Genomic DNA, 72,089 nt, shown 5'->3' with positions numbered 1-72,089 from the left:
ATCTTTAGGCATGCATGAATTACCTGTTTACCTTCAGTTGAACCAAACCAATGTAGACAATATAACTTCATGTATATCTGTACCGTAACCACCAAATCCCTTTTTTTTTTAAACTTATTTTAATTCAACCTCAATAAATGTAGAAGTTATTTTGGAGTTGCCATTTTCCCAGCATAAGAATTTGCATTTCAATGCATTAAAACACAGCTATCACCTTTCTGACCATTCTTGTCGATCAATTCGGCCCTGGAAAGATTGTGCAAGGCTCAAGGGGTAGAATTTTTTTCAGCCTGGTCTGTACTTGTTAACAGGAGAGACTGCTTCTACAGGGATGGGATACACTTAAATAGAAAAGGTGCAAGAATATTTGCTGATGCTATCGAGGCAGTGTTAGATGGGTCGGAAAACTGCTAGCTTGGGGAGATACAAGGACCAATAGATTAACAGTAGCCACTGGCAGAGGTGAAAGTGATTCTTGCACCGCTTCTATTGGAATGAGCAGCAGCCTGGAAAACAAGATGCAGGATATTTCAGAGCCTGCTAGGAGTCATTGCAATACAAGTAAACACATGGGTTGCGTTAGGGTAGCTAAGAATAGGAACAGGTGCATGTATACTTGCGTGTACACCAATGCTAGGAGTTTGGTAAATAAATTTGATGAATTTGAGGTATTGCTCAAAACATCAAGGGCAGATATTATTGGGATATCAGAGATGTGGTGTCACACAGATATAAGGAATGCAGAACTGGAATTTGGGGAGTACAGAAAGGATATAGTAAGTTATCCTTTCTGTGTACAGAAAGGGTAGACAGGATAGGAAGGGAGGAGGGGTTATGCTATTAGTTAAGAAACACATAAAATCCAAGGAAGTGAAGCCAGTCGACATCGCTGGACAGTGCAGTGCCGAGTCAGTTTGGTGTGACATAAGCATTGGGAGATCAAAATTGAGAGTAGGAGTGTGCTATAGGCCTAATAAATCTGATGAGTATAATAAGAAACTGTACAGAGAAATAGAGTGGGCCAGTAAATCAGAGTCTTATAATGGGGGATTTAATTTCCCAGATATTGACTGGAATTTGTGGGTTGGTCACTCACACACTAGCAAAGCTTTTGTGGATTTATTGGATGATTGTTTTCTACATCAGCATGTGCGGGAGGCAACTAGAGGGAGTAATACTCTTGATCTGATTATCAGTAGTGATTCTTCATGCATTAAGAATCTGCAGATAAAGGAACCACTAGGTGGCCGTGATCACAGTGTGCTGAAGTGCAGAGCAGAACTGAGGGGGCCAGTTGTCCTCTGATTCAGAGCCTTATAAAATGCACTGTTTGCTTGATGTTTGCAGAGCAATCGGGTACGGGCCATGATACTGCCATGGGGGATGTCTTTGTGTGTGCGCGATGCAAGGAGTGTATCGATATCAGGCAACAACTCAGCGTTCTTGTGGGCCTATATGAGAGCTTGAAGGACAGGGTGGATGCCCCCGAAGAAACTAAACTGAGGGGCCCATCAAGCTCTCAGCTGCCCACATCAACGCCAGAGCTTGCACTTGGGCATCACGTGACACAGAGGCAACCCCCAAGGCAGAATGCGCTGGTCCCGAAGGAACTAGTAGTTGTTGGTGACTCTATTGTCAGGGAAACGGGGAACATGCTTTGTAAAAAGGATAGGTGGAACAGCACCAGGGTATGTCTGCCAGGGGCAAAGGATGATGACGTAGAGCGAATATCATCTTTTAATGGCACAAAAGGTGATATAGTTGTACACGTTGGCACTAACGATATTAAGAGTAGGAGACCGGCAGAATTACTTAACAAGTACAGGTCACTGTTGAACAAAAGCCAAGAATTAGGGTTGAATTTGAAAGTGTCTGCAATTCTGCCCATACACGATAGGAGGGAGTATATGATGAGAGCCTTGTCGATCAATTCGGCCCTGGAAAGATTGTGCAAGGCTCAAGGGGTAGAATTTTTTTCAGCCTGGACTGTAGTTAACAGGAGAGATTGCTTCTACAGGGATGGGATACACTTAAATAGAAAGGGTGCAAGAATATTTGCTGATGCTATCGAGGCAGTGTTAGGTGGGTCGGAAAACTGCTAGCTTGGGGGGGAGATAAAGACCAATAGATTGACAGTAGCCACTGGCAGAGGTGAAAGAGATTCTTGCACTGCTTCTATCAGAATGAGAAGAAGCCTGAAAAACAAGATGCATGATACTTCAGAGACTGCTGGGAGCCATTGCGGTACAAGTAAACACATGGGTTGTGTTAGGGTAGCTAAGAATAGAAACAGGTGCAGGTATACTTGCGTGTACACCAATGCTAGTTGTTTAGTAAATAAATTTGATGAATTTGAGGTACTGCTCAAAACATCAAAGGCAGATATTGTTGGGATATCAGAGACGTGGTGTCACACAGATATAATGGATGCAGAACTGGAATTTGGGGAGTACAACGTCTACAGAAAGGATAGGAAGGGAGGAGGGGGTTATGCTATTAGTTAAGAAACACATAAAAACCAAGGAAGTGAAGCCAGTCGACATCGCTGGACAGAGCAGTGTTGAGTCAGTTTGGTGTGACATAAGCATTGGGAGATCAAAATTGAGAGTAGGAGTGTGCTATAGGCCTAATGACTCTGATGAGTATAATAAGAAACTGTACAGGGAAATAGAGTGGGCCAGTAAATCAGAGAGTCTTATAATGGGTGATTTGAATTTCCCAGATATTGACTGGAATTTGTGGGTTGGTCACTCACGCACTAGCAAGGCCTTTGTGGATTTATTGGATGATTGTTTTCTACATCAGCATGTTCGGGAGGCAACTGGAGGGAGGAATACTCTTGATCTGATTATCAGTAGTGATTCTTCATGCATTAAGACTCTGCAGATAAAGGAACCACTAGGTGGCAGTGATCACAGTGTGCTGAAGTGGGATTTACTCAAAGAGGTAACTACCATTAGAGGTAAAGGGAAGGGTTTTTGCTTTCGTAAAGGCGATTACGATGGTCTGAGACGGTATTTAAATTCTATACAATGGGACCAACTGATGATGTTACCAACAGCAAATTCAAAATGGGAAGCATTCAAAGAACTAATCTTGGAAGCTACTAGGCTTTACATACCAACTAAGAAATATTGTTCAAGGTTTAGGCCAAAATGGATGTCAGATGAATTAATGAGGCATATGGCAGAGAAGAAAAATGCATGGGATACTTACAAATTAACACACGACACAGAAGCCTATGATAGATACAAGTTGATATGCAACCAAGTTACAAAGGAGGTTAGGCAGGCGAAGGCAGATTACGAGAAATCCTTGGCAAGGGATGCAAAGAAAAACAGCAAAGAGTTCTTTACTTATGTAAACTCTAGAAGGAAGGGGATGAATCAGATTGGTCCACTTGATATTGATGGGTCAACTGTTGATGATCCTGCTCAGGTAGCTAACAAACTAAATGAATATTTTGAATCTACATTCACACATGAGGAGTTATTCAGCGAGGGGAATGCCAGAGGTGTATTCAACTCTTGGAGTAAGCTACTGAATCTTGAAATAACTGGGAGTAAAGTGGAGGAGAAATTGTTGAAGATAAACACAAAAAAGGCACCCGGGGTGGATGGGATCTATCCAGTTATATTAAAGGAGGCAGCAAAGGAAGTAAGCAAACCATTACCATAATTATGAGAGCTTCCTTGGACTCAGGGGAGGTACCCATAGACTGGAAATGTGCAAATGTGACCCCAATTCACAAAGGAGGATCAAAGGCTGACACAAGTAATTATACACCTGTGGGCTTAACTTCTGTTCCAGGAAAATTAATGGAGGCACTGGTTAACGAAGCACTGCAGGATCATTTAGACAAGACTTCAGTTATAGCTCGGACACAGCATGGTTTTGTTAAGGGGAAGTCTTGCCTGACCAATTTGATTGGATACTATGATGCAGTCACAAAAGAACTGGATGCAGGGAATAGCTTTGATATTATATACTTGGATCTTAGAAAGGCTTTTGATACTGTTGCACATGGAAGACTGCTACACAAATTGGAGCAGTGTGACATTGGAGGCAAATTGCTGCTATGGATAAAGGGGCGGTTGAGGGGGAGAAGACAGAGAGTGGTAATCAATGGATACTGCTCATCGTGGACTAATGTTATTAGTGGAGTCCCTCAGGGCTCAGTGTTGGGTCCATTATTGTTTTCTGTATTTATAAATGATATTGATGATGGTATATCAAGCTTAATGTCCAAGTCTGCAGACGATACAAAGGTTGGCATGGTTGTCAAGGACACTACTGACACTATGCTGCTGCAACAGGATCTGGAAAGGTTGAGCAGATGGGCTGAGAGGTGGCAAATGAAGTTTAACAATGACAAATGTAAATTACTACACATGGGAAACAGCAACCCCAGAGCAACGTATCAACTCTGTGGTACTACACTGACAGTGGTAAAGAATGAAAGGGACTTGGGGGTGGTCGTGCAGGCAGATATGAAGTTTTCTGAGCAGTGCAGACGGGCTGCAAGAGTAGCTCATGGTGTATTGTCGATGATATATAGGAATTTTTCTAGAAGGGATAAGGAGGTGATTATTCCCTTGTATAAGGCAATGGTCAGGCCACACCTAGAGTACTGTATACACGTCTGGAGGCCTCATTTCAAGAAGGTTGTAGAGCTGCTGGAACGAGTACAGAGAAGGGCAACAAGATTAGTGAATGGAACAAAGGGGTGCTCTTACGAAGAAAGGCTTAAGTTTTGCAAATTACAGTGTCTGGAGACTAGGTACCAGCGAGGTGATCTGACAGAGGTGTATAAAGCCTTGAACGGTTTGAGCATGCTCAATGCTGATGGGATTCCTCCTCTAGCTCAAAATAATCACCTGAGAGGGCATAAATTCAAATTGAGGAAAGACAGATGTAGGATAGACGTGCGGAAATTTGCCTTTAGCCAGCGGGTGGTTGGTTGGTGGAACAGACCTCCATCCCTTGTCGTGGAAGTTGATAGCCTAAATAAGTTTAAGGCTCAGCTGGACAGGTATTTTGAACGAACAGAGGGGTGAAGTGGAAGTGGGTTTTTTTTTTTTTTTTTTTGGCTGATGCTGCATAAGCTTGCTTTCTTGCATCAAATGCCTCTACTAATGCTAATGCTAAAGTGGGATTTACTCAAAGAGGTAACTACGATCAGGGGTAAAGGGAAGGGTTTTTGCTTTCATAAAGGTGACTACGATGGTCTGAGACAGTATTTAAATTCTATACAGTGGGACTAAATGATGATGTAACCAATAGCAAATTCAAAATGGGAAGCATTCAAAGAATTTATCTTGGAAGCTACTAGGCATTACATACCAACTAAGAAATATTGTACAAGGTTTAGGCCTAAATGGATGTCAAATGAACTAATGAGACACATGGCAGAGAAGAAAAATGCATGGGATACATATAAATTAACATGTGAAACAGAAGCCTATGATAGATATAAGCTGATCTGTAACCAAGTTACAAAGGAGGTTAGGCAGGTGAAGGCAGATTACGAGAAATCTTTGGCAAAGGATGCAAAGAAAAAGAGCCAAGAATTTTACTTATGTAAACTCTAGAAGGAAGGGGGATGAATCAGATTGGTCCACTTGATATCGATGGTTCAACTGTTGATGATCCTGCTCAGGTAGCTAACAAACTAAATGAATATTTTGCATCGACATTCACACATGAGGAGTTATTCAGTGAGGGGAATGCCAGAAGTGTATTCAACTCTGGCAGTAAGCTAGATAATCTTGTAATAACTGAGAGTAAAGTGGAGGAGAAATTGTTGAAGATAAACAGAAGAAAGGCACCTGGGATGGATGGGATCTATCCAGTTATATTAAAGGAGGCAGCAAAGGAAGTAAGCAAACCCTTAGCCATAATTATGAGAGCTTCCTTGGACTCAGGGGAGGTACCCATAGACTGGAGATGTGCAAATGTGACCCCAATTCACAAAGGAGGATCAAAAGCTGACACAAGTAATTATAGACCTGTGAGTTTAACTTCTGTTCCAGGAAAATTAATGGAGGCACTGGTTAAAGAAGCACTGCAGGATCATCTAGACAAGACTTCAGTTATAGCTCGGACACAGCATGGTTTTGTTAAGGGGAAGTCTTGCCTGACCAATTTGATTGGATACTATGATGCAGTCACTAAAGAACTGGATGCAGGGAATAACTTTGATATTATATATTTGGATCTTAGAAAGGCTTTTGATACTGTTGCACATGTAAGATTGCTGCACAAATTGGAGGCAAATTGCTGCTGCTGCTGTGGGTAAAGGGATGGTTGAGTGGGAGAAGACAGAGAGTGGTAACCAATGGACACTGCTCATCGTGGACTAATGTTATTAGTGAAGTCCCTCAGGGTTCAGTGTTGGGTCCATTATTGTTATCTGTATTTATTAATGATATTGATGATGGTATATCAAGCTTAATGTCCAAGTTTGCAGACGATACAAAGGTTGGCAAGGTTGTTAAGGACACTACCGATGCTATGCTGCTGCAACAGGATCTGAAAAGGTTGAGCAGATGGCAAATGAAGTTTAACATTGACAAATGTAAAGTACTACATATGGGAAACAGCAACCCCAGAGCAACGGATCAACTCTGTTGTACTACACTGACAGTGGTAGAGAATGAAAAGGACTTGGGGGTAATTGTGCAGGCAGATATGAAGTTCTCTGAGCAGTGCAGACGAGCTGCAAGAGTAGCTCATGGTGTCTTGTCAATGATATACAGGAATTTTTCTAGCAGGGATCAGGAGGTGATTATTCCCTTGTATAAGGCAATGGTCAGGAGACACCTTGAGTATTGTATACAGGTGTGGAGGCCTCATTTCAAGAAGGATGTAGAGCTGCTGGAATGAGTACAGAGAAGGGCAACAAGATTAGTGAAAGGAACAAAGGGGTGCTCTTACAAAGAAAGGTTTATGTTTTGCAAATTACAGTATCTGTAGACTAGGCACCGGCGAGGTGAACTGATAGAGGTGTATAAAGCCTTGAATGGTTTGAGCATGCTCAATGTCGATGGGATTCTTTCTCTTGCTCAGAATAATCACCTGAGAGGGCATAAATTCAGATTGAGGAAAGACAGATGTAGGATATATGTGCGGAAATTTGTCTTTAGCCAGTGGGTAGTTGGTTGATGGAACAGACTTCCATCCCTTGTTGTGGAAGTTGATAGCCTAAATAAATTTAAGGCTCAGCTGGACAAGTATTTCGAACGAACGGAGGGGTGAAATGGAAGTGGTTTTTTTTTTTTTTTTTTTTTTTTTTTGGCTGATGCTGCATAAGCTTGCTTTCTTGCATCATATGCCTCTACTAATGCTAATGCTAATTTCTGAAGCTTATCTAAGTTGTCCTGAACAAGTGCTGCTTGGCATTGGTCATTAACTATTCTCCCAACCTTGACATCCGCAAATTTTGTCATCACACTGTACATATCATTTAAGAAAATCATAAATATAGATATTATAAATATGTGTCTTTGACTTGAATCCATTGATTCCAAGTCAAAAACGCATATATCAGAGGCATTCCTCTAAGCACCTCAGTCATGTAATAAAAAGCATTAGAATTAGCAGTATGACTAACTTTAGTGCAATATAAAAGCAGTGTTACCATACATGACTTAAAATTATGCCCATTATCTTTAGATTCTCACGAACACTAAATTGTGTGTTTTTGCATTCAGTAGTGCCTAGCTAAAATCTTTATAGTTTCATGAAAAAATATGCAGCTTTAGAGTCAATTAGCATTTTAGGAAAGGAAAGTAATGCATACCTCTAGCACAAATTTTTCTCAAAATGTGAATTTAAAAATAAGTATATTTTTATACCTTGAAAATAAATTAGTTGGATCTTTACCAACTTCATATATTAAAGATTGTAGATAAGACCAAACTCCATCTACTGTAAAGGAATCCACACTATCGACAGATGGTAATGAAAGTGAACTGATAATAATAACACAAAGCCACTGCAGATGACAAGATGAATTCCAGTTTAAAGATGGAGATCCTAAGGGGAAAAAAAAAACAGTTGAGAGAAGTTCCTTTTATTGTTTATAAACATTTTATATAATCTTAATGGTAAGTTTAATGCTTAGATTAAATTGATATTAACATACATTAAAAATGGAGAAAAGTTAAATTAAATATAGCCATACTTGACAGTGAAACATAACGTTTAAATTGTATTTTAAATAACCATTTTATAGACATAAAACAGTGGCCAACTTGCAGCTGGCTTCACACTATTTCTTTTGGTCTGCTTTGATCATTTATTGGTCTTTTTTAAGATCTAGCACCCAATTACCACAATAAGGAAAACAAGTTAGTTTAAAGATGGGAATCCTAAGGGGGAAAAAGTTGAGAGAAGTTCCTTTTATTGATTTTAATGATTTCATATAATCTTAATGGTAAGTTTAATGCTTAGATTATTATGATATTAACACACACACATTGGAATGGATAAAAGAAATTAAATATGACCATACTTTACAGTGAAACATAACAATTAAATTGTATTTTAAATAATCATTACACTTTATTACATTACTACTGTGTTATATTTCAGGCACATTTAATATATTTCCTTAAATTAATTTAACTTTTCCATTTTCTTTGATTAAGAAGATAGCTAATTAGCTAATACAGTAGCTAATTAACTTTTCATGTCATTATGCTACACCATAATGTAATTCTCAGCCTTGGTACATTACTTATTTTCTCTGGAATTTTGATGAAAATTGCAAAATAACATGATTCCATGGATCTTACATGATTTAATTAAATAAACAAATAACAACATATACTTACCTCAAAATGTGATATGGCCAGCATTTTTCTAATGTACTTTATTTCCTTTCTGGATTTTAATAATAAAATTAACACTCAATGTATATTTCACGAATTTCTCTTATTAAAAGAATAAACTAATAGCAGAAATTTATTATTTATAAAGAATATTTAGTAAATTAATAAAAAAAGAATTCTTCAGAAAAAAAAAAAAGAAATCCCTTAATATGTGAATTTAATTCTAATTCACTAATCTTTACAGAATATTGTTGTTTCCCATAGAGATGATATGGCATCACTTCCACTTGAAACTGAACTCCTTTTGGCAACATTGCCTTTCGTATCAGCGATGACTTGTCTCGCTGACTGCTATCAGTATCAGTTGACATTCAGTCATTCTTCCCAGTGCCGTTGGTTTCCAGTGCTTGTTTCCTTTAAAATTGAATCTTCAATCAATCTGTGTATTTCATTTTTAATTTTTACTGGTAACCTGATTGTGTGAAGAAATAAGAAAAGAGAGTATTCAATGAGGAATAGGAATTGCAATATTACACTGTTGCAATGAATGATAAAATGATGTGTTTGCTCTGCGACGTAATGTTGGCAACAGTGAAGAAATACAATGCATATCTGCATTACGCAACTCATAAGGAAAACAAATATGGTAAACTAAACTAGGAGAACCTCGAAAGTCTGCACTTAAGAAAATGAAAGATGGAAAGCAGCAGCAGCAAAACATATTCAAAACTACGTCAGGACAAGGGACTGACATCACTGAAGTTGTGGGATGTTTAGATTCAGCTAAGGTTAATAAGTACAAACAAGTATCTCTTTCAAGGAGGACTATAACTAATCGGCAACATGAATTAGCCCGTAATATAACAGAGCAACTTCATGCAATACGCCAAGGTGAAGACATTTATTAAGCAATTGTCTTGGATGAATCCATTGACATCAGAGACTCAATGCAAGTGTTATTTTTTATTCGTGTTATAACTACAGATTTTCATTTTCACGAGGAGTTACTGGATTTGGGTATTCTTACTGCCAGGACATGTGGAATTGACATCTTCACATCTTCAAAGAAAAATGCTGTGAAACGAAACTGAATTTATATAATTTAGTAAATGTATGCACAGATGGCACACCTTCCACGAGAGGAAAACATGAGGATTTGTTGCGTCACTACAGAAACAATTGCCAGATCCAGATACTTTGATTTCCTTTCACTGTATTTTTTCATCAGCAGAATCTATGTGCCAAATCTACTGATTTAAGTGACATATTAAATTAAGTTATAGGTGCTGTAAACTACATTCGAGTAAATACATCGCCAATTTCGCAACATGCTTCAGCTTGATGGTGAAACATTCAGCGTGGATATGCCATATCATTCTAAAGTGCACAGGTTGTCCCAAAGACAAATACTTGTCAAATTTATCTTTGTGAAAACAAATCACAAGCTTTTTTGAAGAAGAAGACAATCCACAATGTGAATTGTCAAAAGTGGAATTCTGCAAAGATATTGCGTTTTTGTGTGATATAATGTCAAAACAAAATGATCTGAATATTTTTTGCAAGGTATATACAAATGTATATATGATATATGGCTTAAAATAGGCATTTCAGAAAAAGTTGACCTTTTTCAAAACCTTGCTTACCAGATCAGAACTTTCAGCTAAACACTTTCCTGAATTAGCAAAAGTAATTAATGAACAGGATACAAACAAATCATTAAGGAAATGGGGCATGAAAGAATACACAGCTGTTCTAGACTCCCTGATTGAAGAATACAATGAAAGGTTTGCTGATTTTGAGAAACATGATCTCACATTGAAACCAGCTTTTCAACCACACCTGACTGATGTCTCCAAAGCACCTGATGACTTACAGATGGAATTAATTGAGCTCTCAGAAGACAATATTCTGAATTCTCTATTTAACACAAAGAAGGATTCTTTTCAAATATGGAAAAATGCTATTGAATACCCACATCCATGTCAACATGCTCGTCGAATGCTACCATGTTTTGGTACAACCTACCGTTGTGAATCAACATTTTCATATATGACACAAATTAAAACAAGCTTGAAGTTTCAATGATGGATATTCACTTGGAGGACCAATTAAAACCAAGTTCAATGATGTTGGAACCAAATATCAGACTACTATCTGCAGTGGTGGATTAAGGATAGTTGTAGCCCCTAGGCAAATTATATTTGGGGGGGGGGGTCCCCCAAAAATAATAATAAAAAAATAATAATTTTTAATTTTTAGATTTCTAAAAATTTCGTATTGTCAAAAATAATAATTAAAAAAAAAATAAATAACAAAAGTTAGGTGGCAAATAAATGAAATTTTGTACTTCTGGATTTTTCTGCCTGTTAAAGGGTTAAAGGATGATAAATAATAAAACTTTTTAGTTTAATGAATAATTATTTATGTCGTTTTTACAAATTTAATTTGCGAATTTTAGAATTCGCAAATTTATTGATTATGTCTTCAAAGTTTATTTTTTCGGCAAACTCGTGTTCAATGGAAATTAGGGATAAGGCATTTAATCACTCTTGGCTCATTACAGCCACTGGTATTGAGGCATGATTTAAAGCGTAGATAGTCCAAAATATGTATTAAAACGTAATAATTGTTTTGAAAAAATTTTTGCTTAAAATAATCAAGATTTTTATGATGTTTACTGAAAACATTATTTTAGAATACTATAGGAAAATGTCTTGGCTTGGGGCCCCCCAAAGCCTGGGGCCACTAGGCACGTGCCTCATTGCCTTAATGGGTAATCCTATGCTGACTATCTGGCATTAAGCAGTCGGCGCCTCCATAGCCAGGTGGGCAGGAGCAGCAGTGCATAGCACACGCTTCTTGATTAGACCGGGGTTCGACCACCAAAATATGGAGGATGCGGAAAGGTCAGGGAATGACCACCACATATCCCCGGAGCAATATGGCCTTAGTTGCTAATGCTCCTAAAAAAAAAAAAACCAAACCAAAAAACCAATTAAGCAGTTAGAAGAAAAAGTCATTAAATGGTTTGTTGTCTAAGTGCACCCATTTTTAGTTTTGTTGTCATCTTTGCTATACAAATAAATGTCTTTGCTAATTTTTTTGTTTAAATTACTCATACAATAACAGGCTGTAATTAAAATTGTACATATGCCTACAAAAATATAATTTTTTTTTTTTTTTTTTTTTTTTTTTGTATATATTAAATTCTCAGCGTGCGGCCTAATAGTATCTTGGCTAAATAAAATATGGCCTTTGATTGTAAAAAGGTTCCCCACCCCTGCCATAGGGTTTTGCTACAACTACCAAAAAAAGAATATATATATATATATAAAACAAAAAACAAAAAAATAAAATAAAATAAAATAAATAAAAAAATCCACATTTCCCTCCTCACCTCAATTAGATCCTCTCAAGTGCCTGATTGCCTAATCATACAAAGTCTTTCCTCTTACTGGACACCCTGTTGCAGATCTCACCAAACAAACTGCAGACCTCTGAGCCCTTCCAAGAAGCTCACTGTCTTTGTTAGGTGTGGTCTCCATACTTGAACACAGTATTCCAAGTGTGGAGATCACACCTAAAAAAAGACAAAAATGTAAAATGGAAATAAAAAAAACAAAAAAACCTAAATATTTAATAATCATTGATAGGAAGATGCGAGCCTTCCTTTTTGCCTGTCATCACTGTTTGGAAGATATGATTTACCCATACTGCAACACCGAAATTCCTTTCTTCCTCTATTGTTTTCGATTCAACTCCACTATGAGCATAAGTCATTCTGGACGTTGATTCCCCAAGTGTAAGACTTTGCATTTTGATGAATTAAAACACAGCTAACAATTTCATGGCTATCCCCGAAGTCTATCCAAGTTATCTGTAAGGAGTGTTGCTTGGGAATGATCTTTAACCACTCTCCTGAACCTTCATATTTGCAAATGTTGACCTCACATCCTCTATAACTTCATCAATGTCATTTATGAAAATCGGAAACAACAGTGGACCCAGAATTCCACTTCTCATGTTAGAGAAAATCAGAAAAGTAACCATTAATCACAACCATCCTTGAAGCCCACCACCTGTCCTCCAGCCAGAATTTCCAGCACTTTGGATAATCCATGATACATATGGGGAAAAAAAAAATTGTAATTGTGTGAAGGAAGCCCTAAGCCCTTTTTATGTGTTACTTAAAAATAGCATTTTTTGAAAAATTCCATCTTTATATGAAATTCAAAGTAATAAAAAATAATACACAGACTGGCCAAAAAAATATGAATCTTTGTATTAAGACAGTCAGAGACAGAAAACATACAAATAAATGTGAATAAATGCATATAGATGCAAAGAAAACTGTGATGTAGGGTTATGACATGTTGCCTTGTTGAGTATAAAGATTGCACAGGCTGTTTCTCCACAGTGATTTTAAACCAGAATGGAGTAAATGAGTGATCAGCCTTTGAAAAAGGTCTTCTTTGTGGGTGCACATTTAGCAGGAACCATGATTTAAGAAACAAAACAACAACTGGTTTCTCAAAGATTTTTAATGACTAGAAAGCAAGCAGCTATTCCTCATCTCGGATGTAAATTGGCGGAAAAACAATACTTCAAGAGTGAAGCCATCATACTCTAAGGAGGACCATATGGAAAAATAGGGCATGCAGTGTGCAGCAAATTACATCTGAATTCAACCAAGCCCAGAACTGCCCTATTTCAGCTCATACCATGTGCAGGGAATTTAAGAAATTGGGTACTGGCAGTTGCCTGCCTATTCAGAAACCACTTGTTTCAGAGAAAAACAGAAAAATCCACTTTCAGTGCCAAGAATGTTGTAATTGAATAGAGGAACAATGGAAGAAAGTTATGTGGTCAGATGAATCACAATACACTGTTTTTCACCGATGGTATACAGAGAATGAGATAAGAACCTTACAAAGCAATGGACCCTGCTTGCCTTGTTAAGACAACCCAAGTATCTCGAGGTAGTATCAAGGTATGGGGAATGTTTTGTTGGCACACAGACTGGATCTGTTGATACTGGTGGATGATTGAATGTCATCCAGGGAGCACTTGAATTTTGTATCAGATGTACTGCACCCTGCAATGTTACACTTTTATTCTGAAGGTGGTGGCCACTTAATGGATGACAATGCAACAGTACATTGTGACAGAATCATGCAAGAATGGTCCAGAGAACCTGATATGACATGGATTTCCACCATTTCCCCCCCCCCATTGACTTGTTCTAAGTCTTATTGAGATGGGATATACAGGAGACTTCTATTCGGCAACAAAGTCCTCTTCCTTTGACTCTTTCGCAGCTACATGATATTTTGCTGGAAGGATGGTTACAATTAGACCAAAATGCACTAAAACACCTCATAGAATGCATGTGCTGCTGCATGCATTCTATAAGGTGTTACTTGCTGGTATTCAAAGCAAAGGTAACTTGATGCGATACTGAATAATGGTTCATATTTTTTTGGAAGTGTGTGTATTATCACCTTATTTTATTTTTATTTACTATTAAAGAAACAATAAAATTTCAAAAGCAATGTAAAAAAAAAAAAATTTTATACATTTTATGCATATTTGGTTAAGTATGGATCCAGTTTTAAAAAGTGAATCCAGGGCAGATTGACTGGCTTTTTTTCCCTTGTACATTAAAATTTATCTATAGCACTTAAGTAGTGCAACTACACTTCACAGCACTCATTACTGAAAAGTCAATCATGTTCCACCAACAAATTTATGCACTGACTGCACAGTAAAAGTGATTCTTCAATGACTTTGAGAGCCAAAAACTTCATGGAAGTTGGTTCCGATTTTTGTTTTCTCGGCGGCAACACAGCGATTAACTCCTTCACTGTTGGTAAGAGTCCTGTGGAAGGTCAGCAACGACTTTATTTCCACAGCATCTGTTATCGTCACTATGCTGCTGGCTTTTCAGGTGCATTAGGTGGTTCATCTTCAAAACCAGGACAGAAAATCTTTGGGATCACTTAATGGATAGATGGCAACAGATTTGGACTGGGAGTGCAAAAGTGTTATTACTTGGAATTTCACTGAATGTAAGAAGCGTAGCATATAATAGGATAAAATAGTTTAAACCTAATTTACATTGTACATTTTTGCTAATTGGACATGGATCATTTAATTCAAAACTCAACCAGTTGGGAATTTCTAATAAAACTACATGTTATTGTGGAATGAAGGAAACATATCATGTATTACTGTCAAGAATACAAGGACCTAATGCATGATTTGATCTCTGTGGCATCTAGTTTAGCCAGACTTGAGGAGGCCAATGAGAGTTCTCTGATTGCAATTGAGGCTGATTTCATTGCATTTTAAACTTATGCTAAGTCAGTGTTTCAAAGGCCCTGCTATTTTATGAAGAACTGAGGAATGAATAAGCAATCACTGAAGTAGGTCAGATATATGGTATGTCTTGAAACTTCAGTGGGAAGATTACTCCAAATAAATGATGACCATGTTGTTGGAAGGTTAAGATCATAGTATTGAACACTTCTCTCATGGACCTTGGAACTTAATATAATGTGGTGAAGCTGTTTGTTGTTTTGTTTGTTTATGGGCTTTACGGTGCAAGGCCATAATGCGCCTAAGTATGGTGATGTTAAATACACAGTTTATGTATATAAATGTTGAAGTTCACACTGCATTGTACAGTTGTATCTCTTTAAGGAATGAAAATTTTTTTATCACATGCGGAGTATCTGCCAGGAGGTCAGCAATACTGAAAGAGACGTTCGTCCTGGAAAAAGAGGTAAACAAAGCTTGTCGGTCACTACTGTATTTGGGGCAATCAATGAGTACATGTTGAACAGTGAGCTGAGTGTTGCAATTTGAACACAGTGGTGGATCAGTACCTGCAAGAAGATAAAGATGTGTCAGATGTGTATGGCCTATTCATAGTCGGGCTAATACGACTTCTTCATGCCTGTTTTCACATAAACTGGATTTCCAAGGCTGCAGATGTTTCTTTGTATGGAGTAGTTTGTTCCCAACTTGACTGCCAGATGTGTTGCCATTTTTCAAGACACTGCTTCTTTATTACTGACTTGTACTCTGTGATCGGTATACTAAAGGGTTCATCTATAGGATCTGTAGCACTTTTCGCAGCTAGGTCAGCATATTCATTTCCAGAAATTCCCACATGACCAGGGATCCAACAAAAGATGACTTTTTGTTTCTTCCTATTTAGCTTAGTTGTGGTATTCCAAATCTGTATGAGTAAGGGGTTATCATGATTTTTATTTTTCTGTATAGCTTGGATAGCACTAATGGAGTCTATATACATCACACTGTTCAATATATTTGTTGATAAGGTGAAATTTAATGCTATGAAGATAGCACAGAGTTCTACAGTGTAGCTGCTGCATTCAATGGGGAGTTTCTTGGCTATGGTAAGGTTTGGAAAAACTGCTGCTGCAAGAACATGGGTGTCAGTTTTAGATCCATCCATGTAGATTCACATGTAACCTGCGTGCTGGGTTCTCAATGCAGCATGAGTTTGCAGTATGTTCTGTTGGGATAAAGTGTGTTTCCCCAACGATGTGAGTGATAGGTCGCACAATGGTATGTGATACATCCAAGGAGTAGTAGGCTGTATCATGCTAAGGTCAATTTGCCACTCACTGAGCAGGGAATGCAGTCATATCCCTGTTGATGGGTTTTTAGATGGATAGGCTCTGTAAAGGTTCTCCCATTTGGGCGAGAAAAGTCCATTCCAAGTAGGGGTTTCTAGTTGCCCTTTAACCTTTGCTGCATAGTTTAACAGAAGCATTTCTCTGTGTATATGTAAAGAGGTTTCATCTGCTTCAGCATATAAGCTCTAAACTGGCAATGTATGGAATGCCCCTAGTGCAAGCCGGAGAGAACTGTGGTGTACGGGATCAAGCCAACGTAAGGCACTTGGTCTAGCAGAGCTGTAGACCACAGAACCGTAGTCTAGACGTGACTGAATTAATGCATGATACAAATGCAGTAGTGTGAAACGGTCGGCTCCCCATGTTGTGCCACATAGTACTCTTAAGATGTTTAGTTTCTTAAGGCAAGTAATCCAGAGCTCTTTTATATGCTCAAGGAAGATTTTCTAGGTGAAGTTCTGGGTCTGGATGTAGGTTACGCTTCCTACAGAAGTGTATCCTGACAGTCTTTTGTGGTGAGAGGCAAAAACCATTGTTTTGGGACCATTTTACAACTTTGTTGATGCCACCTTACAACTGTCTTTCTATCATTCGCATATTAGACAAATGGCAGGAGATACTGAAGTCATCGGCATACAGAGTAGTGGACACTGTCTGTGGTAGATGCACTTAGTACTGAACCTTGTGGGACCCCTTCTTCTTGGATAAAACTGGAAGACAACTGGTTGTTGACTCTAACTTGAAATGAGCGATGATGGAGGAAGTTTCTGATAAATTTTGGCAGGTGTCCGCGTACTCCTAGATCGTATAGGTTTCGCATTATACCATACCTCCAAGCTGCGTCAAATGCTTTTTCTATGTCAAAGAGAACCATGACATTGTGTTCTTTTCGTACAAAAGCATCAAGGATGTTTATTTCTGCCCTGATGAGTAAGTCAAGAGTGGATCTGCCTTCATGGAAACCGCATTGAATTGGGTTAAGAAGGTTGTTTTGGACTAGAAACCAGGTCAGGCGGGCATTGATCATTTTTTCCAAGACCTTGCTCAAACAGCTGGTGAGTGCAATAGGTCGGTAATGTTGTGGATTTGTAGGGTCTTTTCCTGGTTTCGGAAATGCCAAAACATAAGCATGATGCCATTTGTCTGGGAAGGTTTGTTGTTTGTTATTTGGTTTTTAGGAGCATTAGCAACTAAGGCCATATTGCTCCGGGGATATGCGGTGGACATTCCCTGACCTTTCCGCATCATCCGTATTTGATGGTGACGGGCTCGAACCCCGGTCTAAATCAAGAAGCGTATGCTACGCACTGCTGCTCCTTCCCACCTGGCTACGGAGGCGCCTGTCTGGGAAGGTATTCTCTTTGAAAATTCTGTTATAAAGAAGTAACAGTGTCTTAAGGGCGGGTTCAGTAAGTTGTGCTATCATGATGTAATGTATTCCATCTGGTCCTGCTGCACTGAGTTTAGTGGTGGCTAAAGCATGATGTAATTCAGATATTGTGAAGGGGAGTTGTACACAGCACTAGAGGCTGATTCGAAATTGATGAAATGTTTCTCAGCCTGTGCCTTGTGTACCTGAAAAAGAGGTGTGTAAGATGTCGTGGCTGAAACTCTCATGAATGATTCGCCAAATGCATTCGCAATCTCCACTGGTGTTGTAACATCGCAACCATTTACAGTTAGTATGGGAAGGTTGATGCGTGGATGTTTTGAGTACATATGTTGCATTTTTGCCCATATCGTTTGTGTTTTTGTAGTTCTTGTAATTGTGGAGGCAAAACGTCTCCACAATTACTTTTGCTATTCTGCCTAATACGTTTTGCTTTTGCCCGAGCCTGTTTAAAGTAGATGAGATTTGCAGTTGTTGGAAACTTCCTGAATATGTTCCATGCACTATTCTTTTCTTTTTTAGCCGTGCTGCATTCATTATTCCACCACAATTTTGAGCATGCTGATATTTTGTTGGATTGCTTTGGAATCGCTTTTTCTTCTGCCTGTAGTATTTGGTTAGATACATATCCTGTAGCCAAGTTTATTGATGTCTGCTGGACCTGCTTTTCTTCTAGTATTGCTAGTTGCTTGTATATATCCCATTTTGCTTTTAAAAAGTTCCATTTGACAGTTCTGTTAGAAAACTGAGGGATGTTTTTATCAATCCGGCATGTCACTGGGTAATGGTCACTACCCAGTGGATTGCTATGAATAGTCCATCTAAATAGAGGATATATGGATGCTGAGCACAGAGAATCAATAGCTGAAGTAGATCCTGTAAGTAAATGCATATAAGTGTGTGTGCCATTATTGAGAGTAATCAGATTGTGCTGGTCCAGTAATTTTTCTATAATTTGTCCACGTTTGTCCATGTTTTGATTTCCCCATAATGGATGATGACTATTGAGGTCCCCTAGGATGAAGTAGGGTTTAGGAAGCTGTACCACTAGTTCTTCTAGGTGAGTGTACCTTATATTTTGATTATGGGGCAAGTATAGTGAGACGATAGTCAAGTCAAAATTAACGTTAACTCGTATTGCAACTGCCTCGAGGTTTGTTTTTAATAAGGAGTGATTTGGAGGGTATTTGAGTGTTGATTATCAATGCTACACCTCCATGTGCCAGATTACTAAACTTGTTTACAACACGATCTTGCCAATGAATTATGTAGTTCCAGAGAGAAACAGTTATATGTGGCGTTAGATTGGTTTCCTGAAGGCAGAGGACGACAGGAAACACACAATCATATTGTGTGAGGAGATCTTGTATGTCATTTAAATTGCTGCGATATCCTCTACAATTCCACTGCAGAAATGTAAGCATTATCTGGGTTTAGTAGAATCCTCGATTTGTTTTTGAGGGCTAAAGGTTTGTTGTGCTCAGGTTTCCCTTTCTCTTTCTTTGGAAAGGAGGTTTTTCCCATGTCCATATCCTCATTAGTGAACAGTTCTAATACCTGTTCATCTTGTTGTGAGCTGCCTTCTAAGTCCATCCTGTCTGTTTGGTTGGTATCAGAAGTGGGTACCGTTGTGTTTCGCTATGGGGTGGCATCTGGTTGTACAGTAATTGGCGTATTTATAGCTTTACTTTTTTTTTGCTTGCTGTTTGGTTTGGCGGAAAGGTGGCCAATACTGACCTTGCCCAATCTGATAGTGATTCATTTGGTGGTATGGTTACCACTGTTTGGGTTGCAATTATATTTGTTTTTTGGTTGCTTGAGCATAGGTCGGTTTATTAGCATTCAGGGCTGGAAACGACTTTTTGGCCTCTTGGTAAGTGACATTGTGTTCAATTTTGTACCGCTGTACATTTTTTCCCCCGTTTCCAGAGGGGACACTCCTTGGAAAATGTCGGATGGGCTTGTTTGCAGTTAGAACAACTTGGTGTTGTCGTCGTGCAATCAGTATTCATGTGCTCAGTAGATCTGCATGCAGCACAGGCAGCTGCACCTCCGAAGACTGCTCAAATTTCTGGCACTTGCAGCAGCGTAAGGGGTTTGGAATGTACGCTCTAACACGGCAATTAAGATAACCTGCTGGTGGTTTAGGGTTATCGAACATGAGTATTATGTTCCGAGTAGGGACAAGTATGCTGTCCTTCTTTGTCATTATTTTTCTGACACTGATTATTCCTTGGTCTTGTAGTTCCTGTTTCAGTTCTTCATCTGACATGTTCATGAGGTCCCATTCGGTGATGACACCCTTTGCCGTGTTCAGGGAAATGTGTGGTGATACTGTAACAGAAATTCCACCAAACGTTTTTAGTTTCAGTAGTTGCTCAATTGTTCAGCAGTGGCAACTTCAACCAGTAAGTCTCCCAATCTTAATCGGCGAACTGTCTTGGGTGTACCTATTATACTTTCTAGGCATTTTTGCACTAGAAACGGCGATAATTTGCCAATAGGTTGTTCCTGAGTCGAGTGTACAATAAGAAAAGTTGGAGTTCTGATTCTGGCTACGTCAGTCTTTTGATGTTTAGCTGCAACAAAATCAGTCTGTTTTTGCCCTGTAGGGGTCTCATCGGTGCACCCAGTGGATTTCTGGGTTTTAGGAACTGTTTGCTCCATTTCGCCCTGGAAGGGAGCTTTTCCCTTCCAGATTACCGGCCCCACCACGTGGAGGCAGGAGCAGTGCCACTTTTGTGACCAAGCGGTAGTGGGTTAGTAATAAAACAAAAAAGGAGAAGAAAGAAAGGTTTCTTTTCCTTCTGATCTAGTAAAGTGTTTTCTTTACTGAATTAATTGAGTGTTAATGTAACACTGAAAATAAGGGAAACGATTTTATTTTATCAAGAAAGAGTGCAAATTTACTGGCAAAGGCACTTGATCACAAAATCGCTTGGCACCTGGGGCCATGTGGTAAAGCTTTAGCTGGATTAAAAACTATGATGTAATTAGCCTGCTTATGAGAAAATGGGGGAAGGGATCTTAACAGTGCAGTATAATTCTGTGGTGAGCTTTGGATTCTATCTCTGAGGACAAATTTCTCTGGGAATGAATCTTATTGAGGCACTGAGTACTTTGTATGTAGGTTCTGGGAACAGCTCATATTACAAGTGGAGGTGGGCATGGATGTGTGGAAATCTGTTCCTGTGTGTCTAACTCCAGACTTCGGGCCTATAAGTAGACTAATCTCCAGCTTCCTCTTGATATTCTAAATCATGATCTTATATATTGTTATGTGGCTAAACTGCTCCTGTTGGCAGCTCCTTTTATACTGCAGGATCACTCCATGAAACCTGTGTTGCTGCAAGGAAAATAAGCTTGATTAATTTGCAAACTGTTTATACAATTCCTTGTTTAGTCAGTCAGCAGCACAAGGAGCTGCATTACTATAGTGTCAATGCAGCTCCTTGAGCTGCTGACCTACTGAATTACTGCACAATCAAGGGACTTCTTATGCTAATGACTAGAGAACAGACAAGGATGGATCATGCATCTCATTGTATTATGCCATGATATAGCTCCTTATGCTGCTAACTGATGTCCAGTAGCAATAACCAACAATACTATTAATCTGTATTTGTATGATATTATCTGTAGGACCATGTAAATAGGTAGTGGGGTTGCCAGAAAAATTGGCTGAGACTGTCTAGTGTAATAAAATGGGGGAAAAAAAAAAAGAAAAAAAAGAGAGAAAAAGTCATTGCTAGATACTCTTCATACACTGTGAGGTCATTCCAGGCATCATTAATGTTGTGGGTTGCCTTCATCAAGCGAAAATTTTTCCAAGAATCTCAAATGCTTTGCCTGCATATAACAGGACCACTCCCCCTTAGAGTTACTACTTGTCTATGGCTGCCTGTCAGATTTTTTTTTTTTTTGCATAAAAAACTTTGTTTTTTAATTTCATTTTGAAATATAAAGTGTGTTATAACAAATTTGCATTGGCTGGGGGTGTACTGTGTGGGTTATCTCTATAAAGAGCTGGACAGGAATGAAAAATACTGATATATATATATATTGTAAAATGTTTTTTAACTGTATTGAATCCAATTCTATTCTTTTTGAGATTGGTAGTGTTGTAGCAGAAGAAATTGAGAAGGAAATGGAAAGATTTGCAGTTCAGACTGTAAACTATACAAAATTCGATTTGGCTGTCCGTGCTCAGTCTGATAATGCAAATTGGGATAAATTGACTGATGCTGAACGTGTTAAAGAATTATAAAATATATTGTTTTTGTCATCTAAGTGTAGTATGAAGGGGGAAAAGAAGTTTCGAAGGCAACCAGTGAATTGGTGGTGTGGTCTCTTAGAACTTCAAAGGAAAGAACTAAGAACTGTGAGAAAACATTTTCAGAACTATCGACGTCAAGGTGATTTAAATTTGGCTAATGTGTATAAATCGGAATATAAGAGGTTAAGAAGAGAATATGTGAAAAGTATAAAAACTGTTAAAGAAAAATTTTGGAGAAAGTTTGTGAGCGAAAGGGGATCGGAAGACCCATGGGGTTCTATTTTTAAGATAGTTACAGAAAAGGTATATTTTAATGAAGTAAGCTATACAACAAATAGAGATGGTATTAACACTATAGATCGGTATGGATCCACAAACATAGTTTTGGATGATCTATTTCCAGTATATGGAGATGGAACATACTAAGATTCAAGGAGAGATGGTCAGAGGCAATGCTGAGTATTGGTCTCAGCAGGAGAAGGAAATGTTTACGCAAGAGGAGGAGGTCTCACAAGCAAATGCCCAAGAAAAGGATGACTGATCGCTGGGCCTTGACCTCATTGAAGCAAGTTATGAAAAGAGCATTTCAAATGAAACCAGTGCTGCTTGTACAAATGTATAATAAATGTCTGGATAGGGGTTCCTTTCCCCTGGCCTGGAGAACTGCACTATTGAGATTGATAGTTAAAGGTTCAGATAAGACACCAGAAGAGCCCGGTGCATACCGTCTGAATGCCTTGCTATTGTATTGGCTAAAACATATGAATGCCTATGTGTAAGAAGGATAATGATTAGATATGAGCAAAGAATGTTGTCTTCTTATAATCATTTTGATTAGAGGAAAGGGAAATCAACAGAAGATGCCATATGCCAGATGGTGAGGTATGTACAAGAGTACAATGGGCGGTATGTGCTGGGTGTGTTTGTCGATTTTCACGGTGTGTTTGATAGGCTGTGGTGGGAGGGGTTCCTGTCTAGGCTAAGAGTTACAGAATGCTCAACAAAAATGTTTTCTGTCTTTAGATAGTATTTTTAGAAAAGGAAAGTAATTGTAAGAACTGTATATACAGAGATAGAAAGAGAGGTTGTAAGAGGATGTCCTCAGGGCTCTGTGATTGGTCCTCAGGCCTGGTGCATGACCACTGATGAGTTTTTGATGCGGAACTATGTTGGGATTGATGTTTTGACATATGCCGATGACCTTATCTTCTCGATATACAGTATGCTCGGTCACATCTAGAAAAACAGGTTGCGAGAATTATGTGGGATCTGATGGAATGGTCTAAGATATATGGCCTGCAAATCTCAGAAAAGAAGGCGGTGCAGTTACTATTGAACGGGCACCCTCTTGAGAGGACTCAAGAATTGTCTGTATGATATGTAACATCTGTTAAGTACCTCAGGGTGGTGAAAGGAGAGCGAATGAATTTTTGTCCCTTATGCTAAATATTTAAAACAGAAAATTAGAATATTATATGCCAAGTTAAAGAGAGTCATTAGAGTCAACTGGGGTATCAAAGGTCGTGCATTAAACTTACTATATGATTGTTTATTTGTACTTATAATCACCTATGCCTCGGCAGCTTGGCTACAAAGGATGACTAATTCATTGATAAAGAAGCATATATTGCAGGCCCAAAGATTTGTCCTTCTATCTATCACTAGAATGTGCAGGACAGTGACAGATGCTTTCCAGGTGATTTCAGGTAGATTACCTGCTGATCTGCAGATAGTTTTATCTGCATTGATATAATATACAAGGCGTAATGTAAGGAAGATTGTCTTGGGTGTCAGTTCATGTCCAGAGGAGGGGAGGCTGTATACCAGACAGGATGTTCAAGCAGAGAAAAAGAGAATATTGTCAGAACTGATGCAAGCATGGCAGATGAGGTGGGAAACATCTGAAAAAAGGAAGAGTCGCTTATATGTTTCTACCTAAAGTGAATATTATACAAGTAAGAAAGAAAGAAAGTATGGCAACAGTTTGGAGTATATGCGGCCTTCCTTCTTACTGGGCATGGACTCGCAAAGAGACTGTACGAGTTGGGTCTGGTGAGAGATCAGAAGTGCACTTGTGGAGAGCAGGAAACATCAATATTCTATTTTATTGCAACCAATGTTGATCTTAGGAATCAATTAGAATTATTATTGGGTGGCCTTGAGCAAAATATGTTATGGATCATGTTTGTGGAGAAGTACAGATTTTGTTATTTTAATGAGTTTATATACATGCTGTGTTTAAAAGAAGAGAGCATATCAAATCTGTATAGTAGAGCTCGCCTCCTAGTGGTAGGGATGGAAACCAGGTCCACTGGGATAGGCGAGATTAGCAACGAACCTAACGTCTATCTCACTTGGCACAAGTGGCATAAGAGCTCTCACATTTATATTTTGAGTTATTTTAGTGGTGCTGAATTGTTAAATTGAAAGTTTAGAGTTTTAAAGGCCAAGTTTAAGTGATGTTAAGCACTATGCCACATATAAGCCTAGACTTGGGTGGTGGTACTTAATGGCACATTGAATGAATGTACTGAATCCAATACATGAAAATTGGCAAAAATAATATAAATAATTTTATTTTTTATGGTACACTGCCAATTCAAAACTGAATACATGATTTACATGAGTTATGCTAAAATCAGTCAAGATTGGTAAATATAATTACCCTGTTCTTTGAGTATACCAGCAAATTCTGGAACTGGCCAGGAGAGCTGCATCAGAGTAGAGTTACTAACAGTAGAAGACAAATGCTTCAGAGCAGCATTATATAAGCATAGTATGGCTTCTGGAGACTGAAATGAAATGCGGTAACCAAAAACGAGATAAAAAAAAGAAAAAAGGAAAAAAAAAGTTAATATTTGAATCACTCAGGCAAATGTTGATGTAAACTTAACATCTACTTATTGTTCTTTAATGTAATATACCAGGTAATTATTCTGTAAACCAATGTCTTATGACATGTGGGGTGGGGTAAGAATCATAAACTGAACCTACCAAATTGCACTATAATACTGAAACTGGACAGTATGAACCAGAGCTGTAATGCTCAATACGTTCTATGTTGATATCAATATTTGTAAAATATTAAGTGAAGTTTACCTCAATATAGTTCATAGAACACTTCCGTATGATACTCTCCAGAAATTAAAACGAAAAAATTGAAAATCTTACATTAGAGTAACAAATAATTAAAAATAAATTTAACACAAAAGAATTTAACAAAAAATTACAAAACGATTTTCCTTCCTGAAGCTGACAACGCTTTTCAACCATATGTCGTGATCACAGGAATGAAAATTACAGAAAAGAGGTGAGCATGAAAGTTAAATAGGGATTATTTGTCTTCGCACATGTGCTTTTATGCCCATGAATCGGAGATCAGATATGGCCGGCTAACATTAACAGAATTCTCGTGTAATTTAATTTCTATGGTTTCTGCAATTAATTGTCATGTATAATTACGTTGGACACTAAGTAATTTGGCTTTGTTAAATAAAAAAGTATTTTGAAAGGCTAATTCTGATGCTGCTGAATAAGAAGCATGAACTAAGGCTGCATGTTGATTAACACGAATATTCAAAGAAAAACGTGCCAACCTTGGTAAGACGAGTCACAATCACTGCAAGAAATGATATACCAGGTCATTAATTTGTGTTGCGAATGAGGAAAGGACTGAGCGATTGTTCAGTATAGTGTGTAATTTCTGTATTGGCCTGGCCACAATTTTAAATTCGGTATCTTTAAAGAATCTATTAAGCTGTTTGTGCCACTATTCAACATATGGGACAGAAATAAAGTATTTTCTGATATTACTATTGTTGGATGGTGTAGTATTTTGTATCCTATCCTATCCTTAGCTTGTACCCTAATTCGGTTTATTGTAGAAAGGGGATAACCCCTGTTTAAGAATCTGCTAGTTAATATTTGTATTTTTGAGCCCAAAGTAGATTCCATCATTAAATATTTATAGGCATTTAGAAATTGATTAAAGATAATTAATCTTTTGTAGGTGAATGGGCGATAGCTGTTATAACGTAGAAGCATACCGGTGTTTGTAGGTTTTCGATAGATGCTAAATTGGATTTTATTCGAGCCCCAAGTAAGCATGAAATTTAGAAAATTTAATGACCTTGTATCCGTATCCTCCCTTTCCCATGTAGCTTTGAGTCTAGAATGAATATTATTAAACAAATGTAAAATGTCTTGGATGGTACTACTATCAGTAATAACTAGAACATCGTCTAAATACCTCCCATAGTATGTGATACAGGGTCGAAAAGGCATCAAATATATATGCTCAATCGTTGAGAGATAGATTTCCGATATTAAGCCACTCAGGCTCAATCCCATTGGCAAACCAAAAATTAGTTTGTACACTTTGTCTCGAAAGGTGATATAGTTGGCCTCAACTAACAGTTTAATTAAGTGAAAAATTTCCTTAATAGGAAGATTCGTATAATTTATCGGTATGGAGTTATTATTTAACATATCCCAAATAATATCTAATGTGCATTCAACGTTTACATTCGTATATAATGAGGTAACATCTAGTGAGAATAAATTGTCATTGTCGCCAAGTCTACATTCCTTAAGGTTATTAAACAATGTATCATAGTTCTTAATCCCAAACTGTATCGCCTGTCTAAAGGGTTTTATAATGCTATATACAAGTGTAGCCAGGAATGAAAATGCTGAGTTTCTGAAACAATAGGCTGAATAGGAAATCCAGTCTTGTGTAATTTTAGCTGACCGAAAAGTGCAGGAATATTGTATGTTCTGGCCTTCAATTTCTTTAACTGAGCCATAGTAATGTAGTCGTTTTTTCTATATGTGGTCAACGTTTTATTGTATATTGATTGACCAAATTGGTAAATAGTGCTGGGTCTACTTCAAGATAAATGGAGGTATCTGAAACAACTGAATCTAACTTATTAATATAATCAGGTTTATCGAGTATTACCACCGTATCTCCTTTATCTGCCCTCTGTATAATAATGTCTTTATTTTCCCGAACTGTCATGTGCATTCAATTTAGGAAGTCACGTTTCTTTTATGTTATTCACCACTTGGTTAACTTGTTGAATAAATAAATCTTTTTGTGGAACATTACGAAGTCCAAATTCAATATCAATTATGCACTGTTTTTTAGGTAGTTTTCGAGGTGGTAAATTATAATTTAATCCTTTGGATAAAAGTGAAATCTGGTCCTGCGATAGCATATATGAGGAAAGATTTGTAACCTGTTGATATCTCGGTTCGTTGAATGCTGGGAGAGCATGCTGTGTGTGTGTATGTGGGGGGTCGTCACCCAACTTGTATGCACTTGGTCGCAAGCCCATGACAATGTGTTAGAATTCATATGAACATGTCTTGACCCTTCCAGTAACGTTTGTAATTTGTTAACGTGTCTGTTTTTTTATTTCTGAGGCCTGTGCTTCCTGTCGTAAATCTATGGAGGTCTTCAATACAGACCAATCGTTAGGATGTAGATAATTTTTTAATTTACCGTGATGCTGCCTAACCTGGGAGAGGTATTTTTGTTTATTAGAATATTGAGGTTTTAAGGCGAGTTTAACGATATTACGCGATGTGGCAAGTGCTAGTTGTTTTATGCCTGAAATTTTTTGATTTAAATTGACCCTGGCAAACTTCAGAACAATGTTGTTTTGAAGGCAATATTTTAGAAAAGAAATATGGTAACTTTGGGCCTAGTAACTTAGTGTTAATTTAATGTAATTTTGTACCAAACTGTTCAGAAAAAAATCCCCCATAACAAAGCAGTGATCCTTTGCATGAAGATATGTAGTAAGACTGAGAGTTTCCATAATGTCTTCAGGATGTTATTACTGTATTTAGTAAAAAATTTATCTGCTTAGTAGCAGCAGAATAATCTGCTGAATCATTAGCATTTATTTAAAACTGTTGGATATTTCAGTCAGAAGTAATATGTTACTATGTAAGGTCACATACAGTGCTCTCTGTGATTTCTATTTCTCAGAAAAAGACCAATTTAATGAACACTGGGCATGCATTAAATTTTGTTCCAAACCATGCAAGGTTACCAAGGAAACATAAGACACAAAAACCTACTTTGGGAGAAAACATTTCAGTGGTTTTAAAAGTTTTCATATGTGGAATGACTTCAGCTGACAATGCTGAATATTCAGGATGTCCATCCTCAAATAGAATAGATGAAAATGTGATATAAATTAAAGAACCTGCTGCTGAAAACAGATGTCAGCATTAAATGTTAGTATTAGTATTAGCTAAATGGTGAAAGGAAGCCACAGGCTTTTGATGCACAGGCCAAAAAAAAAGCACTTCCCACCTTGTGTAGGTAACTATCCACTTAACCTTTGAATTTCTTCAAGTCAGCCTCGACTACCTGTGGAGGCAACTTGTTCCAATAATCAACGACTCACTAGCTAAAAGAAAACTTCCTGCTATCTCATCTAAACCTCTTCCCCTGTAATTTGAATTTATAGTCTCTAGTTCTGGAATTCTTAATAACAGTGAAAATTCCACCTTCATTCATTTTACTAACCCTTCTCAAAACTTTATATAAACTACAACCAGATCCCCTCTGAGTTATCTAGTTGCCAGGTTCTGTAGCCAACATAATCAGTCTTTCCTCATACAGTCTCCCTTTTGCCAATGTCACCTTTGGACCCTTTCAAAAAGCTCGTCTTTTTTTTAGATATGGTCTCCATACTTGGACACAGTATTCCAAATGCACTTACAATTACCTTATACAGTGAGATTATAACATCTCTATCTCTACAGAATAATGTTAGACAGAAAACCATGGCCACCTGTTTACACTACTCAGAAAACTTCATATCTATATGCCCATATCATAACTTCCAGATCCCTTTCTTCCTGTACTGTTTTTAATTCAACCCCACCAAATGTGTAATTTATTTTGGGGTTGCTATTCCCCAAGTATAAGACCTTGCATTTTGCTGCATTAAAACATAATTGCCACTTTTATGACCATTCTTGAAGCCTGTTCAAGTCAGGAGGACTTGAACAGGCTTCAAGTCGTCTGAAGGAGTGCTGCCTGGAACTGATCATTAATGACTCTACCAACCTTGATGTCATCTGAAATTTTGACATTACACCTTCTATCCCTTCATCAATACCGTTTATGAAAATCAGAAACAACAGTGGCCAAAAAACAGATCCTTGGTCGCCCCCCACTTCTGATGTTTTGTCTCACAATTCATTTTGATCTAAGTGAGGCAAAAATCTTACCTGGAATATGTTAAAGTATTTTTACGCAAGATTTGAAATTCAAATTTGCAAATTCATCTATCCTTTCATAAAAAGTCTAATGTGAAAGTTGTATAGTCATCAATATTCTATCAAAACAAAAGTGCCACTGCTTCCATTGGTATAATAAAATTTGACCAGTTATACTTTTAGCATGTCAGTCAATTTCACAGTATGAACAACTGTCAGTGGCACATCAAAACAACTATCCTGATGTGCCACTGTATCATATAAATAAATAAATAAAATTTCTGTTAATACTCCAGGATGACCAAACGGTCAGAGGAGTTCACAAGATAGAGGGAATACAAGAAACAGCACTATATTCAGCAGTCACGGGCTTGAACCCCGGTCACTCAAGGCACGTGTACTTATGCACCTGGGCGCCTGACCACTCGGCCTGCAAACAGCACAATGTTACCAGTGTCTCGGGTAATGTCGAAAATTGCATGCTTCTCTCAAGTATGCAGTTTCAGCTTCCTCTACTCACCATTTTACAAACTATATTGAATAGCCTATATTTAAGACAATTTATTCTACTGTGAAACCGTCATCGTATAAATAGAGCAGGGAGTAATGCTTTTCATTAGATAGTAGGCAATCATGCATTCCTGGCAACATCACCTGCAGTACCCTGTAGGAATAATTCTTGCAATACATCAGTACCTGGCCACAATAACAATATTCTATCAAAATAAATGTCTAACAAAATAAATGTGTCAGTGCATAGAGAAAGAGAAAAAATATCTTGAAAAGGAATGATACTATAGTTACTGTGGTATGTATATGTTTCTTTTAAAAAATAAAAATAAATAAAAGTCAAGCAATTCAACTTAGAATCACCTTGTAGATGAAGCAACAAATGTTCATTCTTTCACGAGTGAATTTCCAATGTGCATAGGCTCCCTACAGTAAATTTTCCATAGGGGTGGGCTCAGTGGAGAGAGTTTCTTAATGAAATTTTCAAGTCTGCTCATCACTACTTTTTTTTTTTTTTAAAGCAATAATATCCTCTACATCCATTTATGTATCACCAAAAACAGAGAACAGATATGGCAGCATGTACTGGACAAATTAATTCAAAAATAGATCCATTATGTACTTGAAGGATCTTGTAAGAACATAGATCTATGAGGGCTGTTCAATAAAGAATGTTCATAATTTTTCATTAACCATAGTGCTTACTATTTCTAGATGAGCTGCAGAATTTAAGACCAAACCAAGCTGCATCATATAGCAACTGTGCAGTTGACTCATGCACACAGTGTGACCTTGGGGTCAGTCAAGTTTATTCCCATTCAGTTTCACCTATGTAACAATGGATGTGAATGAGAGAAACAGTATACTGCTCTCAAATTTTGTTTCCATCTCAAGAAAAAATTAGCTGAAGCATACGAAATGTTAAAAAAGCCTTATGGGAAATCTACGCTTCCACAGAGTACAGCCCACTGATAGTTTAGAATGTTTAAAGATAGAAGCGATTCGATCACAAAAATCAACAGTCCGACAGCTCTAACCACTGCTGTCACCATAGAAACCATAAACACTGCTTCTATAATGTGAGAAGATTGTCGTATCACAGTAACACAAATGGCAGAGATTTTGAGAACATCAGTAGGAAGCACACATGATATTCTCCATTACTTTTTGCATATGACATGTTTGTGCATGTTGGGTTCCAAGACTACTCACATCTCAGCAATCGCAAGTTCGCATGGAGGTTTGGAAGGAGCAATGGATGGTTACTAAAGATGGTGAGGTTCTATAAGGTTGTTGTTGTTTGTTTGTTATTTGGTTTTTAGGAGCATTAGCAACTAAGGCCATATTGCTCCAGGATATGCAGTGGTCATTCCCTGACCTTTCCGCATCATCCGTATTTGGTGGTCATGGGCTCGAACCCCAGTCTAATCAAGAAGCGTGTGCTATGCACTGCTGCTCCTGCCCACCCGGCTACGGAGCCGCCAGTTCTATAAGGTGATAACAGTGGATGAGACATGGCTTCTTCATTTTGAGACAGAATAAGCAACAAAGCTTTGTTTTGAAGTCTATATCATCTCTTTTTTTGACACTCAAGGAATGGTTTTCTAGCATGTTGTGGCACATCATACAACTGTTACAGGACCTTACTACACAACTATACTGCACACCTTGATGTATTACATTCATTGTAAACCACCACAACTGCATGTAAGTAGGTGGTTGCTGCATCATGACAATGCGAGACCTCACAATGCTCATACTGTCATCTAGCACTTAGCATGCATTAAAGTAAAATATGTTCACCTATCCTACAGCCCGGACCTTGCACTCAGTGATTTTTTTTTTAAATTTCCAAAATCAAAGAAGGAGCTGCAATGAAAATATTTCCAGTTGGCAGAAGAAGTTGTAAAGACACCGGAGGTGATTCTCAAATGCATGTCAAAAAATTGCTTCCACCACGTTTTTGAATAGTTGCAGAAACATGGACTTAGTGCATTTCATCAAATGGGGGACTACTTTGAAAAGGACCATTAAATATGGAATTAACAAAGGTAAGTTACGAAAAAAAATTATGATAATTCTTTATTGAACAGCCCTATATGTATGTACAAATCTATGCAAGAAAAATCAGGCTTAAAAAACTGGTTTCATCCTGCCATCTTTCCAATAATACACAAAATTCACTGGTTAAGTCTATATTCAGCAGTGCTTGGTTTTTATTCATCGTCAACTTCAATTATAGGTTTAAAGTTTTTTATGCAACATTCTTTGCATGTGCTATGAAGTTAATTTATGTAGTTTAATATGTTTGCAGCAAAAAATGCAAGGTAAAATTTGATCTGGAAGATAATAATTACTGTAATTTAACTCTTTAGGGATTGATGGTTGATATATTGGCTATCTAAAATAAAATCAAATATCTGGATATAACTTACAAAATCTAGGTGAATATTAAAAATAATATTATTAATATAACTAATGGCATGGCATGACCTTTCGCTTGACATAGGATGCAGAAAGCATGTTAAAAGAAAATGCATTTATTGAACTTTGTAGACTGAAGATTATCAGAATTTTAGCTTTAATATTCAGAATCTTTTAACATTTTAATTGATTCCACCACAAAGTAACTGAAATAAAATTCTGTTTTATGAAAACGTGTTATGTGATTCACTCACAAACTTGTTTTTCAAAATGACTTAACTATTAAGAAATCTAAAAGGAGGTTTCCTTAACAATTCCAATAAATAGATTCCATGACAAGTAATTATTATTAAGAATATGTTACAACTGAAAAAAAGATATGTTATAGGTAGTATGATTCAATCATGTAATTATTAATATACAGTAAATTATTTGCTATTTAAAGAAGGATTGTTGTTATTTGGTTTTTAGGAGCATTAGCAACTAAGGCCATATTGCTCCTGGAATATGCGGTGGTCATTCCCTGACCTTATTTAAAGGAGGACTTTATTAAAATCATTTCAAAACAACTGTAATAAAGTCCTCCAGCATATGTAACAAATGGGAAAATAACATTTGGAATACCTGATAATATATTCCATGACTCCTTTTATCTGCAAGGTCTTGATATACTAAGTTGAAGACAAAATGATTTAAACCATCTTCTAAATAATCTTTGAGATAGGTAGCTACTAGTTGTGGCTCTTCAGGTTTATTTTCAATTAACCATTCTGTGGCATGTTGTAACTAGAGAAAAACATAAGAACTATACATCAGTTATAACAGTTCACAGCAAAATTAAAAGGGTAAAGGATATAATACATCAAAAAAGATCCCCCCCCACCATTCATGTATTGTGAGTGGGGCAAGAATACCACTAACAATAAATGAATGTAATGATGCAAGTCCAGTCTATGATGGGAACTTCAATCAAGACATTTCCAAATGGGTGCCAAGTGGCTAAGCAACTATAACAAAATGTATGTTTATAAATGTTCAACATAACTGAGTGCATATTATACATCATATTTTAGTGGAAATTTATTGGCCACTTCAGAGAAACCATTACAATTACAGTTTTCAAGATATAAGTGTACCCAAAGTGGTGTATCTTAACTTAACCATATTTCCTTCTTTGGTAGAAGGAAATATGGTTGACTATATATGCTGGTATTTAAACAAAAATAATAATAAAATAAAACTGGGATGTGTGGGGAGAAGACAGTTTGATACAGGGAGGTGCTAATATTAATATAAATTTAATTTATTCAACAAATTATGGATAACTGACACTAAATTTAGAAGTTAAGATATAAACAGTCATATCAAGAATCCTACATCAGATTCTTTCTAGGTTAACAATTAACAGGTCCAAACAATCAAAAATGAGCAGCCAATTTATTAGATATATCCACAGCACCCAAGGAACCAAATGTGTCCATCAGATAAAGTGTAATTTCCATATATAAAACAGGGACTTGAATCCAGATATACACAGTCAGATACCCAGACAGTGCATATGTATAATTCAGTAAGAGAATGGGCCAATAGCACAACCAAAGTAATTTTGAGCATGGATTGGCACGTGGACAAAGGGTTGGTTCTGGAAACAACAGAGGCAATGGACCAAGGATTTGGAATTTAGCTCTGCAGCATATATGCTGCATTCAATCAGAAAAGACAGCTGCAGATCCACACATGATTCTGACTTCAAGCCGCCTGTGTAAACTGATGCGAAGTCAGAGTGTTCGGCTCGGTGTTGTGAGTAGAGCTGAAGGTAGACAGTGGGCAGAGTATCTGACTTCATTCAGTTTTTAAAGGAGATGTCACATGCTGGAATTAGAGTACGCCAGGGTGGAAAGGGCTGTTTGGGTGATATTGCAACCTTGTCTACCATGAGGTTCAGCTCTCTTGGACACGTATACCGAATGGATGGTTGGCAGTCTGATGCATGTTATAAAGATTTTCCCATCGTGGTTCAAAAACAGATGTCCACATGGTGGTAGTTTGACAGGGTGTTCAGCTTAAAAGCATACTAGAGACAACGCTTTTTGTTGAAGCAACAAGGATGGTTCATTTGCTTCGACATAAAAACTTTGCACTAGAGATGTTCTAAATGCACCAGTAGCAATGCGGATAGCTTGGTGGTGGATGGGATCAAGCCACTGAAGGATGCTATTCCTGGCAGACACACACACACTTGACAACCATAATCTAATTTTGACTGCATGATACAAACGGAGTAACATGCATCGGTCTGCACCCCAACAGATAAGAGGAGAGAGAGAGCATGGAGAAGGTTCAGCCCTCTCATGCATTTGGAGTATAGCTGACGGATATGATGGAAAAATGTCAGCTTTTTTGTCAAATATGAGTCCCAAGGATTTCGTTTCCGCTACTACTGGAATGGTGCTTTGTCCAAGTCAGGTTTGGGGTGAAGGTTATGCTTGCGACAAAAATGGACGCAATTGGTCTTCTCTGATGAGAACCTGAAACCATTGGCCATTGCCCAGGAATTAAGACGATCAACGGCTTGTGCAGTTGTTTCTCTATAACTCTCATGTTGCATGACTGTCAAAAAGTGCTGAAATCATCAACATAGAGTGCACTCTCTACGGTTTGAGGCGGTAATAGAGTTGACTTTAATGGCAAAAAACGTAACACTAGGCAAATCCTTGAGGTACCCCTTTCTCTTGGCAAAAGGGCAGGGAAAAGGTGGATCCTACTTGAACTTGGAAAAAACGATAAGATAAAAAGTTTTTAATAAAAACAGGAAGGTGGCCTCTAAGACCATAATTGTAAATCTTTTAAAATACCAAATCTCCAAGTTGTGCCATACATTTTTTCCATATCAAAGAAGATTGGCATCAGGTGCTCTCTTTTAAGGAAAGTATCTCGAACAGATGTTTCCATTCTAATTAAGTGATCCAAGGTGGACCTATTCTTTCAGAAGCTACACTGATTTCGAGAGAGAAGATCATTTGATTCTAAGTACCATAAAAGGTGAGCATTGACCATTCTCTTCAATAATTTACAAAGCAGCTAGTCAGAGCGATAGGGCGGTAATTTGTTGGAAGTTTAGGATCCTTATCTGGGTTAGCAAAAGCAAAAATAATTGCCTTATGCCAGGCGGCCAGAAACTGCTCTTCAAGAAAGATTCTGTTGTATAGAAAGAGCAGATGGTCCATGGATTTCGGTAGCAGGTGTTTGATCATTTAATAATGGATGTCATCTGGTCCAACAGCGGCAGCTTTTGTGAAGGCAAGTGCTGTTTTTAGCTCACAGATGGTAAAAAGCCCATTATATGGATGGCAGCCCTTTGTTCTAAAATTAAGGGCCTGTTTTTCAGTTTTGTGTTTTAAGGGCCAGAAACTCAGGGGGGTATGATGATGTTGCTGAGATGTTAGCAAATGTTTCCCCAAGAGCATTGGCTATTGCAGTAGTCTGCAAAAGTACATCCATTATGTTCCAGGACCAATTAAGGGTGTGCATTGTACTTACACTTCATTTTCTGAATTTTTCCCCAGACTACCTTAGAGCTGGTTGCCTGGTTAAAAGACAACGTAAAAGGGAATCCAGGATTCTTTTTTGCTCTGATGTTGGATAATATGTGTTTTAGCATGTGCACATTTAAAAGCTATTAAACTGGCTGTGGTGGGATGTCAGCAGAATATCCCCCATGCTTTGTTTTGTGCCTTTTCCACCATGGTTTGGGAAACTGGTTGAAACTGGGTAGATGTTTTTGGAATTGTGATTGCAGCTGCTTGGATGATACTTTCTGTGATGTACATGACTGCATTATTGATAGGCTTCCGACTGACTGCAGTGATGTCAAAATTTGCTAGATTTTAGCATTAGCATTAGTAGAGGCATATGATGCAAGAAAGCAAGCTTATGCAGCATCAGACAAAAAAAAAAAACCCCACTCCCATTTCACCCCTCCGTTGGATCGAAGTACCTGTCCAGCTGAGCCTTAAATTTATTTAGGCTATCAACTTCCACAACAAGGGATGGAAGTCTGTTCCACCAACCAACTACCCGCTGGCTAAAGGCAAATTTCCGCACATCTATCCTACATCTGTCTTTCCTCAATTTGAATTTTGCCCTCTCAGGTGATTATTCTGAGCAAGAGGAAGAATCCCATCAGCATAGAGCATACTCACACCATTCAAGGCTTTATACACCTCTATCAGATCACCTCACTGGTGCCTAGTCTCCAGACACTAATTTGCAAAACTTAAGCCTTTCTTCGTAAGAGCAACCCTTTGTTCCATTCACTAATCTTGTTGCCCTTCTCTGTACTTGTTCCAGCAGTTCTATATTCTTCTTGAAATGAGGCCTCCAGACCTTGAAAGGCATTCCAGTCAGCCTGATCAATCTTCCAACGAGGTAACCTAAAAGGAAGACACGGTCTCCCACTGTGTAAGCAGGGATCACTTCCATACAGGTTTTCTTCCACTTCCCAGGTAAATGAAGGGAGGAGAGAAGGTGAGCAGATAGAAAGATCAATGGCAGAAAACATACAGGTGGGCAAGTGAAAGAAGGTGTTAGGTCCCACATTCAGAAAAGGTCATTGTCCATGAGCATATTCTCTACGATTCGTCCTCTTCTGCTGATGTTAGCGCTACCCCACATGGTGTTGTATCCATTGAAATCCCTGAGAATTAGGACAGGGGAAGGCAGCTGTGCAAAGTGTACTTGTGTCAAATGGTACCAGTGGTTCCCCCATCTCCATGTTGCTTTCATTGTAAGTGTACCAGTTCGCTGGGAATGCGAGAGATTTAAAAGTGTATGGATTTTGTAGTGTCATGTATCATTGTTGTTCTTCTGGCCATTTAGCTGCTGGACCCCTGCTGAGGTCCAACATTACCCACACTTGGTCCTGTGGAGGCAGATCAGGTACTCAGTAGATTGAGATTTATACTCTGGCAGGCACTGCCACATAGTTTCCTGAGATTTCAGTGCCTAGGACCTTAAAAAAAAAAAAAAAAAACGTGGGAGTGATTACTGAGGTAAGTTAGGCCGAGAGGGATTTGTGTAAATGTTTCGAATTTAGAATTTGGACCTGTTTGATTTTTTATAATTGTGTGGGGAGTACATTTAGTGGACAGACAGACAGAGTAGGGCAGGGAAGGCTGAAGACTGGAGGGGAAAGACAGAAGTATGGGGACAGTAGAGAAATCGACCCCATGTGATCAGTGAGGCATGCCCATGTCCCACTAGGTGAAGAAGAGGATGGCGAGGAGGGGACGGAGCAGGTTGCTTGTAGCGTTCTCCTTCTTGTGCAAAGCAAGTCAGGGCTCTGTACTCCTCCTCCGTATCTAGAAGGCAGTGCTCCTGTCCTTTGGGAAGCTATATTATTTTTGTGATTAGGATTCACCTGAGATCCTCATACTGCCTGCAGCTGTGCATGAGGTGTTCCCAGATTTCGATTTCACTGCATGTTCATCTCGGATCTTCTGTCCACTAACTTTGCTTTATATGGTCCATGTCTGGTGAGCAGGTATGTTGTTTGCAGCCCCGGAAAGAACTATTTTGGCAATTTTGGGTAAAACTTGTCTAGTCATGGCATGAACTTGTGGGCACCTTTAGTTGTCCGCCTATTTTGCCAGACCCGCAACGGGTGCACCTGAAGCCTGGACTTTTCCATCTTGCAGCCATTGGTCAGGGCAATTGTGAATTCTTGGAGTGTGGTAGCTATTCCTTTAGATAGATAGAGGAGTCCTCACCGCGCTGCAGGAACATGTAATGGTTGATCAGGATGGTGCGGTGTATTGTGTCCAGGGTTTTCTTGTTCACTACTAGAGTGGTTTTATCATACCATATTTATTATTATTATTATTATTAATAATAATAATAATTGGTGAGGCATATGCTACCACTGGGAGGAAAGTTGTTTTGTAGTAGAGGGGTAGGATACGCTTTTTAAGGCCCCTGTCACGCCTTGTAACTCTAGCCACCATGGCTGAATAACTTCTGATCTTCTGTCTTAAATACTTGAGGTGTGGCTGGAAGACAGTTTACTGTCCAGTATAATTCCCAGATACTTCAGTTGATTTGCAAGCTTGACAGTTTTCCCCTCAATCTAATTTGGGGCGGTAGTGTAATTTGTAGTGTTCCTCTTAGTAGTATCGATGATGTTTTTGTCAGTGATATTGTAAGAAAATTTTTGGAGGCCCATTGTTGGAGTGTTTGCACGGCTTGGTTTGCTTGATTTTCTAGTTGTGCTCTCGAGTTTGCTTGCACTGTTAAGATGAGATTATCTGCAAAGGCCTGCGTGCCCACAGTGCCCAAGTCCATCCTCAAGAACTCATCAGAAACCAGGTTCCAAAGGAGTGGGCCCAGAACAGATTCCCGTGGACATCCTCTGCACCATTCTTGTGATTTTTTTGTATGGGGTATTTATCTCTATTTTTCTGTTGGATAGATATGTTGCTATAACATTGCAGAAGTTGATGGTACTTCTGTCCCTCTGAGTCTGCCCAGGACGCTCGGCACCAAAGTGAGTCAAATGTCCCGGCAAAGTCAATTGACTAGGAAATATTTAGTGTTACTTTCTTTGGCTGCGTTAAGTAGGTTTCTGAGTGCTTCTATTGCGGAAGATCCTGGTTTAAACCCGTATTGATTTCGAGCTTGGAGACCAGCTGCTTCGTAGTGCCTGAGCATCCATTTGTGAATCAGCTTTTCAAATAGTTTGCTGACCACTGACAGAAGTGCAATAGGTCTATACGACTTCAGGCATTCTGGTTGCTTAGTCAGGCTCTTTATAATAAGTCTGACATTCGGCGTTCTCCATTTGGTTGGGAATTTTCCTGCTTCTAGGCATCTGTTGAACAGAGATAGTAGGAGATGTGGTGTGTACTCTTATTTTTTTGAGTATGTCTGGTTCTATCATATCTAGATTAGGACATTTCTTGTTCCTTATTTGTGCGGCAGCCTCCCTAAGCTCCTCCATGGTGAGTGGGGGGGGGGGTTCCTTTGTTTGGGTGTGATAGTTCCTGTTTTGGGCAGGTCCATCCCCAATCCTGTCCTTACGTATGATTGTAATATTATTAAATGATGGGTTTTCATTTGCCTTTAAATATGTTTCCTGCAAGCAAAAGCAAACCTGGCCCATGCTTTTGCAGGAAGACCTTGATGTCATCAGTATTTCGTCAGAATCCATGGCAATTCCACTGTAGGAATTTAGCCACTATTTTGTCTTCCATCAGGCCACTTCCGAGTTGCTGAGGGCTTACTTTTGTCAGTCTAGGATTTATATTTTTTGAGGAAGTATGGACACTGTCCTGTGTCCATTTCCTCTTTAGCAAAGAGTTCCAAGACTGAATCATCTTGTACCTCCTTCTCCTTGACATCTATGTTTTCTTGGGTACTGGGGGGGGGGGTCTTTTCTTTTGCAATTGCTTTTGTTACTTGTGGAGCATTAGGAGGTACCAATATGGGAGTGGCAACTGATTGATCTTTCTGTGTAGGTTTTTGTGAGTTTAAGAGGTGATGTACGATGGGAGTGAATGACTTTTTTTGGAGGAATAGTCATGTCCGCCCGAGTTCCGATGGAACATCTCCCTGCTACCTTCTGGGTGTAGGTGGGTTTGTTGATATAGGTTTCACAGTTTTCCTTGCCCACTGCTTCTATTGGAATGAGCAGAAGCCTGAAAAACAAGATGCAGGATATTTCAGAGACTGCTGGAAGTCATTGTGGTACAAGTAAACACATGGGTTGTGTTAGGGTAGCTAAGAATAGAAACAGGTGCATGTATACTTGCGTGTACACCAATGCTAGGAGTTTAGTAAATAAATTTGATGAATTTGAGGTATTACTCAAAACATCAAAGGCAGATATTGTTGGGATATCAGAGACGTGGTGTCACACAGATATAAGGAATGCAGAACTGGAATTTTGGGAGTACAACGTCTACAGAAAGGATAGACAGGATAGGAAGGGAGGAGGGGTTATGCTATTAGTTAAAAAACACATAAAATCCAAGGAAGTGAAGCCAGTCGACATCGATGGACAGGGCAGTGTCGAGTCAGTTTGGTGTGACATCAAAATTGAGAGTAGGAGTGTGCTATAGGCCTAATGATTCTGATGAGTATAATAAGATACTGTACAGGGAAATAGAATGGGCCAGTAAATCAGAGAGTCTTATAATGGGGGATTTTAATTTCCCAGATATTGACTGGAATTTGTGGGTTGGTCACTCACACACTAGCAAGGCTTTTGTGGATTTATTGGATGATTGTTTTCTACACCAGCATGTTCGGGAGGCAACTAGAGGGAGTAATACTCTTGATCTGATTATCAGTAGTGATTCTTCATGCATTAGGAATCTGCAGATAAAGGAACCACTGGGTGGCAGTGGTTCACAGTGTGCTGAAGTGGGATTTACTCAAGGAGGTAACTACCATCAGAGGTAAAGGGAAGGGTTTTTGCTTTCGTAAAGGCGACTATGATGGTCTGAGACAGTATTTAAATTCTATACAGTGGGTCCAACTGATGATGTTACCAACAGCAAATTCAAAATGGGAAGCATTCAAGGAACTAATCTTGGAAGCTACCAGGCTTTACATACCAACCAAGAAATATTGTTCAAGGTTCAGGCCTAAATGGTTGTCAGATGAACTAATGAGACAAGAGAAGAAAAATGCATGGGATATATACAAATTAATGGGTGACGTGGAAGCCTATGATAGATATAAGTTGGTCTGTAACCAAGTCACAAAGGAGATTAGGCAGATTATGAGAAATCCTTGGCAAAGGATGCAAAGAAAAACAGAAAAGAGTTCTTTACCTATTTAAACTCAAGAAGGAAAGGGATGAATCAGATTGGTCCACTGGATGTTGATGGTTCAACAGTTGAGGATCCGCTCAGGTGGCTAACAATCTAAACGAGTATTTTGAATCTACATTCACACATGAGGAGTTATTCAGGAAGGGGAATGTCGTAGGTGAAGTAAACATTGGCAGTGAGCTAGATTATTTTCTAATAATTGAGGGGAAAGTGGAGGAGAAATTGTTGAGGATAAACATAAAAAAGGCACCCGGGGTGGATGGGATCTATCCAGTTATATTAAAGGAGGCAGCAAAGGAAGTAAGCAAACCCCTAGCCATAATTATGAGAGCTTCTTTGGACTCAGTGGAGGTACCCATGGACTGGAGATGTGCAAATGTAACCCCAATTCACAAAGGAGGATCAAAGGCTGACACAACTAATTATAGACCTGTTAGTTTAACTTCGGAAAATTAATGGAGGCACTGGTTAAAGAAGCACTGCAGGATCATCTGGACAAGAATTCAGTTATAGCTCAGACACAGCATGGGTTTGTTAAGGGCAGGTCTTGTCTGACCAATTTGATTGGATACTATGATGTAGTCACAAAAGAACTGGATGCAGGGAATAACTTTGATATTATATATTTGGATCTTAGAAAGGCTTTTGATACTGTTGCGCATGGAAGACTGCTGCACAAATTAGAGAAGTGTGGCATTCGAGGCAAATTGCTGCTATGGATAAAGGGATGGTTGAGTGGCAGAAGACAGAGAGTGGTAATCAATGGACACTGCTCAACGTGGACTAACGTTATTAGTGGAGTTCCTCAGGGTTCAGTGTTGGGTCCATTGTTGTTTTCTGTATTTATAAATGATATTGATGATGGTGTATCAGGCTTAATGTCCAAGTTTGCAGACGATACAAAGGTTGGCAGGGTTGTTAAGGACACTACTGACACTATGCTGCTGCAACAGGATCTGGAAAGGTTGAGCAGATGGGCTGAGAGGTGGCAAATGAAGTTTAACATTGACAAATGTAAAGTACTACATATGGGAAACAGTAACCCCAGATCAACGTATCAACTCTGTGGTACAACGCTGACAGTGGTAGAGAATGAAAAGGACCTGGGGGTAATTGTGCAGGCAGATATGAAGTTCTCTGAGCAGTGCAGACGAGCTGCAAGAGTAGCTCATGGTGTCTTGTCAATGATATACAAGAATTTTTCTAGCAGGGACAGGGATGTGATTATTCCCTTGTATAAGGCATTGGTCAGGCCACACCTTGAGTACTGTATACAGGTCTGGAGGCCTCATTTCAAGAAGGATGTAGAGCTGCTGGAACGAGTACAGAGAAGGGCAACTAGATTAGTGAATGGAACAAAGGGTTGCTCTTACGAAGAAAGGCTTAAGTTTTGCAAATTACAGAGCCTGGAGACTAGGCATCGCCGAGGTGATCTGATAGAGGTGTATAAGGCTTTGAATGGCTTGAGCATGCTCAATGCCGATGGGATTCTTCCCCTTGCTCAGAATAATCACCTGAGAGGGCATAAATTCAAATTGAGGAAGGACGGATGTCGGATAGATGTGCGGAAATTTGCCTTTAGCCAGCGGGCAGTTGGTTTGTGGAATAGACTTCCATCGCTTGTTGTTGAAGTTGATAGCCTAAACAAATTTAAGGCTCAGCTGGACAGGTATTTCGAACGAATGGAGGGGTGAAATGGGAGTAGTGGTTGTTTTTTTTTTTTTTTTTTATTTTGGCTGATGCTGAATAAGCTTGCTTTCTTGCATCATATGCCTCTACTAATGCTAATGCTAATGCTAATATGATATTTTCAGCTCTGCCTTAAGTAGTTGAATTTCTTTTTCTTCTTTCTACCTCTGGCATGCTTGTGAGTAGGCTGTGTGTTCTCCTTGGCAGTTAACGCAGTTTTGTTTTGTAGCTGAACATGATGTTGCTTCATGGTCCTTTGCACCACATCAGGCACATGCAACGGCCCCCATGACAGACCATTTGGGAAATGTCCATATTCTTGACATCTAAAGCACCATAGAGGAATTTGGTACATATGGATGGACTAGACAGTTGTGGTCAGCTTTAATCTCATTAGGAGATATTGGTGAATTGAAAGTCAGGATTATATTTCTGGTGGGAATAAGTGTCCCATACCTGCACGCATTAATTCTCTATATGGCAATCATAATCACACTATATAAGGTAATTGTAAGACTGCAATTAACAAAAGACCTTGAGTTTACTACCTATGTCAAAATGGATAACCAGGTTAATTAAACATGCTTTTCCATTAACAAAACCACACTGTGTGTCATTTATTTACACCTATTTATTGTCAAAATTTTACAATTTTAAAGCAAACTGTTATAATTATGAATGGAATTTTTTGAACAAGTAATATATATGACATTTTTCATGAAAGAAATCACATTCAAACACAAGAGTGATATATTTTTATGCAAAATATATAGCTCTCAGATGGTACTTTTGATATTTCAATTATCTATCTTTATATTTTACAATACTCTGTGATACTGATCCAGAAGATGTGTTCCTGGAGAAAGTAGCTTTTTTTTTTGTACAAAGGTAAATAATGCCTTAATATATTTTACAAAAAAATTAAAATGGATTTGTAAAATTAAAAACTTTGGAAAGAGCTTATCTGATAATCGTTTACTAATTACTCAAGAAAATCTATACTACCTCATTGCAGAATAATCATTTACACATCTGAGTTGTGCAGAATAATCATTTACACATCTGAGTTGTGCAGAATAATCATTTACACATCTGAGTTGTGCAGAATATTCTTAGGCAGGGTAACTGCCCTCCCACTTTGGGCAGTCCTACACACTGACATTGCCATATATAAAATATATGAACAAATTGGGCCTTATATAGGCTACTATGCCCAAGACTTGGCATCCCTCTAAGATTGGGCCAATGATTATGGCATATCAATTTTTTTGAACAGTATCATAATTTGTAGCTACCATTATTACAAGGGGATGTTTGAAAAGTTTGTGGCCTGAGTATGAAGGGTTTATTTGAGGAGTCTGGTAGAATGTTACTTTTCAACACAGTCCCCTTTAGAGTCAATACACCTTTGCAACTATGCTGCAATGCACTGATTCCAGCTACAAAGAAAGTTTTTTCTTGGCCTCCAGAAATGCATCCACTTCAGAAATGCTGTCACTGTCAGTAGGAAAATGGATGTCAGCCAGGTATTTAAATTAGGAAATAGGTGAACGTCTGATGGTCCAAGATTTGAAAGCAATGCTCATGTAGTGCAGCCACAGCTAAGACTGACTTCTGAGCAGGTGCAATGTTCTAATGGAACAAGACCCCTTTGCTGAGTTTTCCTCAATATTTGTCTTTGAAGTTTTTCAGACAATGCCTCATGAAGTTTGCATAATATGTTCCTTGTCACAGTCTGGCCTTTCTGAAGGTAATCCATTAGCAACATTCCATCATCATCTGAAAAAACCATGCCATCACCTTACCAGCAGAAAGAATTGGCTTTCTTTGGAGGAGGGGGGGGAGAGGAACTGTGTTTCCACTGTTGGAATTGCTCACAAACCTTCCTTGCAAGGAGATTTGCTGGATCTTCTTCAAAGCGAAGCTAACATTCACTCGCCTTGACAACTCTTGTGTATTTTTGATCTGCCACAAACAACTCTGGGCCCCATCATGCTGACATATTTTTCATGGTGAGAACCTCTGTTATTATTTGGGTACATGTGTTCAGACAAGATTCTGAAAAACGTTGCCAAATGTACCAAATTTCCACTCATTAATTACTTCACCAGATCATGCAAACTGTCAACTTTTGGAGTGATGGATGTCGTAGGTCTTCCACAGCATGAATCATCTTATAGGCTCTCCCTCCCTCATTTAAATTGCTGCCCACCTTTTAACCATGGAATAGGAAGGATCATCCTCTCTCAGTGTTGGGGAAGGATGACCCTTCAATCCTCACTTGTGAATCATTAGTCCTCTTTTTCTCAAATATTGGATGACTGCATAGAGACTAATTTTGTCCATCTTTCTTCATTCACAAAAACACTTCAGGACCCATAATTAAAAAGACATTATTGAAACTGCACAAAACTTGATGGATTACTATTTGAAGTATTATACATTAAGTACAGAAATTTTAAACACTGTATCACTATCCTTTCATACTCGGGCAAGGAACTTTTCAACCCCTCTATATATTATTATGCCACCTAACAAATAAGTGCCTAATTTATTGTGTGTATATGTATGGATGTATTCCTGGAGGCCAAGAGCTATATATAATGTTGTTGACAACTTTAATAGTTTATGTCAAATATACTACATATGTTTCTGTGACAATAATGCTATCAAATGAAAGCATAAATATCAAAGTTGCATTTCTTTGACAGAGATGGCACAGACATCTCCAATGTCTGCAATGTCTATTCTGTTCAGTGATGAGGGTGTTCTCTGTTATCATGAAAATCAAGTGTTTCAGAATTTTCGATCATTCTGAACAAAATTTCACAGAAATTCACCAAGACTCCACCTGCAAGGGCAAAAGCACAGGTTGTCCCAGCACAGACGAGGTGACTGTAAAATTTATGCAGCAGGAATGTCTCAGGAGTCCCTGCAAATTGACTAACAAGGTCAGTAGAGAGCTTGTGATTCCACAGAAAAGTGGTTGACATATTCTTAGAAGGCAACTCTCCATTCATCCTTAGAAAGTTCATTTGTTACAAGCACTAAAATCCACATGACAAAGTTTCTAGGTACAATTTTGTTGTAATATCCAAGAAATGTGTGATACTGTTGAAAATTTCACAGACAGATTAGTGTTTACCAATGAAGCCACATTTCAACTCAGTGGTAAAGTGAACTGACACAACATTTGTATATGGGGGATTAAGAATTCACATGATACTATAAACATGAACGGGACAGCCCAAAAGTACATTTTCTTTGCAATGTCTGTGAAAAAAATTTATGGGACCTTCTTTTTTGTCAAAGAAACTGTGAATAACTTTTCTTACTTTGAAATGCTAATTGAGTGGTTGCTGCCACAGCTTACACAAGCCAGAAATAACTTCATTTTGCAGCAGGATGGGGCTCCACCACATAGGGGTTGCGAAACTTTCTGAATAGCAATTATCCCCGTTGCTGGATTGGCTATGCTTTCTGTGATGGCAAACCTTTACTTCATTGGCTGCTGAGATCACCAAACCTCACTCCCTTAGATTTTTATTATTGGGGTTTTGTGAAAGATTTGGTGTTTGTGCTCCCTTATCTGTCATTCTGCAAGAGTTCTTAGAACATATCACTGCAGCTCTACAACAATAGGACAGCGAAAGTATGGCATGAATTTGATTATAGCATTGACATGTGCAGATTCACATGTCACATGCCGACAGGGCTAGCCGAGTGGGTAAAGTACCTACCCGGCAACCCAAAGGTCGCGGGTTCGATTCCCGCCTCGGGCTTGGATCAAAGTATTGCAAAAACCTTGGGAGGTGCAATATGGCCACAGAAGCCGATGCGCCAACAACTACCAAATAAAAAAAAAAAAAACATGTCACATATGGGGCCCTTTGGTATTCATGTTTCCATTTGATAGCTTTTTTTTTTTTTTTTTTTTTTTGGTTACAGAAAAATATGTAGTTACTTTCAAATAAACAATCAGAGTTTTTGACAATATAATGTAAATTAAATTAAAGTAAGCCAGTAAAAAAGGAAAAGTGCTGCAAAAAGTGAATACAACTAAAACCAATTAGAAAAAAACAAAAGAAAGGGGAGCATGGAGGAAAAAAAAATTAAGCAAAAGAATAATAGAAAGAATATTCACCAAAAATTAAGAATATTTTAAATAAAAGGCAAATATACCTTACATTTAAATTTTAAAAGCCAATAAAGAATAAGATTAGACCAGCACCCACTGGTCCAATGGTTGGTCATTCTCTATTTTTGGTTGCTTCATTTATTTGTTTTTCGTGGATAGTTTATGGTAATACAAACTATCAGCAGCATGTTCGAGAGGCAACCAGAGAGGGTAATACTCTTGATCTGGTTATCAGCCGTGATCATTCGTGTATTAAGAATTTTCAGATAAAGGAACCACTAGGTGGCAGTGATCGCAGTGTACTATGTGGGACTTACTTCATTCTTCTTTGCCGTTACTCATTCTCTGCTTGTTTATTTGGAGCATTAGAAACTAAGGCCATAATGCTCCGGGATATGCGGTGGTCATGGGTTCGAACCCCGGTCTAACCAAGAAGCATGTTCTACGCACTGCTGTTCCTTCCCACCTGGCTACAGAGGCGCCATGGGATTTACTTAAAGATATAATTACCATAAGGGGTAAAGGAAAGGGTTTTTGCTTCCGTAAAGGTGAGTACAGTGGTCTCAGACAGTTTTTAAATTCTGTACAGTGGGATCAACTGACGATGTTACCAACAGTAAATTCTAAGTGGGAAGCATTCAAGGAATTAATCGTGTATGCTATTAAAGGTTTCATACCTATTAAGAAATATTGTTCAAGGTTTAGGCCTAAATGGTTATAAAATGAACTAATGAGACTCGTGACAGAGAAGAAAAATGCATGGGATGCATATAAATTATCAAGGGACTTAGAAGCCTATGGCAGATATAAGCTAGTCTGTAATCAGGTCACAAAGGAGGTTAGGCAGGCGAAGGAAGATTACGAGAAATCTTTGGCAAAGGATGCTAAGAAAAACAGCAAGGATTTCTTTACTTACATAAACTCTAAAAGGAAGGGAATGAATCTGATTGGTCCACTTGATATTGATGGTTCGACTGTCGATGATCTTGCTCAGATTGCAAACAAACTGAATGAGTATTTTGCATCTACATTCACACACGAGGAGTTAAGGTTTGAAAATGGCAGAAGGTTATCAAATTGTAGCAGGGTGCTTAATGATTTCGTAATAACTGAGAGCAAAGTGGAGGAGAAATTGTTGAAGTTAAACATAAGAAAGGCACCTGGGGTGGATGCGATCTATCCAGTTATATTAAAGGAGTTGGCAAAGGAAGTAAGCAAACCCTTAGCCATAATTATGAGAGCATCCGTGGACTCTGGGGGAGTGCCCCACGGACTGGAGATGTGCAAATGTATCCCCAATTCACAAAGGGGGATCGAAGGGTGACACAAGTAATTACAGACCAGTTAGTTTAACTTCTGTTCCGGGTAAAATAATGGAGTCACTGGTTAAAGATGCATTGCAGGATCATCTAGACAAGACTGCAGCAATAATTCAGACACAGCATGGGTTTGTTAAGGGAAAGACTTGTCTGACAAATTTGATAGGATATTATGATGTGGTTACAAAGGAACTGGATGCAAAAAATAATTTTGATATCATATATTTGGATTTCAGGAAAGCTTTTTGACACTGTTGCGCATGGAAGACTATTTGTACAAATTGGAGCAGAATGGTATTAAGGGTAAGTTGCTACAATGGATAAAAGGATGGTTGAGTGGGAGAAGACAAAGGGTGGTAATTAATGGGTGCTGCTCTTCGTGGACTAATGTTTTTAGTGGAATCCCACAGGGTTCGGTGTTGGGTCCACTATTGTTTTGTATATCAATGATATTGATGAAGGTATATCAGGCTTAGTGTCGAAGTTTGCAGATGATACAAAGGTTGGCAGGGTTGTTAATGACAGTAATGGCAGTGTGCTACTGCAACAGGATCTAGATAATTTGGGCAGATGGGCTAAGAAGTGGCAACTGAAGTTTAACCCTGACAAATGCAAAGTACTGCATATGGGTAGTAGTAACCCCAGAGAAACGTACCAACTGTGTGGTACTACACTTAAGGTGGTAGAAAATGAAAAAGACCTGGGAGTAATTGTACAATCAGATATGAAGTTTTCTGAGCAATGCAGACAGGCTGCCAGGGAAGGTCATGGGGTTTTGTCAATGATTTATAAGAATTTTGCTAGCAGGGAAAAGGAGGTGATTGTCCCTCTGTATAAGGCAATGATCGGGCCATGCCTTGAGTACAGGTCGGTCTGGAGGCCTCATTTTAGGAAGGATGCAGATTTGCTTGAGCATGTACAGAGAAGGGCAACAAGATTGGTGAGGGGAATGAAGGGATCCCTTTACCAAGAGAGGCTTAAGTTCTGCAAACTGCAGTGGCTGGAGACTAGGCACCTGCGCAGTGATCTGATTGAGGTGTATAAGGCCTTGAATGGATTGACAACGCTGAATTCTGATGGGATCCTTCCACTTGTTCATATTACGAACCTAAGGGGGCATAAATTCAAATTAAGAAAAGACAGATGTAGAATAGATGTGTGGAAATTTACATTTAGGCAGCGGGTGGTTAATTGCTGGAACAAACTTCCATCTGTTGTTGTGGAAGTTGATAGGTTAAATAAATTTAAGGAGCAACTGGACAGTCATTTGGAGGGAATGGTGTGATTTTTTTTTTTTTTTTTTTTGGGCTGATGCTGCATAAGCTCACTTGCTTTCTTGTATCACATGTCACTACTACTACTACTACTATATTATGGATATTTCTCAGCATTATCAAGAGGGTGCTGATCTAAATTTATTCTTTATTGGATTTTAAATTTATGATAATATTCAAAATTTTTGGTGTGTATTCTTTCCACATTATTCTTTTTCTCAATTCTCCCCCACCTTTTTTTTGTTTTTCTAATTGATTTTAGTTTTTTGCAGCACTTTTCCTTTTTACTGTTTTACTTTAATTTACATTATGTTTTAGGCTGTGGGAGGGGTGTTTGTATTTTCTTTATTTATTTGCTCATTTATTTAAATTTATTTATTATTATTATTTCAATTTATATTATCCCTGTACCTTAGCATTGCCTTCAATGGCAGTTGTTGCTAACATTTTGTGCAACAGCTCTCCTCAAGCACCAAGGCCCACAAGCTACCTGAGTGGGTAAAATTATCAGAATTTTCCATGAGTTGAGGGATTCCTTTTTCACATAATATATATTATATTATTAATGTAATCTGTAACTTTCTCATGAACAAATGGCACATAACAATGTAAAACCAAGGCATTTATTATACACACTATTCATAGGTATACACATTAATGGTATTCATTCACAGTGAGGAAAATCAAGTATGAAATACTTGATTTTCCTCACTATGAATGACAGCACATTGAGATCGGATTTTCCTCACAGAATAATAGCACATTGAGATTGGATGTATAAATACAGTGCAGATGTCCTGCAGTGCCGAAAAAAGAAAATGGCAAGTCATGTGATTACTGTATTTGTTTACGTTCTCCTTTTTCAAAGTGAATTCTGTACTGATATCATGGATGGATTATTCTGCTGTTGTACATTTAAATTAAATTAAAAATCTTTAACTATGGCTCCTAAAGTTAATAAACCTCATACAGAGAAGAAAAGAAGAACATTAACGCTTAGTGACAAACTTGATATAATTCAAACTATTACATTAGGAGCACCTGGAATGTTAATTCATATACCCATGTGTATTGTGTCTGTAAATTGCATGTGTTCTCTGCTCGATTTGTCTGTTTTGCTGGGGAAAAAAAACCTTGCTGTCTATGCCTGAGACCGACAAGCTCAGCCACAGAGTGAAAAAGCCCATTAAAGTTTCTCGCGTCATTGACAGGATTCGAACACTGGCCTTTTCCATCCGGTGTGGAGAGTATGGTGACGATACCACTGTGCTACACAGACTAAACTTGATATAATAAAGAAAATAGAAAATAGAAGTGTATCAAAGGCAGAATATAACATTGGATCACCAACATGTTTGTTTTTTTATGTGCAGTTAACAAAATTGCATTCTTAATCTCTCTATTTCTTATTTGACCTCATTATTTCTGCATCAAATACATTAAAAATAAAACTTTCTAGATAATGGAAAAATCAAAATAATGGCACCTTGAATCCCTGAAGGTGCCATTATTTCAAAAGTCCACTGTATATACATATAGAGATAATATGGTCAGTCATCATAGTTAAATATGAAATTTACTTCATTTATATTTGCAGTGATAAAACTCTTAATAAAACCACACTGCTACTGATTGATATCCATCATATTCTATTCTCAGAGCTGCTTCTGCTCAATATCTATTATCCCAGTTCATCCCCTCCTTTATCTTTAAAGTACTATCTATTACAAACAAATAAATTCACATTGACTTTGTACCTTAAAAAGCCCCTGACTGCTAAATATGGTTGATCTGCCAGATTACGGTCCATTTCCCCCAACATGAATAGTTGAGGAGGCTTCCATCCTGCAGTGGATTGATAATGATTGCTGCTTACCTTTTTTTTTAGGCAACATTTTGTTGGACATGCTAATGCTGCCTCTTACATTTGCCATTCATTATTTCTTAATTTTACTTTTAATTTAATTTACATTATGTTCCAGGCAATGTTGTTGTTGTTATTTGGTTTTTAGGAGCATTAGCAACTAAGGCCATATTGCTCCGGGGATATGCGGCGGCCATTCCCTGACTTTTCTGCATCCTCCGTATTTGGTGGTCATGGGCTCGAACCCTGGTCTAATCAAGAAGCATGTGCTATGCACTGCTGCTCCTACGGAGGCGCCGTTCCAGGCAATGTGTTAATGGTTACGCTAAAGTCCCTGCTTATGTTTGCAATTCTTTCTTTATTTATTTTGTACAATTTTACTTTTCTTTATAAATTATTGTTTAATTAACATGGTTTTTATGAGCTGATTTGTTTGTGCTGCTCATGCTATCATCTATTTTCTGTTCACTTCTGGTTTCTTATTTTAGACTTCATTTCACTCTCCTTGTTGGCAGTTTGGATTGGCACTGTGTAAGTGCTTAAGCTTTCTTGACTTTATTTCTTTACTGCATAAGGGCTACCATTCTGCAGATCTATTGTATGCTGCACAGTTGTGGGAAACCACCGGTGGCACCCCCCCCAAACACCATGTATCTGTAGGCTGCCATTAGTTTGTCAGCTGCTGTGTGCCATTAGTTTGTCAGCTGCTGAATTTCCACGACCACCACTGTCTTGATAAGGGACCCAATGGTCGCCTATTCTCTATTTTTGGTTGTTTCATTTATTTGTTTTTCATCGATAGTTTACGGTAACATTACTGTGATATTTCACATTATTTAGCTGCAGTGTTATCAAGAGGATGCTGGTCTAAATTTATTCTTTATTGACTTTTAAATTTAAATTTATGTTATATTTACATTTCATATAAAATACTCAAAATTTTTTGCATGTATTCCTTCCACACTATTCTTTTTTCTCTCCTTCTCTCTCTCTCTCTCTCTCTCTCTCTCTCTCTTTTGTTTTTCTAATTGGTTTTAGTTTTATTCAGATATATATATATATATATATATCTGAATAAAACTAAATGAAGACATATGAAGACAATTTCTTAGAGAAATTTTCCTTTTCTGTAAGTCTACAATGGATACTGTTTATACTGTTGTCCCCCCAAACAATGCAAAGTGATATAGTTCCCTCAGACTTTTCAGCAAATTATAGCTGAAAATTAATTGCAAAAAATATTGTTATCTCTTTTGTCTTAAAACCAATTAGTAATCAGTGGCATCATATCTATTATAAATCTAGATGGTTTTATAAAAAATGAATATAACTGTAATATACTGGGTTGTACCCACTGTACAACCCAGTATATTACAGTATATCAAATAAGCACAACAGAGAGAACACTTTTTACAGACATGTAATGTATATACAAGCAAATAAATAATGCAACACTGTCTCAGTTGATTCTCATATATAATTAAAAAATCCTACAAAATGAAAGGTGATATAATAACCAATGTTTTTATTTGAAGTAAGGTTATTCTTATTTAGACAGAAACAAGATCTGACTAAATATATATATATATATATATATATATAAAAAAGTCTTCATTGTTGTCTGTGGCATATGTGTCAATGAACACTGGTATTAACATACAAGTATTCAAGTATTTGTGTTTGTTAGGCGGGATCCAGGGTTTCCCCTATACACCGCAGTGTACTCTAAAAGCATATCGCTGAGCCGGCAGAAAAAAAAAAAAAAAAAAAAAAAAACTTTTCAAGGAAAGAACAACTAATAAAATGTTTGAACCCGTTACTGTGTGTAAGTGTGTGTTCTGTTGTATGTTGTGTGCCGGCTCCTGGCATTTCGCAGTCTGGGGGCAGAAGCAATTTCCTTCTACCCCCAGACTCCCGTCCCTAGCCACGTGGAGGCAGCCAGGAACAACTATACTTCATACTGATGCAAAACATCAAGAATAAATGGGAAGGACTTAGTAGGAAAATAGTTAGAAGAAAGAAACGGAAGAAATAGGTTAGAAAAGGAAACAGAAGAGGAAAAAAGAATTTCCTCAACACTAGTGGCAAATAATTAAAAACATTTCAACAAATATTGCTTTAAAACTCTTACTATTACAAAATATTATTTATATTTTGTTATATAAAATCTTCCAATTGAAAGCAAAAATAAGTAAGTATATTCAACTACAGTTAAGTTAAATTTGATTCAATAACACCAATTAACTTATTACAACAAAATTCAGCAACTATTGGAACAACACTTAAGTAAATAATTACATTTACCATTTAACTTAATGAATCAACCACCAGCCCGAATGGGGCTGAAATTTACAAAATCTCAATTTCTGAGAAGAGATATACATATATACAAAACTAGAAAACAAACACAGAACAGACTCAAAAACCCAAAAACAAAACCAGGTAATAACTGTAAGTTACAATATAATACAAAAGTTCTAGAAGAGTTAAAACTTTGTTACATATTTACATTTAACTACGAGCTAAGACATCTCATTTACAACAGAAGTACAAGAAGAAAGACTCCACCCTAACCAGGGCAAAACAAAAACTGTGCATTATTATACCTAAAACACAAGAGTTAGATTCCTAATGGTGTCGATGTTATCTAAGAACTATCTGACATTAAGATTTTCCGACGTTTGAAAACCTTATCCGCAAAAGTTGAAAAAGCCCCAAACAATTCCAAAGAGGAAACCAAAAGAGGAAACTCAGAAACATCAAACACGTTTGTTATTAATTGAAAAGGAAGCCGTAAATCAACATATAAAGGACAGTCTAATATTATGTGTGGAACTGTTTCCAATTCACCACACAAACAGTTTGGAGAGTTAGCAAGACCGAAATGAAAAAGCTTAAAATTAATGCTACCGTGCCCAGAAAGAAGAAAGGTGAGATATAGACCTGGCGTAAACCAGGGAAAGTTATCCCTAGTAAAAATTTCTACTGTAGGTTTAAAACTATAAGTTACTCTTCCTTTTGTATTAAGATTCCAATCCTGTTGCCAGGAATCTTTAAAGAGTGCTGTCAACCTTTTACATTCCTCCTTATAGGTAAGATCCAAATTGTTAGAATACTGGTTCAATTGGACAAGAATACCTCGACTTTTATGGAACATAAGAAAATTTTGAATAACCTCATATTGAATTGGTAATTTCCCAGTTAAAACTAACAGGGCTGGGGTAGAAATGGTTCTGCAAGCACGTGATGTTGCTAAAAGGAAAAAACGTTGCGCTTGTATAAGATACTTTGCAACCATAGTTGTAGTACATTTACGGCCCCAAGCACCAGCAGCATAGACAATAATCGGGATAAAGATGCATCTGTAATATGTTCGAAGCACACTGGATTTTAAACCAGAAGTACATCTTGCTATATGAAGTATTTTGCCAGTGAGGATTTTAATTTTCTTTAGCAAGTATTTCGCATGCTGGACGAAATTTAGCTTATTATCCAGCATGACTCCTAAATATTTGAAAGAAGTTACAAGGCCAATAGAATTATCATTAAGTTTTACGGTTGGTGGTCTGTTAACAGCTAGCCGCCCCTTCAACAGCATCTGCTTTGTCTTTGAGACTGAGACCTCGAGCTTATGCAGTTGGCACCAGCAGTCAAGATCAAGGAGTGCCTCATTGGCACGTTCCTCCAATTCCAACCTGGAATTACCAAGGATGAGAACGACCAAATCATCGGCGTAAGCAACTTTATGTGTATATGGTAGATTTTGAGTGAGCCACCCATCCAGAACAACGGACCAACAAATTGGTCCCAGAACAGAGCCCTGGGGGCAGCCACGAGTAACCTGTCTCTTTACAACTTCAAAGCCAGAGGAGACAACAATGTTACGGTTTGAGAAATAACTTGATATTAACCTGTATAAAGGAATGGAAACCTCGGCCTCCCGAAACCTCGCGAGGACACTTTGCCACCATAAGGTGTCAAAGGCCCCCTTGAAGTCTACAAAGAGACCAAGGACATATTTGCTATTAGAGGCAGCTGTCAAATCAAGGGTGGCATTAATGGCATCCACCGTTGAGTACCCTTTCCGAAAGCCAAATTGATTACGTGCCGAAAGAGAATGATTGTTATAATAAATCTGAAAACGAAGTGAGATTAATTTTTCTAGTACTTTGCTTAAAGCAGGAAGTAAAGCAATAGGCCTATATGAAGTAACCATATTTGCCGGTTTGTCTTGATGTTTTAATAATATTTTCAAATTTGCTACCTTCCAAGAATCAGGAAAACAACCACCAGCCAAACAAGAATTCAATAAGTCACTAATGCAAGTCGGGCAAAGCTTCCAGATTCGCTTCAGTATGGACACCTCCATCAAGTCCAGACCGGGACATTTGCCCGAATTAAGTGAACTGATGGAGTTGTCGATTTCAAAAATGGAAAAAGGTTCCTCAACACTTGAAGCAGAGTAACAAAGATGATTCAATCTTAAGGAAGTCTGCAAAGGACTCTCAGGAACGGTGATATCATCCTTTATTATTTCTTGTAAAATGAGAGTGATGGATTCCTTCCAAGAAAGAGTTTCCGTGAGATCTGGTTTTAGGATTGAAGAATGGATCAGACCAGGGTGAATCTTCTCAGTAACCAGTTTGAACACAAAACCCCAAGGGTCAGAATTTAAGTTTTTTGAAATTAGATCATCCCAAGCTTTTCTCTTACATTTATATATAGTATTGAAATAAGTTCTCCTTGATGTTTTATACTGTTCGTAAAAAGTCTGTATTTCCGCCTGGGGTCTGTGTGAACGCTTAGCCCTTTGAAATTTTCGCCTTGCAGAGCTAAAAGCTTTTCTCAGGTTCGAGAGCTCAGACGTCCACCAAGGGACGGAAGAAGGGGAACGAGAACATTTCTGCAATGTAGAGTCACAAACAAAAGAGAATAACTTCATAAATTCTTCAAGATGGGAATTAGTGTCCAGAGAATTCAGAAAAGCAATACAGGTAGGAGTAAAAGTATCCAAAAATTTTGCATCAAAAAGTGACCAATCTATATTAACTGTTCTATATCTGGGAAAATCAGCTGTGTGTCTGGAAGGGCCCAAGGAAACGTTAAATTTAATGTGGAATACAATGGCATTATGGTCACTACCGGACCACGTGGGCTGAACCGACCAAGAATGAATGTTACTGCCAAAGGCTCTGTTGGTAAGAGTTACATCAACACTGGACTGTCCGGAAGCAGAAACAAAAGTTGGAGGTGAATACGGAATGTTCCAAACCGTTAAACCTTTAGAAAAAATTAACTCCTCAAACAACTCACCCTTAAGATTTGGAGGAAAAGAAGACCAGAGCGACGAAGAAGAATTAGAATCTGTCATAATTAGTAGTTTTTCACCAGCTAAATGCGATAATACGTGGTCCAGATAGATTAAAAAAGGCTCAATTGGCTGTACACCTTGTGAACAACGCATGTACAATGATATAGCATAAAACTTTTCAAACGGACCCTCTATGCAGGCGCAGGCAGCAAAATTAGAACACAAGGTATTAATTTTAGTAACAACCAATGAGGGGTCAGCCACCACCAGGGCTGCCCAAACCATAGCCCTGGCATTCCCCCCAGTACCAATATGCTGTATATAAGAAGAGACTATTCGAAACGAAAAAGGAAAGCCTTTAACCAAACCCTTTACTGAATATAATTCTTGTAAACCCATAAACGAAATCTTTTTATCAATTGCAATTTTTGCTAAGTCATTAGTAACCGAAGCTGACCTCTGACAATTGAGTTGTATAACTTTTAGCGAAGGACTAAAAGAAGAATGGAGGATTCTATTGAAAATTAGTTTTTGAGCGAATCAGCTCCTGTGCTCGAATAAATTCCGGGCAGCTAAGATCCCTATAAGAGTGTTTACTATCCTTTCTCCTCACCTTACAGTTAACGCAGCAAGGGGGGGAGTCTTTCTTAGTACAATTGTCAAATTGGTGACCTTGATCACCGCAGTGACCACATACATTAGCAGTTTGTTGACAAGTTTTTGCGGAATGACCATATCCTAAACAACGAAAACAGCGCGAAACAATGGTAAAGTCCTTTACACTGTGGGCTGTCCAGCCCAAGAAAACTCTACAATCCGAACTCAATAAGCAGTGTCTCATTTTCGGGGAAACCTCGAAAACTAAATGACAAGTATTTTTATTTTTCGAGCCAAACCTGAATCTTACTTTAGTATTTGTTTCAAAATCCTTTTTATCAATTTTATTACAGAGATTTTTCTCAAACAAGTCATCCAAAAAGTCCTCATCTGAGGAATCCCCAGGGATGTCAAAAACTACCAAGGTTGGGTTTAACTTCTTAGGATGTTCTATGTGAAGATCGCAGTCCGCAAATTTACCACAATTCTCCAAAGTACGGAGATCATTCTCAGTAGCAGTCTCTATTACTATCCCTTTCTCCCTTAGCTTTCGCACTGATTTAATCTTAACCTTCTTTAACTCTTGCTTAAAATCCGAAGAAAGGAGTTGTTTTACATCTTCGCTTGACGTTACCGTACTGTTTACGCCAGCTTTGACGAAGAGAACGTGTTTCGATTGAGCACCCGAAGGTGGAGGGGCTAGAGCTGGACCAGTTTGAGGTCTTAAATTAGTAGTAGTTACTGTAGCAAACGTGGATGCTGTCGAGGGGTCTGAGGAAACAGACAAGGGTTTGGAGATTTCATCCAATTGCTGCGTCAGCGTATCCAATTTTATTTGGATATCCTTCAATTGGTTATCTTTAGCCAGCAAGCTGGCAGAAACATCCTCAAATTTAGTCAAGAAGTCTTCCACAGTTGCAAGTTTTGTACGAAGTTCTGTGATTTGGAAATCCTTTGATGTTAATAGTTCCTTCAAATAAATATTATCTGTAGCTGCAACCTGCAAAGAAGCAATCTCCTCCTTAAGCTTTGAAGTCGTCTCAACGTCTTTGGCAGCGAAGTCGTTGAAAAATTTCTTCTGTTCCTCCAAAGCAAAGGCCAACTTCTGAATTATCTCCTCCACACCATTCCAAAGTTGCCAAGATGATGTAATAAACTTAGATGGAATGCCCTTATACGAATGTGAAACTTCAGAAAACTGATTCTTATAAAAGTTAAAGGCTGAAATCAATTCAGAAGGATTACTAATGTCCACAATCAAGTTCTTGAGACTCTTAGACTGAGACTCATTCAAAGCCAGAGGGCCTTCAACTTTGGAAGGAGTACTGGTAAGAATCGAACCAATGGGTCCAAACTTCTGTGTAAGAGAACTGTCCAACACTGAAATGTTCAATAGTTGGGGACACTTACCTGTATTATCATCACGAGAAGTACTTGAGCTGGTGGAGCTATCCATTTGGAATGTAATTGTACCTAAAGTTTGATAATGAATAGTTCTGTTTCTACTCACCAGGGGCGTTCAAAAAATTCACAAAAATAAGTATTTTTAATCTGAATTACCACACCAAAAATGAGCAGGATCCGCCCAATAGGTATCGAGAAAAGGGCGATTTAAGTTTAAAAAATAACAGCCCAAACCAGCCCAAAAATAATATTGAAGGCAGGTTTGAGCAAACAAGACAATTATGCTTATATCTGAGTCCCTAATAAGCCAAAACCCCCAAAACTTTATGGAGGGGGTCTATAGGGCATGAGAAGAAAGTATACTAAAGGGCAAAATATTAGGAGCACCCAAACAAAAGTTACAAAATTTAAAAGACATAGTGATAAAAATGGCAATTCAAGTATACACAATATTTTCAAGGTAACTATTGGTTACCAAAACAAATATATTATAGTCAATGATAATGTTTATATAACAGTGCAGCCAATAATCTGCACCAAAGATAGTATAACAAGCTAAAATGGTATTACCAACAGTCTGTAATAACTCAATATACAAAAACGCTATAGGTTATAGCTACACCACAAAATGGCGACTCCCATATGGAGGCAGCCATGCAAACACAAAATGGTGACTTAACAAAAGTCCGCCAAAACTCAATGACCTTTAAGCCTATTGGTCAAAGAGAATGGGGAAGACAGTATGGCTGCCAGTATTATTCCAATTTATTTGGTAGGCAAGAGCTGAAAAAATATAAATCATGGTAATGGCTGGCTATTTGCACAAAACAAATTAATCTTCAGTACCCCAGTGCAACAATCAGCCACCCTAGAGTTCCAGAATGGTGTCAAGACCTTTAACAACCCCAAGCTTGAGGGTCAAAGGCCAAAGCAGAAAAAAAAAAAAAAAAATTTCTGTAAGTGAAGGGAAACAACAACGTTAAGTGTCAGCCATTGTTCAATGTTATCAATAGCGATAATTTCAATAAAAAATGCAAACTAAGGATGAGGAGCAGAGCGCTATCCCTTCACTCACAGAGCCAAGAAAGTTATGAGTACACTCACCATAATTTCTTTGTTATGGGGACATACTTTTACAAAGGTGGGGTGGCCTAGAAAACACTGAAAAAGATAAATCCTGGGAGACTAAGAAAAACACGTCTGAGCGTATATAGAGACCTCAATGATTTCCTAATTTAAAAACACCATGTCTTGAGAAGTAGTTTTTAAACTCTGAGCACTTTTCTCATATAATTAATATAACTGGAGCATGTGTGCCAAAAATATTTGTAGTGCGGTTAGTACTAGATTATGCAAATTATACAATGAAACTATTGGTTGACACATTTTTTTTTTTGGTGCATACAATGCACTTCATTTTCTTTATATGGTACAGCTTTATATCAAGCAAGAACAATGTGCAGTATACCGATATATCATGCTGTGTTATGATAGATAAGAGTTCATTTTGAAATCTGACAATGATTTGGTCCAGTACTGCCAGTATTTTTTTATTACTTATTTTAAATCTACTTCTTTTTTAAAAAAGTTCCCAGTTTTAATAAAGATGTACTGTATGACTGGAAATACTACACAATAAAATCATGCAAATCATTTTACACATTATAAAGAGCTTATGGAATAACACTGGAAATGGAGCTTTTATTCTTAGGCTTGAACTAAAACAATTGTGCATATAGTATACTATAAATAATGTTGGACATGTATTTAACTTGCTATTATTATTACTGACCTAAGAAATTTTCATGCCCATTTCTCACAAAGTTGATGACAGCCCTGAACAAGAAAATAGGTTCTAATTCCCTGGTGAAATCAGAACCTATTTTCTTGTTCAATAAAAGCATTTTATTAAACAATACGAGTATTTTATTCTAGTAGAATATACAATTACAATCAAAATTCCATGACTGTTCATTAAAAACATTAAACGATATTATACGAAGAGTGTCATGTTATGTTTTCAACAAAAATATTTTGAATATTAATGAAAAATACTAGTCAATTTGGAGCAGGTAAGAAGTACAAAAGTAGTCATTTAATTAAAAGTAATAGACAATTCAGATATAAATAAGTTGAATGGATCTTTAAACACTCTTTGTTTGACAGAATTGCTTCTAATACTTAAAACATTAGCAACTTACTTTTTGCGAAGCAGAAGAACTGTTTATATTGTCAATATGAAGTATGCAATAATCTGACACTAAGCAATCCATTTTTATGGCTTCTAAATCTAATTCCTGAATCCAATTTGTATGTGCATTTGAAAAATCAGCATTTTCTTCTGCTTTCAGTATCAATATACAAAGAGATATTGGTGGAATTTTTTTTTTAATATTTAGCAAATGCTTCAGTTGGCTACTACACTTTTTCAAAAATAACTGAAAACAATAAAAAAAAATTATTAAAAAAAAGGCATTAATGCCATCATCATTAAATATAAAGGAAAAATTAAATCTATTTAAAATTCAACTGAATCTATTCATGAACATGTTCTATTATATTTCCAATAATTCAGGGAAAGAAAGAATTGAGGCAAAAGGTGCACATTCCATATAGATGAACAAAAACTTAAACCTTAATACTATCACCATCTTGCAGTGAAAATATTTTCAGTTTCTACAGCAGCAAAACTGAAGGCCCAAGCAGTTAGAAAAATATAATAAAGTTGTTGATTCAATGTGAAAACAAATGCAACTTTCACAGATACTGTTTTGTTCAACTGTGACCTGGCTAATTTTTATTTCTGAATGCAAGCAGAATTTACTGCAGAATATATCTGGTATAGCATAGCAGTAATTAGGCAGAAATCTTTTTTCAAATAGCGAGGAAGCTATTTGTTCAACTTTAATATTTTTGACTGCCAGTTTTCAATTTTTGCTCATCACTAGACCTTTTATTATTCTATTTTCACCTTCCCTATAAATGGATCTTGTTCAGTGTGGTTGCAAAAATACATATACACGACTTAATGCACCTTATAATGGTTAACCCAGAAGATATTCTATCCCAGTGAATTGAGAAGCCAGTACCAGCAAAGCAATACCATAGTTGCTTACCATGTGCTACTTGCAGCCCAATTTCATGTTGTTGTTTTTTGAAGTTTTACGGCACAATGGCAGCTAAAGGCCATTATGTGCCAAGCAATGGTAGGACCCCAATTTCATGTGACCTACTAGTTGCAGCATGTGTACTGACTGCAGTGAGTTTGGGAGAGAGAGAGAGAGAGAGAGAGAGAGAGAGAAGGGAAGGGGAGGAATTATAGAAGTCAATTCAGAAGAACAGTGCTCATGGAAGAATCTACAGAAAAAGCATGTAGAAAGAATAGAATGCCTATGAGACAGAGTTCAAAGACTTTATAAAAGATGAGTCATTAATTAACTGCAGTCTTCTGAATGGGGTCTAGAAACCTGAGAGAGGTTATGGAGGCACCGTCCCGCAGACGTAGGGCAGATTTGAGATTTGTACAGAATGAATAGCTGTTTAGAAGAAAAGTAAAGTTGAGAGCGAAAGAGAAAATCCAGTTTTTTAGCTGCAGAGGAAGCAATATTTGTGATCTGCTTATGTGGAAAGAGATTAAAAGTCAGGCTAATTTCTAATTGTCTAGTATCTGATTTTGTCTAGAAATCTGAGTGTTGTTGAAGGCATGCAAAGGAGCAGAAGAATCATTTTTTGTGAGATGTTTTAGTTTTAGGATTGAAATTAATTAAGTTATCTTTGTCCCACTGGAGAATTACAAGATCAGCATTTAAGATATTAGTAGTAGATATTCAAGAATATGAGGCAGTTTGTGCAGAGCAAAATTAGACAGTGGAATACAATGTGGTATCATCAGCAAAACTATGGATAGGATTTCCAGATAATGAAGGCCATTAATATACAACAGCAAAAGAGTGGGAGAAAAAACTGAACCTAGGGGAAAACTAGCATTAATGGAGAAGTTAGAAGACAGAGAACCTGCAACCATCAAGCAGCAGAGAGTGGTCAGAGAGAAAAAATAGATGTGGAATGGCTAGGGCGTACCCCATAAGTGACGCGCAGTTACATCGCCTGGAAACTGTGAGAAAAAGGTCAGGGCTACCGAACAAAGGATGGGTTCGGTTAAAGAAGTTAGTCCAGCTAGAGAAGAAGAGGATGAAAAGTGTTAGAATAGAACATTGAACATTTGGATGATGAATGGAAAGAATAGAGAGATTGTGGATTTGATGCAAAGAAGAAGAAGAGTGAAGATCCTATGCCTACAAGAGACAAGGTGGAAGGGAAATAAAGCAAAAGAGCTCGGTGAAGGGTACAAGTTGTTCTTTAGGGGAGCGGATGAGAGAGGAAGAAATGGAGTAGGTATTGTAGGTGATAAGGAGTTAAAAGATGGAGTATGTGAGGTTAACATAAGGAGTGATAGGATTATGAGCATCAAACTGGAAGTGGGTGGACACTTGACCACAATAGTATGTGCGTATGCCCTGAAGTAGGATGCGGGGAAGAAGAAAAGGACAGTTTTTGGATGGAAATGGATCAAGTGGTCATGGCAATACCTGAGAAAGAGAGGTTGATTGTTGGGGCAATTTAAATGGACATTTAGGAAGAAGCATGAGAGAGGAAGGAAGAGTGTATGGAAGGTGGAGTATTGGGGAAAGAAATAGAGAAGGGGAGAGGATAGTAGAACACGCAGTGGCATTCGGCCTGACGATAGTTAACACCTACTTCGAAAAGAAAGAAAGCCAGCTGATAACATACAAGAGTGGGGAAAGGACAAGCCAGATTGACTATATCATGTGCTGTAGGAGGAACAGCAAGGTGATAAATGGAGAAAGTGTGTCTGCACAACATAGATTGCTTGTGGTCGATTGGGAGGTTGCAGTGGACAAAAGTAGGAAATATTCAATACAGAGGGAGAAAAGGATAAAATGGGGGAGATTGAAAGAGGAGGGTTTGAGGGAGGAGTTTAGGGAAAAGGCTAAAAAGAATAAAGTTACCGGAAGACGCGTAAGAGTGGTGGAAGTTAAATAGTTGTATCATAAGGAAAGTTGGAGAAGAGTTGTTGGGGAAAACATCAGGAAAGGGGGTTCCGGAGGCTTGGTGGTGGAATGAAGAAGTGCAATCGGTGATAAAACAAAAGAAGGAGATGAAGAAAAGATGGGATTTAACAGGTAGCCAGGAAGATAAAGGAACATATAAATTAGCAAATAAGGAGGCACAAAGGGCTGTGGCAATAGCAAAGGCGAGAACAGTGGATGAGGCCTATGAGGAACTGGAAAAGAAAGATAGAGATAGGCAATTGATGAGAATAGCCAAAGCGAGAGACAAGGCATCAAATGACTTCTCATCAATAAAACAGATAAAAGATGAGAGGGGAGTGGTTATACAGGACCAGGAGAAGGTTAAGGAAAGGTGGAAAGACTATTTTAAGAAGTTATTAAATGAGAAAAACCCAAGAGCATTATGCGAGGATGGAGAGACGAATGAAAGAGTAGTGGAAGGCATAAGCAGGAAAGAAGTGGAGAGCGCATTCAGAAAAATGAAGAGGGGAAAAGCAGTAGGTGTTGATCAGATACCAGTAGAGGTATAGAGATGTCTGGGAGAAGAAGAGATCGATATCCCATGGGACTTTATGGAAAAACTGTAGCAGCAGGAGAGGATACCTGATGAGTGGAGGGCAAGTTTTTTTTTTTTTTTTTTTTTGATTTGGTAGTTGTTGGCGCATCGGCTTCTGTGGCCATATTGCACCTCCCAAGGTTTTTGCAGTACTTTGATCCAAGCCCGAGGCGGGAATCGAACCCGCGACCTTTGGGTTGCCGGGCAGGTACTTTACCCACTCGGCTAGCCCGGTCGGCCGGAGGGTAAGTATACTTGTGCCAATCTATAAAGGAAAGGGTGATGTGCAGGAATGTGGGAACTACAGGGGAATAAAGTTAATGTCTCATTCAATGAAGATATGGGAAAGAATTGTGGAAGAAAGGATAAGGCAGGAGACGGAAATAGGAGAGGAACAACAGCTGCGGTCTTTGCTTTAAGGCAGGTGATGGAAAGATACAGGGAGATGCAAGTAGAGTTGCACATGGTGTTCATAGACTTGGAAAAAGCATATGATAGAGTGCCCAGACAAGAGGTATGGAGTTGCACAAGGGAGAAGGGTGCATCAGAAAAGTACGCGAGGCTTGTGAAGGAAATGTACGAGGGAGCAGTGATTCAGGTGGTAGATGACTTTCATCAACCGGTGAAATACCACCACTTTGCTTATTGGAGGCTTGAAGTGGTGAAACCCATGTTTAGTCTCTAGAGCAAAGTTTCTGGCATCCCTCATACTTCTCCTTCAACCCATGCATGGTACTAAGTACTATAGGTTTTTATACCTTTTGTGTTTGGGGTTTTCATAAAAAAAAAAAGTATGACTGAGGGGGTTCTCTGTAGAAGTTGGACTGCACCAGGGATCAGCTCTTAGCCCATATCTGTTTGATCTGGTAATGGATGTGTTGGTGAGAGAAGTGAAGAGTAGAGCACCATGGAGTATGCTGTTTGCGAATGTTATTGTACTGTGTGAACCATCCCATGGAAAGGTAGAGAAGAAATTGGAGGAATGGAGGAAAGCGTTGGAAGAGAGAGGCATGAGGATAAGTAGAACAAAGACAGAATATATGGTATTGAATGGAGAAGATGAGAGTTCTATAAAACTGCAGGAGGAAAAGCTACCATCAGTTTCGAAATTTAAGTATCTGGGATCGAACGTTGAGAGGGATGGAGGATTAAGTGCAGAAATACAGCATAGAGTGCAATGTGGATGGTTGAACTGGAGAAAGACGAGTGGGGTGCTGCGTGATAAGAAAGTAAATTGTAGAATGAAGGGAAGAGTGTATAAAACTGTGGTTAGACCCGCATTGATGTACGGTGCTGAGACATGGGCGATTACAAGGGCCCAGGGGAAGAAGATGGAAGTGGCGGAGATGAGGATGCTAAGATGGATGTATTGTGTGACAAGGAAGGATAAGAAATGACTACATCAGAGGTACGGTTAAGGTGGGGCCTCTGAGTCAAAAAATGCAGGAATCTAGGTTGAGGTGGCTTGGACATGTGGAATGAAGAAGTGAGGAGTATGTGGGGAAGAGGTGTGAAAAGTTGGAGGTGATAGGGAAGAGGAAGCGAGGGAGACCTAAGCTGAGATGGAAGGACAAAGTGGCAGAGGATTTAAAAGAGAGAGGAAGCCCAGAGGAATGGAGGAAAAGAATTAAGGATGGAAATGCCGACTCCATATAAACGTGGGAAGAAAGCAAAGGTAAAGAAGATATGCATTCTAGGCTTCTGTAGTTAATGTTTTAAAGGCATACCATAATTTAATTGTATTTGCTCTCTGTGCAATATATGCCTAGTTAATAGAGGCGATGTAGCATCTTAAGGAATCATAATTTCCTTTTTCCATGATCACTTCCTGCTACTGGTTCCTGTATAGTCAGCCCTATTATATCTTCTAGTTCATGGGTGAGATCTAGAATATTCTTTTCCCTAGTACTTTCTCTGACATGTTGGTAAATATAAAACTCATCTAGTTGATTTAAAAATTTTGTCCCCCATGTGGAGTTTCCCTCCCATTTTGCTCCAATCAATTAGAGGCAAATTGAAATCACCCATAATAAGACATTCACGCTTACTTGCCCATTCTATTTGTATGTAGAGGCTCTCATTATAATCTTCACAATCACCTGGTGTGTAGATTACTCCCACTCTCATACTTTTGCTTCCAACTATCTCAGGCCATACAGATTCTATATTAGCATGTGAAATGTCTGAATCTGAGAAAGCTTTCGTCGCACTCAGGCTGCTTTTGATAAGAAGCATGATCCCCATCACCACTTCTACCTGCCCCGTGCTTCCTAAATACATTATACATGCCGTACTGAAAATCATCATCTCCTATCTCCGCGTGGCACCACTTTTCCGTAAGCCCTATTATGTGAGCATTACTTGTTCTAGCCAGCAATTCAAAGTCACTCATTTTATTGGATAATCTTCTGACATTACTGTATAAATAATTAATATTTAGTTCTTGTATAGTTAACTGCCCTGACAAACCCTTAAAGTTATTTAAGCTCGCTTCCATTATTGGTTATCCACTCATTTGAAATGTTTCTATCCTCAAATCATCTTGCTAATATGTTCTGTTGCAGAAACAAACAAGAACTCTTGAGGTATGTGCAAGCGTTACTTTGACCAATATTATCAGATATATGCGTACCTATTTTACCCTTGTCCTTCCAAACTAGCAGTTTCCCTGAACCTTTAAGTATCCTCTATAATACTGGCAAAAACCCTTGTACCACATCTGTTTAAATGTATCCCATCTCCAAAAAACAGATTCCTTCTACCTACAAGTGCAGGCCAAGTTGATAAAAATTCTCCCCCAAAAGCCTTGCAGAGTCCTTCAAGTCTTGATTAATCCACAAGGCTTTCGGCATTTCTTCAGCATGGTCCTATATTTGTCTAACAAATCATCAGATCGTGTGTGTGTGTGCACACAATATCATTAGTCCCTACACGAATAATAATATTCTCTTTACTCCCCCTTAATATCTGACAATCCATTGGTGACATCATTAATTATTTCTCCTGGCAGACATACTTTGGTTCTAGTCCACCTATCCTTATTACAAAAAATATTTCCCGTTTCCTTGACAATGGAGTCTAACAGAATTAAGTTCTTTTGAACCACAGTAGTTTGCACTTGGTTATGCCGTTCTGGGGCCCGAATCAGGAGTGCATCACTTGCCAGGTTACTAGTCTTGAGTCCCTGACGAGCTCCCAGTTACATAATTCTCGAGGCAAAGCACCTGTTTTTTCAGTGACTCAAATTGCAAATATACCCAGCTTCTTGACATAATGTGGTCTCAGAAATGCTCCCTCTCCATACACTACTCAGATTCTTTACAGTCACTATCTGGCAGAGTAGAGGTATAGTGTACATTGTGTAATGCAGCTCTGGGGGGGGGTTCCCCCAACCATGCATTTAACTCTGTAATGAATACATACACAGTAAAGGCCAGACAGTGTAGGTTAGGAGGTGTTCATGTAGTGTTAGAGAAGATTGCGTTGTTCTGTTGTTCATCCAGCCTCTGAGCCTATGGGCTTGTGCTTGGACAAAAAACTGCTAGTTTACCATCCAGTGCCATGAGGTGGGCCGGCCAGTAAGGAGTGTGAGCTCTGGTGGGTGAACCCTGGAGTAGCTGAAGCATACAGCACGGAGGGCCCAAAAAAAAAAAAAAAAAAGAAAAGAAAAAAAAAAAAGAAAAAAAAAGAAAAAGTGAAGTTGTAAGTACTGGGAAGATGGGAAGAGTACTAGGGAGATAGGATAAAATAGAGAGGAGAGGTCAGTTGTGAAGGTGCACACCTAGTTGAAGGAGGGACCCCTGGTTGTTATGTTATTTGGTTTTTAGGAGCATTAGCAACTAAGGCCATATTGCTCCGGGATATGCGGTGGTCATTCCCTGACCTTTCCGCATCCTCCGTATTTGGTGGTGACGGGCTCGAACCCCGGTCTAATCAAGAAGCGTGTTCTACGCACTGCTGCTCCTTCCCACCTGGCTACGGAGGCGCGGGACCCCTGGTACAGGATGTGAGAGTTAATAGATGGCAGTGGGGTGAGCCACTAAGTGAAATGTGGTAGGGGCCACCGAGTGTGGAGGGACAGGCAAGAGAACAACCACATCAGGTGGTAGGAGTGAAAGAGCATAGAGACAGGGATCCCTATGTTGGAGCATCTGTCAGTCAGCAACTCTGTCCCACACCACACCTCCTGGGAAAAGCTACAGTATGGTGTCTGCATGGATGACCATGAGGCCATTAATGGATGGTCACCTGGCCATCAATCTGTTCGGTGAGGAGGCTGGAAGAGACACACAATTAGAATCACTCATTCAATCTACATTTATTCAGATTTTATAATTTTTTCTTACATTTTCTGATTTAATTTTTTTAAAATTTTTATATTTTAACTTTTTTTTAAAATCATCTCCTAGGTAAATAAGTCTTATTTATATTTGAAAACATCTAAGCAGTTCCGACTCAAGGGTATTTGGTGCTCCTAGGCCACACTGACTGATGGCGCCCGCCTCCTGCAGATGCGAAGAGTTTCATTTTTTAGAATGATTAATTTTACCAATTTGTGCTAAGGTTTAAAGGGAGCTGCCCCCAAACCCTGGCACCCCTAGGCCAGTGCCTACTTGGCCTTACCCTAAAGCCAGCCCTGCACCTAAGTATAAGTACTAAGCGTGTAATGATTTGCACAAATCCTGGTTGTCATTCAATTCACTATAGGATCAGTCATTCCCATTCACCATAACACTCAGCCACACTCTTTCACCACAATTTCAGTTTCTCACAGGGTTTACACCCTCACATTCAATAAGACTTAACCCAGTCACACTACTAACTTTCTTACACTCCCACAGCCATTCATTCACTCAGTCTCTCAACATTGCACCCTCATGTCTATGTTTACTACTGTTTATCAGCTGAGGTGAGGCTGCGGCTGCATGTGACTCTCTGCCCTCTGTAGGTTTGTTTGGACATCTCCTGTCCCCTGGGTCCCCATCAAGCAGGGAGTACAAGGTCCAAATATTGTGTCAAGTTCGGGTGTCTTAGTAGGGGATTTCAGTCAAGTCAGGTTTAGTTGTTGTCTTGGTAAGAGTTAGGGACAACTTTAACTATTGATTATTATCTGGTAGTGGGAGAGGTTGTAGGGCCTGCCTATGCAGGTTTCTTCTGGTTTTGAGTACTCTCTGTGTGTGATTGGTGAAGGCAAAGTGGAGGCAAAGTGTCTCAAGAAAACATCAGCTGTAGCATATGAAATCTTAAAAGACATTTATGATAAATCTGTGCTTCAATACAGCAGAGCTCACAGGTGGTTTAGAATGTTTAAAGATGGACATGATTCAATCATAAAAATCAGTGGTCCTGGACTGCTGTCACCAAAGAAACCATAAATACTGCTGCTATAATCACGAGAGATCATAATATAACATTAAGGCAACTGGAATAGATGTTGAGAATATCAGTAGGAAGCATGCATGGTATTCTCCATGATCATTTGCATATGACATGGTGCATGCCTGGTAACAAGACTACTGACACCCGAGCAACAGCAAGTTTGCATGGAGGTCTGTCAGAAGTTGCTGAAAATTATGAGGTTCTGCACAAGGTGATAACGGCAAATAAAACATGGCTTCTTCATTTTGACCCTGAGAATAAGCAACAAAGTTCTATTTGGAAGTCAACATCATCACCAACAGTGAAAAAAGCAAAGCTGTGGGGTTCTGCAAGAGGGGTTATGGTTATCTCTTTTTTTGACATTCAAGGTTACCAGCATGTTGTGCGAGGTCACAGAACCGTAATGACTGTTATGGGGCCTTACTACAAAACTGTACTGCGAGATCTAGCATTGCTCATCCTGTCATCATCGCTGAGGAATACACCAAAGGAAACAGAGAAAGGCAATAACCAACTAATGCCAGTGGGGTTGAGCATTGTCATCCTCAACCCCACTGGCGAGGAAAAGCACCCCAGCGAACAAATTAAACAAAATGTGATAAACAATCTGAAAGATGACTTCAAAAATACCTGAATAAAATCCATAAGGAAAACGAGAAACCCTGGAATTTTCATCAAGACAGAAAGCAAAGAGGAAACAGAGGAAATAATGACAAACCCGAAGATAAACGCCCTGAGACTCACAGCGGAGGCCCCAAAAAAGAAAGGGCCATTAATAATCATATTTAATGTCGATCAGAACCTGCAACCACAGCAATTAATATAGGAAATATATAGGAGTCTTAAAAGCCACCTGCCACGAAAAGAAGGAGTGACATTAGTGACCCCAAAGTACAGGACCAAAGCGAAAAACAGTAGTGGGTACAACTGGACTGTAGAGTTGACTCTGTCTGCATGGCAAGCCCTAAAAACGACTGTTATGGGGCCTTACTACAAAACTGTACTGCGAGATTTAGCATTGCTCATCCTGTCATCATCGCTGAGGAATACACCAAAGGAAACAGAGAAAGGCAATAACCAACTAATGCCAGTTGGTTATTGCCTAGAAATCGGAGTGTCACTAAAGATAAGCAAAAGATATACAGAGAACATGTGGCCATACCAAAATGCTTCAGATGCTGAAAGTATGGCCATACCACACATATCTACAGACAAGCAGAACTGAATTGTAGCCACTGCTCAGAGAAAGGGCACAACTACAACAATTGCCCCAATAAAACTAAGGAACCCGTCTGCATCAACTGTAAGAGCCTCCAGCTGGAGCGCGTGCGTGCGCACGCGCGCGCACGCACACACACGCACACACACGCACACACACGCACGCACACACACACACACACACACACACACACACACACACACACACACACACACACACACACACACACACACACACACTCCATCAGGGATGCAAATTGCCTCACCTATTTGAAAATAAAGAGCACATTCCAACAAAGAATAGATTATGGGGGCACACCATAAATGGTATAATAAAGGTGTACTTAAAATTCATCAACTGAATGCGTAGAGGGCCCGAGAGGAGGCCAACCAAGTTCGCTTCAAAGCAGATGAGGACAACTGATGTGAGTATAATCCTTGAACCGTACACCCACCAGAAGCAGGTAAGAGGCCATTCAAGGTTACCATCTCTTCAGATATAAAATCACAGAAAGTGATGAAGACACCCCCCCCTGGGCGGCCATAGCAATAAGGAACATGGAAATAATGGTGACAAAAATACCACAGTTCTGCACATCCTGTGCCCACATCATATGCTCCATAGGAAGCTTTTTTTTTTTTTATGAGAACCCCAAACACGAGAGGTATTAGAACCTATACTACTTAGTACCGTGCTTGGGTTTGAGGTTAAGAAGACGAAAGAAAATATTTGTTGACATTGGACTTGAACTTCTGTAGATTGTAATTTTCAGGAAATACGTATGAAGGAAGGTTGTTCCAGAAAACGGCAGTTGAATGAATAAATGAGGAAGATGAAAAGTTGGTTCTGTGGGTTTGAAGTTGGACAGTAAATGGATGTTGGCTGGTGGTGGCACGTGTTCGGACTGTTTTGAAAGAGAGAGCAGGAATTATAGAAGCCAATTCAGAAGAACAGTGCCCATGGAAGTATCTGTAGAAGAGGCATGCAGCAGAAACAGTGCGTCTATGAGAAAGTGAGTGGAGAGACTCTGTTAGAGATGAATCATTGATTAACCTAACTGCCCTCTTCTGAA

The sequence above is a fragment of the Mastigoproctus giganteus genome, chromosome 9 (assembly GCF_048544385.1).
Source record: "Mastigoproctus giganteus isolate SK-2022 chromosome 9, ASM4854438v1, whole genome shotgun sequence".
In the NCBI taxonomy this organism is placed as follows: Eukaryota; Metazoa; Arthropoda; class Arachnida; order Uropygi; family Thelyphonidae; genus Mastigoproctus; species Mastigoproctus giganteus.
The sequence above is the reverse complement of the archived record's forward strand: the minus strand, read 5'-3'. Positions refer to the sequence as shown.